Source organism: Engystomops pustulosus, chromosome 2 (assembly GCF_040894005.1).
Source record: "Engystomops pustulosus chromosome 2, aEngPut4.maternal, whole genome shotgun sequence".
Lineage (NCBI taxonomy): Eukaryota > Metazoa > Chordata > Amphibia > Anura > Leptodactylidae > Engystomops > Engystomops pustulosus.
In genome coordinates this window covers 154636731-154708819 of record NC_092412.1, presented here as the reverse complement: position 1 = coordinate 154708819, position 72089 = coordinate 154636731, and the positions used below count along the sequence as shown (strand labels likewise).

General features: G+C 44.9%; 1 protein-coding gene and 1 long non-coding RNA gene across 4 annotated transcripts in view; both read right to left on the bottom strand.

The window, feature by feature from the left end:
• Positions 1-11221, bottom strand: part of WASF2 (WASP family member 2) — a 25441-nt gene extending 14220 nt beyond the window's left edge. The window contains exon 1 of one of the 2 annotated variants that reach the window (XM_072137012.1): positions 11078-11221. The gene's annotated coding sequence lies outside the window, so the exon portion shown is untranslated. The remainder of the gene's footprint in view (positions 1-11077) is intronic. The other variant, XM_072137013.1, reaches the window with a different exon arrangement.
• A 20986-nt stretch (positions 11222-32207) lies between these two features.
• Positions 32208-70867, bottom strand: LOC140116628 (uncharacterized). Of its 2 annotated transcripts, XR_011852867.1 has the most exons (5): positions 70686-70867; positions 55506-55611; positions 53066-53178; positions 33235-33479; positions 32208-32496 (listed from the first exon to the last, which is right to left on the bottom strand). It is a non-coding gene; the product is annotated as an uncharacterized lncRNA (long non-coding RNA). The 2 variants fall into 2 exon arrangements; XR_011852868.1 differs by lacking the exon at positions 53066-53178.
• Positions 70868-72089: the final 1222 nt, after the last annotated feature.

Below are 72089 nucleotides of genomic sequence, written 5' to 3'. Positions count from 1 at the left end.
TACAGGGGAAAACCTGTATAAAGCATGCAAAAAAAAAAAAAAGAACCCGTCATGCAAAATAACCCCCCTAAACTAAATATATTTTCATAAACTGCCATTAGAGAGCATTGCCTCTATCCCTTCATTGTCCCTCTACATGCCTGTAAACCTAAGCAATGAGGTCCTAAAGCTGTATGCAAATGACCTGTGAAATGTCCAATGAAGCATTAGCATATTCAAGCTGTCCACTCTATTCATGAGTGGGAGGCACAGCCACACCCCCAGTGCTTGACTGACAGCCTGTATAATGGTGTGAGGCTGTATAATGATGTGCTTCCTGGTGCTGGTGGCCACGCCCCCTGCAGCCAGTGTGTGCATGTGTGTGTGTTTAGGAGAGATACAGCAGCTCCAGGCAGCCATGTTATAGCAGAACATGTCAGATTCATGTGTAGCTGATGTCACATGTGTATTAGGATTATGCAGCATGTCAGCAGATGACATACACACACTAGCCATGCTTTACTATACATTACACACAGACATGAGCAGGGGGAGGGGTAACAGGGGTGACATCACTGCCTCTGACCATGTGACCAGCCTTATTTACATAATAAAGAATAGATGATTTTACAATGATTAATGTATGAAATAACTAGATAAAGGCTGGGATGGGAACCTTGTGAGCTGCTCCAACAGGTAGTAGTGACAGGACAAGTGACACAGACCTGATGACAGGTGTCCTTTAAGCCAGCACAAATGAAAATTCACTAAAAATCCCGGTCACTAGAACCTTTTCATGCCATGTCACTAAGGAGTTAATAAATTGCGAATTCTTGTTAATGGAAAAGACATCCCCTGAAAATAAGACCTACTGCTTATTTACCTCTTTGGGGCTTATTTACTAGGAGTCCCGCGGAACGCACTTTCGTCGGCTTTTAGAAATTTCCGGGATTTGCGCCACTGGGACAGGTATTTAGAAGGGGATTGTGTCGTACGCAATCAGATTTTGGCGCCGACTTTCAGAAATTGGGGGGCGGATTCGGACCGAGTGCGGATTTAACTTTGAAATTTTGTCGCAAGACATGAACTTACATACACCTGGAAGAAGAAGGTGAACTCCGGTGGACCTGTAAATATGAGTAATTTTTCCTCCGATTTCAGAAAAAACATAGAAGGATACAAGAGACAGGGGCTATGGCTCCAATAATGACTTACATCCACAATAAAGATATTATTCTGCAATATGGATTTCACCTAAAGTAAGGCTGCATACACACGAACGTGTGCCTGCCGGGCACATGTGCAGTGCATGGGAGAGGAGCCCCACTCCTGTCCATAGAAAATACTAGCCGCGCAACCATATCTTTTTGTGGCTGCAGTCCGGAAAGCGCTTGTTGCGCTCAGCGTACCGAGCGGTGTGCCATAGCTGTCAAGCGCCGAACTAGTACATCTCCTATCTTTCCCTGTGTTACAGCCCGTACCCAATACATTGCTATGGAGTGGGGATGGGGGGGTCCATCCCTCCTTATCTCCATGGCACCGGACGTATGCCCACCCACATTTGTCAGTGTAAATGCAGCCATTGGCTACATTCACATGATGCATGCCCGCTGTACCGTAGCACAGCGGGCACACATCGGCACTGGGGAGAGGAGGAGGGGGTGAGCGCTGCTCCCCCTTCCCCTCTTCATAGTGATGTATGATGCACTGCGCCGTATTCCAGAGAAAGATAGGACATGTCCTATGTTTCTCCAGGCTACGGGACAGTGCCACATGTGTGCTGCACCATAACCATTGCTGTCTATGGGAGACTTATATATATACGTCCCCCATACGGTCGTTTGAATATAGCCTTAGAAAGGCTTTTTTGACAACCCTTTGAACAATTCGAAACACAGGCCAAGGACCAAACAGATAAGATCACGGTGACAGCATCTACATAGTGATTATCACTGCTGACACCTGTAAACAATAGTGGTTCTGTCAGTACATCACAGAACGCAGCAATCTGTAATAACAAAGCAGACATTAGAGGAACATGTAGGTAAAAGGCACCTATAGTGGAAACTTGGAGATTATCTCTAGAAGGAATGATATTGTGCAGAGGTGGAAAGGAGAGAGAGAGAGAAGGGGAGTTGAGCAGAATGTTCTGGATGGCTCTGCAGATAGACAGGATGTAATGCTTCGCCAGGGAGGCGGGAGGAGAGTGGAGTCTCTGCCGGACATCCTTAATTAGCAATTCCCAGCATGCACTATTACCACAAGACTTGCTAATCGACTGTATACACGACAACCCGTGCTCACTATAAGAGAAATGCAGGGTTATTATTCCATTACAACATACAGCACCATTGTGTCCTACTAGCCGACAAAATCCACTTGTACTCGTCTCTCCATGCCAGGCTGTCACTACTCCTAGTAGGTATGTAAAATCTAGAGAGATAAACACTATTAGAAAAACACATATCAGTAGTAAACTATCTATAGTTACAGTATGGGAGATTATTTATTATGCTGCAGCGACAATTGTGAGGTTTCTGAATGGTGAATTTGCCTTGGAAAAACAAACTTCATCAGTAAAAACTGATTGTACGTGTGATGCAGCCCGGTGACTGGACATTGGTCGGATTTTCCCTTATATGTACATGAACTTTCCAAGCTGCTCAGCTGGATCGGAGACAGAGAAGGCTTAGGGCAGGGACATGTTCTGATAATCCATTACACACACATAGATACACATATGAAGAAAGTAATGGCGTGTACTGTTGGTATCTGGCTTGTCTGTGAGAGGCGTCAGCATATCCCCCCACTTTTGAGGCCAGCGCTGGCCTGATCACGCAGGCGGAGGCTGCAGGCCCTAGAGGGATTAACAGAGAGACAGAAAGCTGCCAAGAGATCCAGGTGTGAATGGCTGGCACACCCCTTCTCCACATCTCATTGGTTACAGCTCACAGCCTGCAGCCAGATACTGCAGCTGTAACCCCTTCAACACTACAGTCAATGTGACACTGCTGAGTATATGGCCACAGCTGCCAGAAAGGCCCGTTTCACACGTATTAAATGGGTAAAGTCCAGACTTACAAAGGCATATCTAAAAGTGCATTTACACAAAGCAGCAAAACTACATAGATAACTAGTGAAAAACCATCTTGTGGCCAAAAAATAAAAACGCATAAAACTTGTGCATGTCCAGAGACTGGCTTTTTAAGCTTTGGCGCCAGTTCAGCATACCCTATCCACGTTGCAGCAGTCATTTAGCTTAAGTTCACCCATGTCCCAAGTAGTTAAAGGGCTGGTCCAGGGTGTTAAAAAAAACATGCCTGCTTTCTTCAAAGAAATAGCTCCTCTCCTGACCATTGGTAGTATGTGGTATTGAAACTAAGTGGTCAAGGTAAGTTATAACACACAATAATATTGTAATGCAATTGCTTAGAAACGGCAGAAAGGCATATTTGCTCTGCAGGTGTGATGGGCTTCTGCAACCGCTCTTTAGTAAAAATGAGGTCCCTGGTGACAGGTTCCCTTTACACTGTACACTGCACAACCCCCTTCTTCTGCTGTCACATGAGCTGCAGCTCCTGCAGGCAACAGAAAAACATTAACATTGTGACCTAATATTAGGGTCCAACCCTGCTAAAGTTTCTTATTAATTGCCAATTTCTTTAACCCCTTCAAAACTTCCATATGGTTATATACGTCCTATTTACCTGTGCAGAGCCGACTGCCATACAGCAGAACACACCAGTAGGCTAAAGGACCTTTAGTAATGTCACAGCCATGTGATCAGTAACATGCATATCAGACGGTGACGTCACCCGGATGTCTGGCCACAGAGAGGGCATGCATAAATTAGGTATCAGATGAGCCAGGAGGCGCTCGGCAGATGCGACTGAGCGCCTACGGCTCATTTCAATATTTTTATAACCTTATTTTCTGGCTCTGATGGAGGCCCTGTAAAAATCAAAAAAAGGATCTGTCATCCACAGCAGGTAACGCGGGTGCGTTATAGGACAGTCTACCACCGAGAAAATAGTGGTGGATGTCCTTTAAAGTTGTAGCAAAACGACCCTCCCCCCCCAGGAGAAGGGGTGGTTTGGTATGGGATGCACATGGAAACCTAGCATATGATCTCACCCTTTGCTATATTCATCACACCTCCCCTTTTAGAGGGCAACACTTTTTCTGTGCTACCCCTCCATTGGTTATCTCCCTATTCCTGAATAAGTTTCAGTAACAGAAACCAGTCAGTCATTCTCATAAAGCATGTGTTGCTGCACCTCTGGGGAGACCCAATATACTGAACAATGGATTGGGGGGTGGTCCCCAGGGTTCATGTGATGGACTGCCAACTTGGAAACACCTGCTCAAGGTCCACGGAAGGCTGTGCCTCCAGTTCCTTGTGAGCTTTCAGGCTTGTCTTAACTTCTAACGCTTCATAAAACCCCTAAATGGATATGACCAGAATGGACGAGACTGCCATGTCTTCTGGCATTTCCCAGAATCTGTCTCCTGGCCTTAGTCTGACCTGGAAGCTACTTGGTAGAGCCCACTTCTCATTGGCTTCTGACCCAGTTGCCACTGCAGACAGACAAGGTGTCCTCAGCTGATGAAAGATCCTGCACTGTGGCTTTACCTGGGAGCCCCATCACTCCTAGGAACTCCCTTTTCCCACTTTCAGGCCCCCCTCAGCAGCTATATGCCCCCTGTCCCACCTCTGTCAATAAAAAAAATAATTCCACACAGGCTAGCTAGCCACACGCCAAGGCATCCTTAGGCCTGCTTGTTTGACCCCCATCCCCACGGAGAAGAGAAATACATTGAAGGATTTCCTGGCAACAAATCCAGTGGGAACACCACTTCAGGCCATAACAGAATCGACTCAGCCCCAGTGTCTCTCAATTTTATGGCCACAGCCTGGCCTGTGGTGACCACCACCCCAAACATAAATCAATGGAATGGGACTAGGCCCTTCTGGCTCTGTGGACACATGGTTTTAAAGTGTCCTGGCGGTTTGCAAAGGTGACAAAATGGGGTTCCCCAAAGATGTGAAGAGGGAAGCATGGGCAGGTGCCCCCTTGGGCTTACCAGCATTAATAGCAGGCATTATGTTTGTCTTACCGACTGTCAGGTCTTTGCCATTTCAGAAGCCCCCTTTATCTTCCAGTCATGGAAAATCTGCTGTGAATCCTCCAAGAAATTCCACAAAAACTGTTCCATGGCAAAGTGCTCCTAAAGCTGCTGGATGGTGGTTGGCCCCAATCCCGAGGTCCATTGGTGAACTGGTGAACAGATCCCGAGGTCCATTGGTGAACAGAAGGGCCCTCATTTGCTCGGCCCCGCTGTCATCAGGCCCTCGATGCAAACTCCACATCTTCTTCTGGTATGTCTATTTGCATAGCCAGAGCAAAGCCTGTTGGATTTACTCTTATTTCAGGGTGACCCCTGCTGAGCAAATATCCAAATAATTTCTTTTTTTCTCTGACACGAGTGGTTAGGTTCTCAGGTAAATGGTACGGATTAAAAAAAATAAAAAAGTCTTTTAAAATTCCAGGAAGAAAGTGTCCTTATCCTACAGGAGGAAGCTCTTAGCCTGTATTTTTGGGACCTGGGTTACAGGGCACTGATTAGGGTAAGCTGTTGAAGAGAATTTGTAGCTGGTGTTCAAAGATTCTGCATCAGCCATTAGGGTTTCATATGTGGTCTCGTCCTCTGCCTGGAGATTTTACTTGCCATCCTTGTAGTTGCTGGTAACTGACACAGAACTGCAACTAGATGCACCCACGCACCTTACTGTTTTTGCACTCTGTCTAGTGCTGAGCTGATCTTTAGACCCCAACGGACGTCAAAAGCTGCTGCTGGTAGTCTTTAGTGTTTGGGAATTTGAGTCCCAGACACTTATCTTGATCACACTGCTTAACATACATATGTGTGTGGAATGGAACAATACTTAAGTGACCTTGCGCTCCCCTGGGGGGGGGGGGGGGTTCAACTGGTCTGAAAAAATGTCTTGGTGTGGGATGCACATGCAAACCTAGCATGGTTGCTGTGATGAATATATAGAAATATACAGCAAGGGGGGCACATGTCAGGTCTTTTCTTGTACATCGGTGCCTTACTTTTTCCAACCTTATCTTGAATAAGTTAATTAACTCTCAAGGAGAGAAAGAGCTTCAAAGTCCTAGTTCACACCTCAGCAGCACTGTGAGTATTCATTCATATTCCTCCAGAACTCATCTGAAGTTCTTGGTCTGGTCCAAGTAGATTGTTTTCTAGAGCCTATCTGGTTGCTGGAGGGGTGTGTCTACACCACCTAAAAAGGCAAGTCACCTACCTTGGTCATTGTTCTTTTCCTGGGGAATTCTTAACATCACAAGATTACAAAAGTTATAAAGAATCTTCAAGTTCAGCACAAGTTAACTGTCACTGTATTGCTTAGATTCGCTTGTGTGTATTGCAGTGTCTGGTATTCCCACAAAGACAAGATTCTTAAATAAATTCAGGATTACAAAATAAAATATTTGCCAATTCACTATTAACAAAAATACAGCATTTCACAGATATACTTCCAACCTATCAGTCCTGGTGTTTACAATTTTGGTTGTCCCTGGATCTGACTGTAAAACTTCTAACTATGGTTGGATTCTTCACATGAACAGCTTATCATGTCTGCACAGCTGCAGTGCTCTCTGCCCCTCCCCTTGCATTACAAGATCAGCTCAGACACAGGCCCTTCCTGCCAGCAAGTGGCAACGTGCAGAGACTTACTCTACTACCGTAGCTACAGGTAAGATAGTGTTTTAGGTGAGTTAGCAGAGCTGAGAGTGTCATTGTATTTTATATCCATCTCATCAATCTCTGATCTAATTCATATCTCTTTTTCTAGGTGTCAGATACTAGTAGAATGTTCAGAAGCTTAATAAAAGTGTAGATAAACCCTGTTCCCTGATAATTATTGTCAGCACACATCATTTCATCTCAATTTCACAAATACCCTTGGTTATATATGAATTACCTTGGCTGGCTTCTAGCCCGATATAATCTTGTTACGGACCTATATCTAATGAGAGTGGAACAGGGGGAAGTTTGAGACATGTGCCTGCACAGCGTGGCAGCCTTTGAAGCCTGAGTATAGAGGGGCTCTGCCAACACCCCCCCCTCTCTCCTCCCTCCCTCCAGAGCAAAATCTTACAAGTTGATTTTAGAAGGGAGGAGGCTATAGATAACAAATATAAGATTACCAGTCACAGTCTTTAGATCTATGAGTAAGTGCCCCTGGTTTATCCATGCTTGTTTTTTGATGGTAGATTTCCTCCAAAGTTAAAGGGGTATTCCCATCAGGGCATTTACATTTAATTAAATTTATTTGCCATGTAGAAACATTTCTTCAATTGGATGTTAATTAAAAAAATGTTCCTGTGTGAAGATAATTTCTCATAAATGTAACCATGTTAGAAACGTGTTAGAAACGTGATGGCTTCCTCGGATACGACCACGTCACACTCTGGCAGTGGTGGCCAGATATGCACTATTGAGTCCTGTCTGACCACAGTCTTCAGCAATCATTACCACAAGACGTCTGTGGGACATGTAGTAACTCCCGGACATTTTAAATACAATAACCTTTTGTTTCTTTGTGCAATCTCTCCAGTAGAGGTGGCCGTATCAGAGGAAGCTATCTCATTTCTAAGGGACCATATTACTACATTTATGAGAAATTATCTTCACACAGGAACATTTTTTTTAATAACATCTAATTGAAGAAATGTTTATACATGGCAGATTAATGAAACTGAATGTGAATGCCCAGACGAGAATACCCCTTTAAATATATCCCACAAATGTATGTTACCCTGCTTAGTTCCTGCTGTATTACATGCAGCCTTCAGATTTTAAAGGTACATTTCACTGTTACACAGTACTTCCTCTTTTAAGGTCATATCCTTACATGAAACATATCCAGGTGCGTTCCAGACTTGCAGATTGTACTACTACTTTAATTTTTCATTCTCAGTTGCTATCATGAGCTAGCATACATCTCATCACATTATTTGGTATCGGTTTGCCATATGGTTCTGAGGCCCTGATAGCATACAATAAACTTCTTTCGAACATTTTTCTTCTTTATTCCCAAACATCTATGGAATCAATATAAAAGCAAAGTTTCTCTTATTCTATTATTTTAGCAAGAGTGTATATTCCGGTGGTGCCCGAAGAGCAAGATATTGGCAGAGCATCTTCGTACTGAAGAGCAGTTGGTGTTAGATATGTAGCACATGAACCACTTTTGCTCTTCTTATCATTTGCTTAGTGACAGAGCACAGAAATTCTATTCTTCTATAGATGTCAACAACCTCTATTCATAAAAAATGAAACAAATGGATGGAGGAATGGAAAGTCATGATGTGCACAAGAATGAGAATAGAGAAGTATCCATGGTGTCATGTGCACACTGTCTACTTATGCACATCTAACCAGAAATGCTCACTGTAAGCCTTTTAACATTTTAGTTACATTTTTTTTGTAGGGAATTGCTAAGATTTAAAGGACATCTACCATCAGATTAGCTGATGGTAGATGATTACAGCTCACCTCCCGTCGTTGGCTTGATTGATGTAACCCATAAGTGGCAAGAGTGCTCAATGGACCCATCTTTAGATGTAGAAGCATTTGTATTTTAAGTACAGTCACAGATAGAGGCGACATTGTGTGATTTGTGACACTGGACTACAGCTCCAATGTATCCAATGTAAGTGGCAAAGGCTACAAGGTTACTTGAAATTTCTACCATACCACAGATCATTGTGCTGCTCTGTGGCACCTTCACTAAGAGTGCGACTTCCAGAAAACAGAGCCATGTAAACTGCGCAGGAAGTTCAGTATGCAGTTCTGTCCTGAATTCCATTCACATCTATGGGATTCCACACAACTGAGAATATGGAGCTGGTCAGTGGGACTTATAGTCAGCCCTTCTGACAATTGCCAGGCGTTTTAGCAGCAAGATTACAGGCCCCCTACCAACCTTAATCCGGCCCTGCTCTCCATACACAGCAGGCGTCAGATATATAATCTGACACCTGCTTGTTACTGCCATGGTCAGCGCTGCCACAAATCGTGGCAGTTAACCTGTTAAGTGCCACAGTTTAACCCGACCATGGCACCCAACATCACTGCGAAGGGCGCCACAATCTTGCCTCATAGGGCTACCATGGATAGTGATCTCCAAAAGCCAGCCGATGTCTAGTAGAGATCATTAGTAAAATTCCTATAAAGCAGCATTGCAGTATACAGTATGGGTAATCAGCCCCTGCAGGGTTATATTACATTACAGAGTACACACATTCATATGGAACACTAGGAGTTAGGGCCCTGCTCGCAAGATCTTATAGTCTAAGAGGATAAAGGGGTGACACAAGAGGTAAAAGAGATTGTACAATGACTGTACAGTCCTGGTGACGTGCATGAGAGATTCGAATTAAGGTAGAGATTAATCTAAAATTATTGGCAAATAGATGAGAGAAGAGAGATAAGGAGTTTCAGCATTATACAGAGCTTTGTGGATGAGGGTTATTATTTTAAATTGAATACGGAAAGAGACAGGCAACCGATGCAGTGATTGGCACAAACGGAGGCAGAAGGCCAGCCTGGCTGCTGCATTAAGAATAGATTGTAGAGGAGAGAGTTTAGTGAGGGGAAGACCAATTAGTACAGAGTTATAGTAATCTAGGCGAGAGTGAATAAGCGTAACAATTAGCATTTTAGAAGTTTCAATTGTCAGACATGGGCAGATTCTGGAGATGTTTCTCAGATGCATGCAGCAAGACCGAGCAAGAGATTGAATACATGGTGAAAAGGAGAAGTCAGAGAACAGCACAACCCCAAGACAGCGGGCCTGCTGCCTAGTAAAGAAATATTTTTTTATAAAACTAAAAGGTTAAATCACCCCATGTGTGTTTTTACTTTAATGACCTCATGGGGTACATATATATATTTTTTCTTTTCTTTTTTTTACAAGTTTCTTATAGATACCCCAGGTGGAAACGACCCCCTGTGAGGGCTGATGTACATCAGAGCTGTGCTAGGTCTGATCAATCCCAGCAGCTCTGATTAACCCCTTTAGACCTCTATGCATCCCGCTACTTCAGTTTGATGCTGTGAAGAACAGAGAAAGCAGAAGGGATGTTTAGAAAACATAAACTTGATTTGGGCAGCACGGTGGCTGAGTGGGTAGCACTTCTTCCTTGCAGCGCTGGAGTCCTGGGTTCAAGTCCCACCCAGGTAAACATCTGCAAAAAGTTTGTAGGTTCTCTCCGTGTTTGTGTGGGTTTCCACATTCCAAAACATACTGGTAGGTTGTTTAGATTGTGAGCCCCATTGGGGACAAGGACCAATTCGGCAAGTGTAATCTGTGTGTGCTATATAAATATAGAATTATTTGATTGAAAAAAAAAAGTAGTACTCTGCCACGTCTATACTGTATTTGCAGGATAGGAGTAGTAGTAATGTTCCCTGGAGCAGCAGCATTGTGCTGTGTCCATTCTGTATATGCAGGACAAAAGTAGAAGTTCTGTGCCATTTCCATACTTGGCCCTACAGTTTAAATGGCACTGAATACAAGCTGGGTCAGAACAATAGTTTTAACTAATCATTTTAACTGAAGCATTTATTGTTATATGAAAACTTTTTTTTCACCACCTAAACCGCCCCAACATACATGTTCTTTACAAGGCATTCGGATATAGGTGGTCTTTGCAGAGAAATAAGTACTAGAAGGCTGTAATTGCAACCAGAGGCAGGGGCATTAGGGTGACATCCATGCCCAGCTGCAGGGGCTGCCACGGGCAGGGTCCACTGCTCTTCTAATGGATACAGCAGGAAGTACTGCGTGTGATCCAGAGATTCCAGATTCTAGCCGTGTCCACACGTTACACACTGACGCCCATCCTGTTACAGCAGTTATGACACATCTCAGCAGCTGATAACTTTTTCAGCATGAGAGGCCACTGTAAGACTAGTATAAAGCTATAATATCCGAGAACAGCCATGTAAACACCTACGACACCCGGCTGTCCTCAACACAGCCGCCCCCGCTCCTCCTCACCTTAACCCCGGGGTCTCCGCTCCTCACACCGGGGATCCACCAAGACAACCAGCTGGACACCGCCCCACCAAAACCCTCCTCAAAAACGCTGCCATTGGCTCCGGTTATTCTATCGCCACTGTCGATTGGCTAAAGCAGTTTGTCTTTTGCACAGGATTGGTTTAGAAAACTTCCGCCTTGATTGTGATTGGCGGCCTGCAGCTTCCTTCTTGATACAGTTCGGGTTGGAGTTTCGGTAAATATGTTCAGCTTCCTGTACCAATCGAGTACGGAGACCATTTTCCCGAAGACCAACAAGTTATTGTATTACGTGAGAATAAATAAAATGACCTCTGTGAGTCACTCGCTGGAGAAGGCGGCTATCATACATAGTGGGTCATAGAGTTAGCGTGTATTCTCATGAACACAAGAACAACAGAAATGTAATTCACTTTTTTTCCATTTATCTTCATGTTTTTTTACAATAAGGTTAAGGTCACACGTTAACCTTTAGTGACTGCCACTTTTTATAGCAAATTCTACTAAGGCTTTATATTGTGCACTGGCAATGTGCTCTTTATTGCCATAATTTGAAAGACATTTCAAAGACATTTGATTTACCTTGGTCAAGTGTCCTTGCCAGGACTTAAAGGACATCTACAGTATCATCAGCTTTACTGATGGTTGACTGTCCTCAATTACCTTCTCGGCTTGATTCCTAGCAAATGGAATCATGTTTGTTATGTTCAGGAAGGGCTGGATTCTTCAGAAAATAACTTTATAAAATTATGTAAATGAGCTGCAGGCGCTCCGACTACATCACCTGAGTGCCATGTTTCAATTTATGCACACCTCTATTCTCAACGTTTGCCTGGTCCTTCTCATCCGGATGACGTCACCGGCAGTCTGCAAGAGGGATCGGGCATATTAAGAGAATAGGGGTGTGCGTAAATTGAAAGATGACACACAGCCGAGAGGCGCTTGAGTATAGCCGGAGTGCCTGTGGCTTATTTATATATTTTTATATAGTTATTTTCTGAAGAATCCAGCCCTTCCTGAAGTACAGTCTACCATCCTATATTCTGCTTCTCTGTAAACCCTAGAGATGGTTGTGCGTGAAAATCCCAGTAGATCAGCAGTTTCTGAAATACTCAGACCAGCCCTTCTGGCACCTACAACCATGCCACGTTCAAAGGTACTCAGATCACCTTTCTTCCCCATACTGATGCTCGGTTTGAACTGCAGGAGATTGTCTTGATCATGTCTACATGCCTAAAAAGTTGCCGCCATGTGATTGGCGAGCAACGAGCAGTTGGCCAGTGAGTTTATATATATTAATATTTGTGGTATATAGATTTCAGGTGGATATCTATTTGTGTAGTATTTTTGCTGGAGGGAATTTTTAATTTTTCCCTTCAGGCTTTGTCCTGATTTTGATGCATTTCTTTCTACAATTTACGAAAGGAGGGGTGTTTTGGCTTGGCAACAAAATACCTTGTCCCAGCCCTGCTGGAGCCCACCGAGTACCACTATTGACCTTTGGTAAAAGCACCCCAAGACATGGGCTGTGAGCGCTGCTAGCAGGCAGCAGGCCCTGAGCTGAAGCAGAAGATACAGGTGAAGGCTGTGAAAAGGGCAGAGTGCACAACACACACAGCGTTTTTCTGCTGCAGCCAAGGACCTGCCGACTGCTAGCAGCATTAAAATAGTATTATGTGCCTTTGCAGGTAAAAACATTTTGTTGGGGGCCCACTGAGATGTGTTTTCCCCCCTATGATGAAAACCTAGCAACGCCACAAGTCCTGTTGGATGGTGAAGGGCAAGGAGGCAGAGGAAGCAAGTAGCCAGTCCCCTAAGAGCATGACCTCCGACTTCCTGCAGTTGACCATAGACCCTTAAGCCTGTTTGAACTTCTCTAAGGTCAGGGTCTTAACAAGTGCAGTTACCCGAACGCTTGCCAGTGCAGGAGTCAGGGGCGCACCTGCCATGAGGCGAGTTGAGAACTTTGGCTCAGGCGGCGTGCCTCCTGCTGGACAAGGGAGCGGCATCGTGCTGCAGCAGCTGCTACGGGGCCACCTGCCGACGCAGCCACCCGACTTCCCACCAACACAGCCGCTGGCCCTGCATCCTGGCCGCCCGCCGACACGGCTATACAGCCAACGACACGACCACCCACCGGCCGATGGTGCTGCAATCTGCCCCGGTGCCCGCCGACAGGGTCGTCCAGCCGCCGACGCGGTCACCCGCCGGCAGTGCCGCACACAGCTACTCGGCCAGCCGCCTGCCGACAAGTCCATCCAGCCGCCGGCACGGCCACCCGCTAACTGAGCCGGCCTGCCGCTGCCACAACTGTCCAGCCGGTTGCCGACAGGGCAATCCAGCCGCCGGTGTGGCCACTTGCTGACAGAGCTGGCGGGCCGCTGACATAACTACCCAGCCAACCACCGGCGCGGGCACCCCAGCAACACAGCTACCTGGCCACCCGCTGATTCAGCCACCCGCCCCCAGCCACAGCCACCCACCAGCGCTGCAACCCAGACACCATAAGGGCAAGTAACTTTATGTGCTAACTTTATATATATATATATATATATATATATGTGTGTATATATGTATATATCTTGTATGTGTGTGTGCTGTATGAATGTATATGGTGTGTATGTATATGTGTGTGTATATATGTGCGTATATATCTTGTATGTGTATTTGTGTATGCTGTATGAGTGTATTAGATGTGTATGTATATGTGTGTGTATATATGTGCGTATATATCTTGTATGTGTGTTTGTGTATACTGTATGAGTGTATATGGTGTGTATGTATATGTGTGTGTTTATACATGTGTGTATATATCTTGTATGTGTGTTTGTGTATGCTTTATGAGTGTATATGGTGTGTATGTGTATGCTGTGTGTATATGCTGTATGTATATGCTGTATATGTGTGTATTTGTAAAGTGCTGCCGTATTTTACACGGGACGCTGTATCTATCTTGTATTACATGCCATACACTGTATCTATCTTATGCTACATGGCGGTGCGCTGTATGCATTTTACACTACATGGGGGTACGCTGTATGTATTTTATACTACATGGCGGTACGCTGTATGCATTTTAGACTAAATGGCGCTACGCTGTATCTACCTTATGCTACATGGCGGTATGCTGTATCTATCTTATGGTACATGGTGGTACGCTGTATCATTCTTATGCTACATGGCGGTACACTGTATACATTTTATACTACATGGAAGTACGCTGTATGCATTTTATACTACATGGAAGTACGCTGTATGCATTTTATACTGCATGGAAGTACGCTGTATGCATTTTATACTACTACTTGGCGGCATGCTGTATGCATTTTACGTTGCTTTATTTTCACACCAAACCAATATGATGGATCTGGTCCTGACACATCTGGTCCCTGATATATTATATATATGGGGGGGGGGGATTTCTCTCTATAGCTATATGGGGGGGGCGTCTCTCTATAGCTCGCCTCAGGCAGCAGAAAGGCTTGGTTTACCCCTGGCAGGAGTCACATTGTCTATGTGCGGCGTGCACTCGACTCTGACATATGCTGGTTGGCATGTCCCTGTTGTGATGATCCATTTGATCTCTCCCTTAAACTCTTTGCAGAGCTTAACAAGACAAATGAAAATAGGTGCCTTGTGGACCCAGCATAGTGTTGCACATCCTGCTGCTAGTTCTTTCTATGGACCCAAAGCTGACAGCTGAAGAGTGGAGAACCTATCACCAGAAATGTAATTTTCAGTTGGTGGCTATGCTATGCCGATTTTAGAAACTTTGTAAAATTTATTTCACATTACCTGGCTCGCTGCAAGCAGCTTGTGGTGGAAAGATGAGAGCGAAGGTGGGGGTACAGGAAAGGTGGCAGCTACAGCAGTTTGTGTGTCTGTGTCTCAGTAGAACCCTTTTGTGTCTCACAGAAGCACCTTTTGAGCTAGTGGAGCCACGAGCCTTCTTGGGGTTGATGCAACAAGTGTTTCACACCTGGGTCCTCTGCCATTCTTCCTTGCAGATCCTCTTCAGTTCCCTCAATTCTGGTTCCCCAAATAATTCTATATACGGTAGTAATGGAGGCATTTGTTCACTTCCCAAGTTTACGATCTTAGAGGGGTTTTCCCTTCAAAGAAATATTCTCATATCTCAATCCCCTAGTGATGTTTAGGGGATCATTTTAACATAATTTTAACCCCTTACATTAGAATGTTACTCAGTTTTATTGCTATTTTACCACCTATCACTCCCTAGGCTGCTCAGTGTAAAATCCCAGGGTGTGGGTGGGGACTCTCTAAGCAGATACATTATGATCCCTCTAGTTCTGTGGGTTGACAATATGGTTACATTATCAGGGTACAGGTGTAAATACATTTCGCACCATAACATTATTTAGGTAAAGCACCATCACGAATTGACATTGTTATATTTTTAAAATTAAACTGTTCACCAAATGGCTTTCCATTTGGTATCGGTCTCTCATGACCCATATTTGTGGAAGGTCATCTATGATAGGTAGCCTTTCCTACATTGAAGCCAATGGAAACTGGTACTTAACCCCTTAAGGACCAGGCCCTTTTTCCTTTTTTGTGTCTTTATTTTTCACTCCCCACCTTTAAAAATCTATAACTTTTTTATTTTTCCATGTAAAGAGCTGTGTATAGGCTTGTTTTCTGCATAACAAATTGCACTTCATAGTAGTAGTGTTTAATATTCTATGCCGTGTGCTGGGAAGCAGGAAAAAAAATTCTGAATGCAGTGAATGCCATTTCTTGTGGGCTAGGATTTTACAGCTCTCATTGTGCGCCCCAAATGACAGGTCTACTTCATTCATTGGGTCAGGACGATCAAGGGGATACCAAATTTGTATAGGTTTTATAATTTTTCATACATTTACAAAAATTAAAACCTCCTATACAAAATAATAATTCTTCATTTTGCTGCTTTTTCATTCTTTGGTGTACAGAGCTGTGGGTGGTGTCATTTTTTGGGACTCTTGATGAAGTTTTAAATGCTTCTATTTTAGTACTCTACGATCTTTTGATCACTTTTTATTGAATTTTTAATATTTTTCAAAATGGCAAAAAATGCCATTTGCAACTTTGGGCGCAATTTTCTGTTACGGGGTGTGAGACACTGAAGGGGTTAACTGTGGATGGGCGGTATGTTTCCCCTAGGTTTTGCCCAATCAGCCTAATAAAATCGATCAGCAGAGTTGGAAGTGTTGTCTCTCTGGAAGGAGGCTGGAGAGCACGCAGCCTTGACCTCTGTGCCTGGAGCAACGAAAAGTGTTTTGTTAGTGGTGAGTCAGAAAACCAATGTTTAGTTAGCACCCTGACGGGTAGGATATTATTTTGTTTTGATGCCTGAATGTAAAGGCTGTTTTATTTTGCTGCTGCAATAAACGCAGGCGAGACCTGTTTTGGACTGTACCTTGGTGTCACTGTCTTGAACTGCATCCCAACACCCCGCTACCTCAGACTCTACTGGGCCAAATCTCCCACATATGGTGCTTCGGATTGCGGGCAGTTCAAAAGACACACACCTGAAAGGCTCGCTACATCCTGCAACATTGCATGGCCTGGGTGAAAGCAGCAGGCAAATTGCAGGATAAAGCCAAGATGGAGGACCTTATTAAATACCTGCAAGAGGAGGCCAGAGCTAATCGGCAGCAGCAGCAGGAGGAGGCCAGAGCTAATCGGCTGCAGCAGCAGGAAGAGTCCCAGGCTAATCGACAGCTGCAGCAAGCCATGCTCCAGCAGCAGGAGGAGAGGTCCCGACAGCAGCAAGCCATGCTCCAGCAACAGCAGGAAGAGTCCCGAGCCATGTTCCAGCTGATGATGGAAAAGTTTTCTGGCGTTATGGCAGCACCGCAAGCGACGACTACTGAGACGTCCCATACTGGTTTGCAAGGGTACCCGGTAGTCCAGCATTCCGCACGGGCTGCAGTGCAGAAGGCTTTACAAAAGATGACGGCGACCGACGACGTGGAGGCGTATCTCACTGTGTTCGAGCAAGTAGCTGAGCGAGAGGAGTTACCAGCTGAGCAGTGGGCAGATGTCCTGGCACCGTTCCTGACAGGCGAATCGCAGAAGGCCTACTACGACCTGAGTGAAACGGAGGCCCGTGAGTACACCCAGCTAAAGGCGGAGATTCTGGCTCGTCTTGGGGTCACCGTTCAAGTTCGTTCCAGCCGGGTCCACCAGTGGGCAAACTACCCCCGCGCTCCCAAATGCATGACCTGATCCATCTTGTCCGGAAGTGGCTACAACCCGAGGACTGCACCCCAGCACAGATGGTCGAGAGAGTGGTTCTTGACAAGTTCACCCGTTCTCTGCCCTCTCGGCTCCAGCGATGGGTTGGACAGGCCGGTCCCACAAATGCTGAGGAACTTGTGTCCCTAGTAGAGAGATATCGGGCTACGGAGGATCTTCTACTTATCTCTCCCACACGAAGCAGTGCCAGTGACAAGGCCATTAAACCATCTGGTAAGACTGCTACTGCAGAAAAAGGGAAACAGGTCAGGTTGGGAGGGGTACACTGGGGGGCTTGGATACATGGAAACCCAGTGAGGCTCGTGACAGAGGTCATAGCCGTATCCAGTGCTGGCGATGCCATGAAATGGGCCATATTGCTGCCAACTGTCCCCTGTCAGTGGAGCCAATGGACTGCAACCAGACCCGGCGAATGTCACTGTTTGCCCGGCCGGTTCTGGCTGCCGAGTCAGTCAAGGATGCAGAACCCCAAGTGTGTATGGTCACAATCGGTGGTCACACGGTGGAAGCCTTGCTAGACTCAGGGAGTCTGGTTACCCTGGTGCGGGGAACTTTGGTTGATCCTGGACTGTACAGTGGGCGTAAAGTGGGAGTGTTATGTATACATGGGGACACTCGCGAATATCCCACTGCCGTCATCAACCTACATACACCTTGTGGTACTGTCACCCATGAAGTGGGGTTGGTGGGGTCCCTGTTTCATGAGGCTATTATCGGCAGAGACTTACCGGTGTTTTGGGACCTCTGGAGACGAAGACCCACCTCAGGTGCTATTACAGATAATGGACATCGGATATGCCCGGCCTTGGCCCCTGAACCCTTCGAGGCCAATGTACCCACACCAGCAGTAGGGGTGACCCCAGGTGATGAATTCTCTCCCCTAGAGGTCCTAGCTGGTGAGGTCGAGGGTCACGAGGAGGGGGCCGACATGCCGGACCTTGAGATTTGCAGTGAAAATTTTGGGGCTGCACAGCTACAGGACCCTACCTTATTTAAAGCACGGGAGAATGTTAAAGTGATAAATGGGGTACTCCAAATACCAGGGGCTGACAAAATATACCCCCGAATGGTGATTGTTGGGGAACTGTTGTACAGGGTTGACCAGATACGGGGTGAGGAGGTTGAGCAACTTGTAGTACCCCAATCTCACCGTAGGCTGGTGCTAGATTTGGCACACAAACATGTGCTGGGAGGGCACTTAGATGCTGAGAAGACCCGAGAGAGGATCCTGCAGAGATTTTTCTGGCCCGGGATGTGGGAGGAGGTAAACCAGTATTGTAGCTCCTGCCCTGAGTGTCAACTTACTGCCCCGGTGTCCCACTTCAGGAGTCCTCTGGTCCCATTACCTATCATAGAGGTGCCGTTTGAACGGATTGCAATGGATTTGGTTGGCCCCATAGTCAAATCCACAAGGGGGCACCAGTACATCCTGGTTATCCTGGACTACGCTACGCGGTATCCAGAGGCGATTCCATTAAGGAACACCTCCTCCAAAAACATTGCTAGGGAGCTGTTCCAGGTATTCTCCCGCACAGGCCTCCCCAAGGAAATCTTGACTGACCAGGGAACCCCATTCATGTCTACAGTAATGAAGGAGATGTGTAAATTACTGCAGGTTAAACAGCTCCGCACCTCTGTATATCACCCCCAGACAGATGGCCTGGTCGAGAGGTTTAACAAGACTTTGAAGGGGATGCTAAAGAGGGTGGTCAGCAAAGATGGAAGGACTGGGATTGTTTGTTGCCTTATCTGATGTTTGCCATACGTGAGGTACCCCAGTTTTCCACAGGTTTCTCACCCTTTGAGCTATTATATGGCCGTTCCCCGCGTGGACTCTTGGACGTAGCTAAGGAGACCTGGGAACAGGAAAGGACCCCCCACCGTAGTGTGATTGAACACGTCTCACTTATGCAGGACCGCATAGCGGCAGTAATGCCCCTTGTAAAGGAGCACATGACAAGGGCACAAGAGGCCCAGTCTAGGGTCTACAATAGATCAGCCAGACTCAGGACCTTTAACCCAGGCGACAGAGTGTTATTTCTTGTGCCCACCGTAGAGAGTAAGTTCTTGGCGAAATGGCAAGGGCCATATGAGGTCATGGAGAAAGTAGGGGAGGTTAACTACAAGGTATATCAGCCGGGGAGGAGGAAACCTGAACAGATATACCACGTGAACCTCCTAAAGCCATGGAGGGAAAGAGAGTCCCTGATAGCCGTGGGAGTAGAAAAAGCATCTGTCCCCAAGAAGGGGACACCGGAGGTAGGTGTACCCGATGCCAAGGTGCCTGAAGTACGGATCTCGGAGTCCCTCTCCAGGGCCCAGATTCAGGAAGCGAAGGAGTTTGTGCTACGAAATGTGGATGTGTTCTCTAAGTTACCGGGACGTACTTCAGTCATCAAGCATGACATCATAACCGAACCCCACATCCGGGTACACCAAAAACCCTACCGGGTCCCCGAAGCGCGCCGGCTTGCCATATCCGAAGAAGTCAGGCAGATGTTAGACCTGGGGGTTATCGAGGAGTCTAAAAGTGACTGGTCGAGTCCTATTGTGTTGATTCCCAAACCTGATGGTTCCCTACGGTTCTGCAATGATTTTAGGAAGTTGAACGAGGTGTCCAAATTTGATTCTTATCCCATGCCCAGGGTTGACGAGTTGATAGAACGACTTGGACAGGATAGGTTCTTCTCCACCCTTGACCTGACGAAAGGGTATTGGCAGGTACCCCTTACTGACAGGGCCAAAGAGAAGACCGCTTTTGTTACTCCTGATGGGCCTTTTCAGTACGTGGTACTCCCCTTTGGGCTACATGGGGCTCCCGCCACATTCCAGAGGTTAATGGATCTCGTGCTAAAACCTCACCGGAGATATTCCTCGGCCTACCTGGATGACATCATAGTTTATAGTACCGATTGGGAGAGTCACCTGGCCAAGGTGCAAGCAGTGGTAGACTCCCTGAGGGCAGCAGGGTTGACAGCGAACCCCCAAAAATGTGCACTGGGTCTGGAAGAGGCCCCTTACCTGGGGTACCGTATTGGGTGAGGTGTCATCAAACCCCAAGTAAATAAAGTAGAGGCGATCCAGCAGTGGCCACGACCTATGAGCAAGAAGCAAGTGAGGGCTTTCCTAGGCATAGTGGGCTACTATCGCCAATTTATCCCCGATTTTGCTACCATAGCGGCACCCCTGACTGACCTGACCAAGGGTAGCAGGGCGGTGATGGTAAAGTGGAGTGAAGAGGCTGAGGGGGCGTTTCAGCGACTTAAGACGGTTTTGTGCGAAGGACCGGTACTGATCACCCCTAACTTCACCAAGACCTTTATTGTGCAGACTGACGCTTCTGACGTGGGCTTAGGGGCTGTCCTGTCCCAAGTAGTGGAGGGTGAGGAACATCCTGTGACATACCTGAGCCGCAAGCTCACACCCCCTGAGAAGAACTATAGTATAGTTGAGAGGGAGTGCTTGGCGATAAAATGGGCTCTGGAATCCCTGAGGTATTACTTGGTAGGGTGACAGTTTACACTAGTGACCGATCACTCTCCCCTCACCTGGATGAGTCAGGCCAAAGAGAGGAACGCCAGGGTCACAAGGTGGTTCCTAATGTTGCAGAATTTCAAATTCACGGTGGAACATCGAGCAGGAAAGCTGCATGGGAATGCCGATGCCCTGTCTCGTACCCACTGTCTGATGGCCAAAAGTGTTCGCCCCCACAGGGTCAAACAGAGGGGGAGGGTATGTGAGATACTGAAGGGGTTAACTGTGGATGGGCGGTATGTTTCCCCTAGGTTTTGCTATTATGCAAGGCCTTAGTGCTGAGGTTTGTGTCCAGCACCTTGGACACAGGTGGTGGGAACAGCCCAATCAGCCTAATAAAATCGCTCAGCAGAGTTGGAAGTGTTGTCTCTCTGGAAGGAGGCTGGAGAGCACGCAGCCTTGACCTCTGTGCCTGGAGCAACGAAAAGTGTTTTGTTAGTGGTGAGTCAGAAAACCAATGTTTAGTTAGCACCCTGACGGGTAGGATATTATTTTGTTTTGATGCCTGAATGTAAAGGCTGTTTTATTTTGCTGCTGCAATAAACGCAGGCGAGACCTGTTTTGGACTGTACCTTGGTGTCACTGTCTTGAACTGCATCCCAACACCCCGCTACCTCAGACTCTACTGGGCCAAATCTCCCACAAGGGTTAAACGCAGTGAAAAAACATTATTATATAGATCTGGCATTTTCGGACATGTCAATACCTAATGTGTTTATTATTTTTACTGTTTATTTATATGACTTCTAGGGAAAGGGGGGTGACTTGAATATTTTTTTTTTTATATAATTTTTTTTTTACTTTTTTTAATTTTTATTTTATACTATTTTTCAGACTCCCTAGGGTACTTTAACCCTAGGTTGTCTGATTGATCCTACCATATACTCCTGTGTCCTATCCAAATTTAAGTTCATTTGCTACATTTAGCCATTTTAGAGATACAGCTAATGTTGTATATACTCACCTGGCTTGCTGCCTTCAGCAGTCTCCTAGGAATCGACCTGTAGTTCTTGACTTCTAGTCAAGACTTCTAGCACATGCGTCCCCATGCACCAAACATAGAAGAAAGGATCATCTTGTGCAAGACAGGAAGACGCCGGAGAAGAGGATTGTTCTTTGGTAAGTAAATGTTTGTTTTGTCTTCTGTTGGCTAGTTTGGGGGGCACTGTTAGTGATGGCTACTCGGAGGTGGCACTGTTAGTTATTGCTAATGGGACCAGGTAATGTTAGAGATGGCTACAGGGGTTGGGGGTCAGGCACTTCTAGTGATGGCTACAAAGGGGGCAGGCCAGGGTCTGAATAAGGGTAACCTGGGCTGTTTAAAAAGTGTAGGGCCTCTTTCATACCAGCATATCAAATTTGCTGAAATAAGAATATAATTACATGCATAGTAATTACTTGGTTCCTACTTAAAAATGCACATGTCCTTTAGATATGTTTATTTCTTATGTCTTTCAAAATGCAATGCAAGTGCTAGTGTTACTTTTAAATTGCATTTAGAGACCGAATTGAATCGCAGCAGGTAGGATCTTCTCTCGATCGCAGGTGCGTTTAGACATAAATGTTTGCAATTGGGAACTAGCATCACGCCTATAAGCGATACAAAACACATGGTACTGGGTCCTCATGACAAGTGTTTAGGTTCAAACGCATCTGCAGTTGTGAGAAGCATTTAAAATTTCACCTGCAAAAGCCTAATGGCTTTTTATAAGTTGCTAAATCATAAACATTTCTAAACTTGCCTTCACTAACACATGTATACTGTACGCAGGGGCGTAACTACAGCGGTAGCAGCCATAGCAACTGCTATGGGGCCCACAGTGTCAGGGGGCCACGTCATCTGACCTGACATACTAAAGAGTGGAGGATGTGCATCATCATATCCATATTATGCTGCACATTGTACATCATAATTTGTATATAATATAAAATTTATATATCATAATATGTGTATATATATATTGCATCTGTGATGTGTATATGCTGTATGTGTATACAATGTATGGTGTCTGCATATACTGTATGTGCGTATTTATCATTGTATGTGTGTGTATCTGCTCTATGTGTGCGCATTAGTGTATAAAAGTGTGATTGTAACTTGCATGTGTGAGTATACAAATATGTATAATTTTTAAGCTTCAAGTCGAAGCCTGCTATGGGGCCCTGCCACTCCTAGTTACACCACTGACTGTACGGTACAGAAAAGCATCTGTGTGTGCACCACACTTTAAACGCATTGCACTAAATGCAGGACCTTTTAAATGATCAATGCACATGTCCACTATTTGGTGGACTGTGTGTTTGTTCTGATAAACAGTAGAGCATGTCCTAGTCAGAAACATTTTTCGCAGATCACTCATAGAATGAGGATCCATGAAAAATGGATCTCAAAAGGATGCAAATTGGTCATTTGACATCAGAATTTGGAGTCCCTGTAGCTGTCTCTTTAAAAAACATCTACCACCAGGACTGTGGATTGTAAACCAATAACACTAACATACTGGTGTTTGTCCCCTCTGGCAGGATCTGCTTGGCGGCTGTCTGCTACGTTAACCTGGGACGCCATCGGACCCCTTGTTCTCGTAAGCTGAGACCCCACCGATCAGCAAGTTATTCCCTATCCTGTGGAAAGGGATTAACTTGTTTCATGGGAAAAACCCTTTAAGCTTCCTATGCCCTTGTTTATACCCTCAGGCATATTTGCATCATTTTAAAAGCCTTTTTTATTAAAAAAAAAATTGTTGCACAATGGAGCAAACACCTGTCGCTAACACCACAAGTGTTAACCTTTTGATCACGATCCTTTGCTATGACAGCCTCGGGACACACAAAGACCCGAAGCTTTCATGTTTTAGGTTATCTATTACAATGTGCAATTGATGATGTGCAAAATCCCCATTTACTGCCATACTGTAGTATGGCAGTATATGGTAGGATCAATAAGACAACCTAGGGTTAAAGTACCCTAGGGCAGTGTTCCCCAACCTTTTTGTGTCTGGGGACCGGCTGCACCCAAATTGTGTGCCCCACAAATAGTCCATATCTATAATAGTATATCTAACCTCAACCCATATAATGTGCCATTTACCGCAGCCTCCTGCAGGTGCTCTTTTTTCTGTATCCCCTTTTAACGTTTTAATAAGAAGACAGCTACAGAAAAGGGGACATTATAATACCGCCTTTTTCCATAGCAACCCCCACACGCCTATAATGTCCCCTTGTCTTTCGGCTTTTCACTATGAGACAAAAAATGTACATAACACAGATTTGCAAGTATAAGCCGACCTAAGTGTGAACCGAAGTACCTAATTTTACCACTAAAAAATGGGTAAACTTGGACCGGAGTATAGGCCTAAGTTGGGAAATGAATCTGCTACTCTTTAGAGTCAATAAACATTTATCAAGTTGTATATATAAAATTATTGATTAAAGTATGTAGAAGATACTTCATCTGCTACTCTTTAATAAAATGTCCAGCAGCTGCCTCCTTCACTAATAACATGTCCAGCAGCGACTTCCTTTCACTAATAACATGTCCAGCAGCAGCCTCCCCTCACTAATAACATGTCCAGCAGTGGCCTCCTGTCACTAATAACATCACCAGCAGCGGCCTCCACTCACTAATAACATGTCCAGCAGCGACTTCCTTTCACTAATAACATGTCCAGCAGCAGCCTCCCCTCACTAATAACATGTCCAGCAGTGGCCTCCTGTCACTAATAACATGCCCAGCAGCGGCCTCCCCCACTAATAACATGTCCAGCAGCGGCCTCCCTTCACTAATAACATGTTCCAGCAGGGGCCTCCCCTTCACTAATAACGTCCAGCAGCGGCTTCCCCTCACTAATAACATGAACAGCAGGGGCCTCCCCTTCACTAATAACATGTCCAGTAGCGGCTTACCTTCACTAATAACATGTCCAGCAGCGACTTCTCCTCACTAATAACATGTCCAGCAGCGGCTTCCCCTCACTAATAACATGTCCAGCAGAGGCTTCCCCTCACTAATAACATGAACAGCAGTGGCCTCCCCACCATTAATAAAATGTCTCCAGCTATGCTCTCCCACTGAAATGCCCCCAGCAGTGCTCCCCCCCATAAAATGTCCCCAGCAGTGCTTTCCCACCCATAAAATGTCCCCTGGAGTGCTCCCCACACTAATTAAATGTCCACAGCGATGGCCCCATAAAAAAACAAAGAATACACTCATCTCCGGCGCTTCTCTTCACCCTGCGGCTCCGACTTCATCTCTCCTCAGATTTCTGGCAGTGCAGGCAGAGGCACGTCTATGCTCTCTGCACGCAAGCACCCACTATGACGTGGCCGTGACGCCGCTTGATGACATCATCATAGCGGGTGTGTGTGGCAGAGAGCATAGACGTGCCTCTGTCTGCACTGCCAGGAATCTGAGGAGAGATGAAGTTAGAGCCGCGGATGAAGAGGAGCGCTGGAGGTGAGTGTCCTCTTTTCTTTTAACCGCAGGACTGCGGCCCGGCACCGGGTGTTCCGGGCCCGGTGGTTGAAGACCAATGCCTTAGGGAGTCTGAAAAATAGTAAAAAAAAAAAATTTTAAAAAATTTTAATAACCCCCCTTTTCCTAGAACTAAACTAAATAAATATAAATAAACAGTAAAAATCATAAACAGGTTATGTATTGCCGCGTCCCAAAATGTCCAATCTATCAAAATATAGTATAAATGGCAAAATATAGCATTGAAAATGTCATCAAAAGTTTCAAAAAATGACACCACCCACAGCTCTGTACACCAAAGTATGGAAAGTTATTAGCGCCAGAAGACGGAAAAATTAAGAATTTTTTTTGTACAGGAGGTTTTAATTTTTGTAAATGTATGAAAACTAAAAACAAATTTGGTATCTCCATGATTGTACTGACCCAAAGAATAAAGTAGACATGTCATTTGAGGCGCTCAGTGAAAGCTGTTAAATCTCAGCCCACAAGAAAATGGCGCAAATGCGTTTTTTCATAATTTTCACTGCATTCAGAATTTTTTCCCCACTTCCCAGTACATAGCATGGAATATTAAATACTGTCATTATGAATTTCAATTTGTTACGTAGAAAACATGCCCATGCATAGCGTTTTTTTATGAAACATAAAAAAGTTATAGATTTTTGAAGGTGGGGAGTGAAAAATGAAAACCCAAAAACGAAAAATGGGCCTGGGTTTAACGTATGGAAGATTTACCTTCCATTGCACTTTTGTTGTTAGTAACAGAAAAAAAGATGTGGCCGCTGCACAATTTTTTTCTGCTTTTTGATAACAGAAGGGGAAACATAACCTGCAAAATGTAAGTGTGAGCCTAAGGGTGCTTTCACACAACCATATGTTGGCTGTAAAAACGGAAAAAGATAGAGCATGCGCTATCTTTTTCCCATGGACTACTTGTGTGTGCCAGTTATACATACATATGCACACAGGTTACATAGACACATGTTACACATACATATACAGACACGTTACACAGACAAAGGTCACACACATATGTACACATAGGTTACACTGACACATGTTACATAGACATATACACCTGTTATACACACAGACTAAATAGACACAGGTTACACATATATATACACACAGGTTATGCATACAGAGATGATCTAGGGAAGGTACTTGAAAAAAATAACATGACACTAACAAAATAAATAATTAAAAAAAAAAACATAATTAAAAAAATAATTAAGTCATTCTCTATGCATTTAAAGAAGCAATGGGAAGACAAACCCTTCCTCACCCTTCCAAACCCTTAAAGGGACTCTGGCCCATGCATTTACATAGAGGATTTAAAAGGGCAATGGAAAAAACAGACACCCTTTCTCTCACTGTATTTAAATTTCTGTGAATGTAGAATAAAGATTTGAAATTGACGTCCCGGGAATGCGGAATCGAAAAACTTAAAATTGATGTTCCCGAGATTGTAGAACTGAACGATTTGAAGGAATGCGGAATTGAACAATTGGTTAGTGACATTCTTTAAATACAGAACTGAAAAATTGGAAAGTGATGTTCTGGGACTGCAGAACTAATTCCGACACAGAATAAACCTAGTCGTGTGGGATCCATGCTTTGTTCCTCATAATCCTCCGGGTCCTCTGGTTTCCTCCCACACTCCAAAAACGTATACAGCTCCCAGTAATCACTATATACAGCTCTCTCAGTAATCAGCTTATACAGCTCCCCCAGCAATCACTGTATACAGCTCCCACAGTTATCACTATATACAGCCCCCAGTAATAAATTTATACAGCTCCCCAGTAATCACTATGTATAGCCCCCAGCAATAACTATATACAGTACTCCAACATTACCTATATACAGTACCACAGCATTAACAATATACAGCCCCCTATAATAACTATATACAGCCCCCCTATAATAACTATATACAGTCCCCTATATCCAGTCCAAAGAGATAGATATTGGGCAGCACCATGTATGTGGAAACGGCGGTGCAGGTCTTCTCAAAAGGTCTGACAACAACCCCCAGAATCAATATCAATCGACGGTGAAGCAGCACTCCGGTAAGATAAAGGTATTTTTATTCCACCATATTAATGCGACATTTCGCCTGTTCAATCAAGGCATTCTCAAGCATAGTGAGTTAAAAGTCAGCTGACTTAAATAGTGGTGAAGCAATCACCAGCACTTGTGTGAAACAGTAACAACATGTAAATGAATCCAAGAAACAATTATAAAATATAACATTTTGTCTGTATATAATGTGTCAAGTGTAATATGTTCAGCAAGATTAAAAATAAAGTGATCAGGATACTACGAGTTAACACATGCGTCTCCATAGTTATCACCACAACAGTCCCCTTTATCTATATACAGTCCCCTATAATAAATATATAGTCCCCCTTTAATAACTATATATACAGCCCCCTATATTAACTAAAGGCAGTCCCCGGTTTACGCACAGGATAGGTTCTGTGGGCTTGTTCTTAAGTTGAATTTGTATGTAAGTCGGAAGTGTATACTTTATAATTGTATCCCCAGCCAGAATATTTTTGGTCTCTGTGATAATTGGATTTTAAAAATGTTGGGTTGTCATAAGAACCAGTATTAACAATAAAGCTTCATTACAGATACATGTGATAACTGTTATAGCTGTTTATTGTAGCCTAAGGCTAAAGAACAGTAAATTACCAACATCCAGAGGTCCGTTTGTAACTAGGGGTCATCTGTAAGTCGGATGTTCTTAAGTATATACAGCCCCCTATAATTACTATCACTATATACAGTCCCCCTATAATAACTATATACACCCCCTATAACAACTATATGCAGCCTCCCTATAATAAATAACTATATGGAGACTCCTATTATAGCTATATACATTCCCTCATAATAAATATATACAATCCCCCTATAATAACTATATACAGTCCTAGGTAAAATAATAAAATCGTACTCACCTTCCATCGTTCCCCCAATGCACGCCAACCTCCTTCTCTTCCATTGCGGTGTCAGGATACTAGTGGATATGAACAAAGATGGCGGTGCTCTGCTGCAGGCGATGCTGTGATGTCACACGCTATGACATCACACACTTCGCTGCCATCTTTGTTTACATCCGATCGTCTATGGCAGACAATGGAACTTATTGTTGCCTTGCTCTGCCATAGCCTGAAGTCGGTGCACATCGGCGCGATTTGGCCCCTATAATCCGGCCCTGAAGCAGACCATCTATAACGACCTGAATGGGAGCATTCCAAAGGCTAGCAATTTGAAAATGCTCCTATTCAGGACCTGAACTTATGTATAGAATGGACCAAACTTTTGCTTTTTCTCCATGATTTGGGGGATGGAGAGCTGAACGGATGGTGTGGACAGACTTGGTGACGGTGGTTCTGCTGCTGCTGGTGGCGGTGTCAAAGCTTCCCTTAGCAGGGAGACAGGTGGCCTTGTGACCCTGAAGGGGGTGGAACAGGCTTGGCCAACTGAAGCAGCAGGGTATCCTTAGGCTTTTTTGGTGTCTCAGCCACGGCAGCTCATATTTACTCTTCAGGTGCCGTTTCATACATTCGGTACTCAGATTGTTAAGGCTTTGTCCACACTTCATGGATGGGTGACACAGGCTGAAAATGATACATGCTCTGTCTTCTGCGTTTTGTGAGAAAAAGTGCCACACTGCAGACACCCTGGTGAAGATAATCCCATGGAGGTCGATGCACTGTCTGCAATGTAATTGAGCAATGCCTCAATTGAGCAATGTACTGGTAGGCCTATTGGGCCTATCAGTACACACCGCATACCCTGGCCCTACTTGCACCAAGGTTATACTGGACGCTGTTCTCTGACAGCTCTATTTTTCTGACAGATGTAGTAGTGTGCGCTGTTTCCTGACGACAACAAGACTTTCCTTATGCACATAATAGGGTGAACTATTGTCTGACAGCACCACTTTTCTGATGCATGTATTAGTGTGTGCTATCTTCTGACAGAAGCTGTTAGGGGAGGATTTATGATATCCTCTTTTAGTGTGCATTGGGTGAGTGTTTCAAATCAATAAAGCATGTGTGCACATTGCAAGGAATGATTCAGACAACTGCTGATTCAAGTCTCGCCCATACCCTGGACAAGTCAGCACTGTGCAAGTTTATTTGGTTTCACAAGTCTATATAGAAAAGCAGGAAAAAGGTAGAAAAGGAGGAGCATAAAAAGCATAACATATCAGGCTTCAAAGATTGTGTACTCTCTTGATTGGAGCGTTTTCCTGCTGTCTCATGCTCACGTCACCATAGGGCATTCCTGAAATTCCTCAGCCTCGAAGTTTTAGGTGCGGTCCACACTGCCGTCGTCATCTTTAAAGTTATTCAGTTACAGTACTTTTAGGAAAATAAGACAAGTAGAAATGAAAGGATCTGATCTATCAGCTAGGTTTACCTTAACAAAGCAACTTTGCAATCAAGGTATGATTGAGGATGATGATTTTTCTGGAGCTGAATGCTATACAGAGACAGGACCTTCTAGTCTTTGCAAGTATTATTATTATTAGGTGCCATGGGTGCCAAACCTGCGAAATCTGGTACGGACCCGAATTTTGCAGTTTGGGTTCGCTCACCACTTCTTCTGTTGTTTTGCAGAACAGAACAATGGAAACTGCTACCTACAGTTGGAAATTAAAAGCTTGTTAGAGTTCTACTTAGAAGATTTGTTTTTACTGTAACAAAAGTAGTAAAAGATGTAACAGTAGGTCCAGTAGAATTCATATTGTCTTCCTGCTTTCAAACTGTTGAAAAGGTAGATGGTGACTGCAATAGCTGGGCTATGCTGTATTGGGCACAGTTAAGCAAATGAAGATAGTGTTTTACATAACTGAAAGCATAACCTTGATTCACTCGGCATGCAAGCTGCGGGGGCAGTATTCAAGGAGAAGTTGGGGGATCAGACAGCACTAAATTGTAGAATTTGAGTTGTATTCACAGCAATCAGAGGATCTTGACTATTGGTAAGGGGAATATAAAATGGAGACCAGCATTCACTTATAGTAAGTACATTATGAAAACAGAGAAGGAAAATCAATTATTGAGATGAACAGATAAAATAAATGTCATGTACCCCTCAAACCTCAGATTTTTGGGGTTTCTGGATATAATTTTCATCTGCTCTTTGTCAGGAATCTGCATTTCAAGCTTAATTCAATATTGTGTATGTTGATATATACTGGTCATAAGAAGAATTTTCCAATATACCTGCTCAAAAATGAGATGTGAATCTAACAAGTCATCTGTGGAGACATCCAATTATACTTCACGGAGACTCAAACACAGCTAAGGACCTTAACCATAGTAACAAGCTAAAAAAGATTGACAATTTGTTTGGATATACAAAACAACTCTCAGAAAATGGATGTCTCCGTGAACAAAGACCAAAAGACCACTAAGGAAGCTATTTCATTTATTTTTAGAACAACCTAAGAAGCTAGTAACCTACTCTTACTGGTCCGTATGCTGAAAGACTGAACTTATTAAGTAAAGCTCTCCTCTTGTGACACATTTAGAAAGGGTATGGGTAGTCTTTTTAACTTAATAATGAGGCAGAATTATGGTTGGTACAATATAAGGGGAATGGGCTAAAATGCCCAGAAATCTGACTAAGCCAACCAATAGGTTCCACACCCTATGTTAAAGGTGTATCATAATAAAATTTGGTGCACTCTGTGGGAGCATGAAGAACATGCACCACCATTGTTGAATCTGGTGCCCACCATGCCTCCCTATGTCTTTCCCCCACCCGTCTAAGTGTATGAATGTTAAGCTGTCCTATCTATTGCTCATTGATCGGAATGTCTCTGATTGTTTAAGCCATCACACTAAGACTATCCCCTCACCACCGTTGGGGATTGGTTTCAAAGGTTATCATCATACCGGAAGTGGGAGAAGGCGAATATGTCGGTATATCATGCGGTTGTTTTATATCACAATCCACTGCCTTCTCTACAATTAGTGATGGCATCACATTTTCACCAGAACTACTGGAGACGGACCCGGACACTTCAATACATGTCATAACCTCATTGGCTCTGTGAGCTTCTCCCCCCCCCCCCCCCTTGTGGACACCCCCCTACATTGTTATTATGTTATTATGGATACTTTGTTTTGTAAAATCTGTTTGAAAATGTTTAATAAAATGATTGAAATATAAAAAGAGACTGCTGGGACTAGGGGAAAATCTGTGTATTTGAGTAAGTAATTGGCTTAGTGATAGAAAACAGAGGGTCGTCATTAATGGAACATTCTCAGATTGGGTTGACGTTACCAGTGGAGTGCCACAGGGGTCAGTATTGGGGCCACTTCTTTTTAATATTTTTATTGATGACCTTGTAGTGGGTTAAAACTGTCAAGTTTCAATATTTGCAGATGATACTAAGCTGTGTAAAGTACAGGCGGTCCCCTACTTAAGGACACCCGACTTACAGACGACCCATAGTTAAAGATGGACCCCTATGTCCACTGTGACCTCTGGTGAAGCTCTCTGGATGCTTTACTATAGGTCCCAGACTGCAATAATCAGCTGTAAGATGTCTGTGATGAAGCTTTATTGATAATCCCTGGACCAATTACAGCAAAAACTTTTGCAACACCAATTGTCACTGGGACAAAAATAATTTTGTCTGGATCTACCATTATAAAACAGTTCCGACTTACATACAAATTCAACTTAAGAACAAACCTTCGGACCCTATCTTGTATGTAACCCGCGGACTGCCTGTACTTAATACTGAGGTTGATAGTTTAGCATTACAGAGGGATTTGTGGAAGCTTGAGGAATGGGCAGAGGAATGGTTGATGAGGTTTAATGTAGATAAATGTAAAGTTGCACTTTGGCCATAAAAACAAAGAGTATAATTATGTTCTAAACAGTCAATTAGTTGGTAAAACTGGAGCTGAAAAAGACTGGGTATTTGTGGATGATAAACTTAATTTTAGTTACCAGAGCCAGGCGGCTGCTGCGATTCTACCATCAACATAGACAAAGGTTCTTTACTGTAAGAGCAGCGAGACTATGGAACTCTCTGCCGCAGGAGGTTGTTATGGTGGACTCTATGTACATGTTCAAGAGAGGCCTGGATGCCTTTCTGGAGAGAAAAAATATCACGGGTTATGGGGATAAAACATTTATTTAATTCTTAAAGGTTGGACTTGATGGACTTGCGTCTTGTTCCAGCCTAACATACTATAACCAACAGCTGCGGGCACCCAGACTTCTCTGATCCATAAGAACCTATCGGGTCAAGTAAAGAAGTCCTTTCTCATTTCCTCTACTGCAGTGATGGCGAACCTTTTAGAGAGCAAGTGCCCAAAATGAGACCTAAAACACACTAGCTTTTCCCAAAGTGCCAACACAGCAATTGAGGCAGTAACAAACTTATTGCTACCAGAATCTTTGAGCTCCAATCCGACCCTGTCCACACCTCCTCACTCTTCAGACAGGACCAAGCAGAACAGGATGGGTCACTACTTGGACTGCCTGAGACTGCAGGAAGGTGTCATGTAAGGCAAACTCTGTGCCTGGGAGACAGCCCGAGTGCCCACAGAGAGGTCACCGAGTGCCATCTCCGGCACCAGTGCCATAGGTTCGCCACCACTGCTCTACTGTATCATTCAGCATGAGACACTTTTGAGAAATCTGGACCAATACAAGTTGCTTTTTTATGTTTCAAGAAGGAGACATGGAACTGCTACAATAAAATCAAATCATGGTCTCAGTTTTATTATTTATTGAGCACCTGATTTTTTAGAATTTAAGTCCATGGCTTCATCTCATTATACGGTACTATAGTTTAGCAATTCAGGCATAACTAGCTTTTCCTTACTTGATATGGTGGCTCAGTGGATAGCATTACAGCCTTGCAGTGCTGGGGACCTGGGTTCAAGTCCCCGGGTCAACATTTGCGAAGAGTTTGTTTGTTCTCTCTCGTGTTTGCGTGGGTTTCCTCCGGGTCCTCCCGTTTTCCTCCCACTCTCCAAAACATACTGGTAGGTTGATTAGATTGTGAGCCCCATTAGGGACAAGGACTGATCTGGCAAGCTCTGTGCAGCGCTGCGTAATCTGTGTGTGCTATATAAATAAAGGAATTATTATTAGCACATGAATAACATGAGATTTAGAACTAGTAACACTTCATGCCAGAACGGAAATGCACAGGATACATTAGAAATAGTAACAAGAATATTTACATGGGTGAGTCTCATATACAAGGCATGAACACAACTAGGAGAGTCCCATAGCAGACTTCCGTATGGGGCCCCCCTTCTACTTAAAAAAATATACAAATTTTTTTTATACACTTTTGCACACAGACATACATACATGTATACACTCATAGGCATACATTTACATACCTCCCAACTTTTGTGGAGGAGAAAGAGGGACAAAATGGCGGCGCGCGAAGCGCGCCGCGGCGATTTTTTTACCCACAGAAGCCACACCCTAGCCACGCCCCCTAACCACACCCCCTGGCCACGCCACTGCTCATACCTTCAACGCATCCACTGGCACCAATGTATATTTATGTATATAATTGGGGGGCATATTCCACTCCCCCTAGACAACGAGCATGCCCCCCCCAGACAACGAGCATGCCCTCCTAGACAACGAGCATGTCCTCCCCTAGACAACGAGCATGCCCCCCCAGACAACGAGCATGTCCTCCCCTAGACAACGAGCATGTCCCCCCCCTAGACAACGAGCATGTCCCCCCCAGACAACGAGCATGCCCCCCCCTAGACAACGAGCATGCCCCCCCCTAGACAACGAGCATGTCCCCCCCAGACAACGAGCATGCCCCCCCTAGACAACAAGCATGCCCCCCCAGACAACGAGCATGTCCTCCCCTAGACAACGAGCATGTCCTCCCCTAGACAACGAGCATGCCCCCCCAGACAACGGGCATGTCCTCCCCTAGACAACGGGCATGTCCTCCCCTAGACAACGAGCATGTCCCCCCCTAGACAACGAGCATGTCCCCCCCAGACAACGGGCATGTCCGCCCCCAGACAACGAGCATGCCCCCCCCCTAGACAACGAGCATGTCCCCCCCAGACAACGAGCATGCCCCCCCTAGACAACAAGCATGCCCCCCCTAGACAACAAGCATGCCCCCCCTAGACAACGAGCATGTCCCCTAGACAACGAGCATGCCCCCCCCTAGACAACGAGCATGTACCCCCCCTAGACAACGAGCATGTACCCCCCCTAGACAACGAGCATGTACCCCCACCTAGACAACGAGAATGTACCCCCACCTAGACAACGACCATGTCCCCCCCTAGACAACGAGCATGTCCCCCCCCCTAGACAACGAGCATGTCCCCCACCTAGACAACAAGCCTGTCCCCCCCTGCGTGCCCTTTTTTGTGTGTTTGTGTTATTTTTGTCTTCCAGGACCGTGCCTGCTGTGGACTGCTTCGGATTCGAAGGATTACATCGATGACCGACAGTTCTAACAAATAAAATGGTCAACGAGGGTGTGTCTGCGTTTTTTGTTCAATAAAATTTTCTGAAAACGGTGTGATTATTTATTTTTTTGCGACACTCTTCATAGTTTGCCGTAGTGGTGGTGCCGGCTAGATGACGGTGCTCATTACTAAGGGCTGGCCTTAGTGTTTGCCTTAATTTTTTTGGCAAATTCACACTAACGCCCATACCATTACCCCGGTACCCACCGCCACCAGGGGTGCCGGGAAGAGCCGGGTACAAACCAGTACCTGACCGTCTATAGATGGTCAGGTGCTGGGGCGGCTGCAGGCTGTTATTGTTGCGCTGGAATAGCCCCCTAACAGTGGCCTATCCCAGCTCAGTAATGGCAGGCTGCTGCTGCTTTTTTGTATCAGGCTGATTTGAAAAATAGGGGGCACCCCATGCCGTTTTTTCTTCAAATTTTTGACAAAAATATGCGTGGGGTCCCCCCTTTAAAGGGGGCTCCCAGGCTGTTTCCCCCATTTTTACAAAAAAATGGGGGGGAAAAACGGCATGGGGTGCCCCTATTGTTCAAATCAGCCTGATACAAAAAAGCAGCAGCAGCCTGCCATTACTGAGCTGGGATAGGCCACTGTTAGGGGGCTATCCCAGCGCAACAATAACAGCCTGCAGCCGCCCCAACACCTGACCATCTATAGACGGTCAGGTACTGGTTTGTACCCGGCTCCTCCCGGCACCCCTGGTGGCGGTGGGTACCAGGGTAATGGTATGGGCGTTAGTGTAAATTTGCCAAAAAAATTAAGGCAAACACTAAGGCCAGCCCTTAGTAATGAGCACCGTCACCTAGCCGGCACCACTACTACGGCAAACTATGAAGAGTGTCGCAAAAAAATAAATAATCACACCGTTTTCAGAAAATTTTATTGAACAAAAGACGCAGACACACCCTCGTTGACCATTTTATTTGTTAGAAATGTCGGTCATAGACGTAATCCTTCGAATCCGAAGCAGTCCACAGCAGGCACGGTCCTGGAAGACAAAAATAACACAAACACACAAAAAAGGGCACGCAGCCACAGGGGAGGACATGCTCGTTGTCTAGGGGTCAGGGGTAGACATGCTCGTTGTCTAGGGGGGGGGGGAAATGCTAGTTGTCTAGGGGGGGGACATGCTCGTTGTCTAGGAGTCGGGGGGAGACATGCTCGTTGTCTAGGGGGGGGGGGAATGCTCGTTGTCTGGGGGGGGGACATGCTCGTTGTCTAGGGGGGGGCATGCTCGTTGTCTTGGGGGGGGACATGCTCGTTGTCTAGGGGTCAGGGGGAGACATGCTCGTTGTCTAGCAGGGGGAAATGCTCGTTGTCTAGGGGGGGAAATCCTCGTTGTCTAGGGGGGGGACATGCTTGTTGTCTAGGGGGGGGAGACATGCTCGTTGTCGCAGTAAAGGGTAGGGGTCCTATGGAGCGCAGTAAAGGGGAGGGGTCCTATGGAGCGCAGTAAAGGGGAGGGGTCCTATGGAGCGCAGTAAAGGGGAGGGGTCCTATGGAGCGCAGTAAAGGGGAGGGGTCCTATGGAGCGCAGTAAAGGGGAGGGGTCCTATGGAGCGCAGTAAAGGGGAGGGGTCCTATTGAGCGCGCAGTGAAAGCCATAAAAAACACATTTGATATTTTCCTTCCCGCTTCCCAGTACAGGGCCTGGAATATTTAATACTGTCACTAGGAAGTATAATTTGTTACGCAGAAACAGGCCGCACACAGCTCTGTACATGGAAAAATAAAAAAGTTATTGATTTTTGAAAGTGGGGAGTGAAATATGGAAACGCAAAAATCGTTCCGTCAGAGTAATGGAGCAGGCGGCCGTGTATGACCATTCTGCTCCATTACTGTCATAGAGCGATGACATGGACCTTATGTGGACCCCAACAGACCCCTCGTTTTCATGATCTATGGGGGTCACATCACTGAAACCCCCACACATCAGCAGGTTAAGCCCTGTCCTATGGATAGAGCCTAACTTGTATTTGTGGGAAAACCCCTTTAACCCCTTAACGCTCTGCGCCGTAGCTCTACGACGCAGAGAGTATAAGGAGTATAGCTCACGGGCTGAGTCCTCTTCATACAAGGTGGGGGGTTTTGCATGTTGCAGAAAACCCCCACCGCTAATAACCGCAGTCGGTCATTGTCGCCGGCAAAGTCTTTTTTACGATCGCTGTGCCCCCGAACGTCATCGGGGGCGGCGATCGTTTGCCGTGGTAGCCTCGGGTCTTCTTTTGACACGAGGCTACATGGCTTCTGCAGGTTCGTTACAATGAGCCAGAAGTATTGCAGTATATGGTAGGAGCGATCTGACCATCTAGGGTTAATGTACCGTAGATGGTCTAAGAAATAGTGGAAAAAAAAGAAAAAACAGGTTTTAAAAATAAAAAAAATTTATAAAATATTAAAAATTCTAATCACCTCCCTTTCCCTAGAACGGATATAAAACATAATGAACAGTAAAAATCACAAACACATTAGGTATCGCCGCGTCCCAAAATGCCCGATCTATCAAAATATAAAAACGGTTACGGGCGGCGGTGACCTCCGAGGCGGGAAATGGCGCCCAAATGTCCGAAATGCGACTTTTACACCTTTTTACATCACATAAAAAATGAAATTAAAAATGATCAAAATGTTGCACAGACCTCAAAATGGTAGCAATGAAAACGTCGGCTCATTTCGCCAAAAATGACCCCACCCCCAGCTCCGTGCACCGAAATATGAAAAAGTTATTAGCGTCAGAAGATGGCAAAATTTTTTTATTTTTTTTTTTGCACACATTCGTTTAATTTTTGAAAATGTATTAAAACACAATAAAACCTATAAATCCGGTATCACCGCGATCGCACCAAACCAAAGAATAAAGATGAGGTGTTATTTTGAGTGCACAGTCAAAGTCGAAAAAACTGAGCCCACAAGAACGTGACACGTGCGGTTTTTTAAAAAAAAATTTCCACATTTGGAATTTTTTGCAGCTTCGCAGTACACGGCATGTTAAAATAAATAACATTACGGGAAAGTAAAATTTGTTACGCACAAAATAAGCCCTCACACAGGTCTGTACACGGAAACATGAAAAAGTTATGGATTTTTGAAGTTGGAGAGCGAGAAATGAGAGGAAAAACCCTGTGTCCTTAAGGGGTTAAGGGATTAAGTATATGGTACAATAAAAGCAGAATAGAAGGGCACTGGGGGGGTTAGGGATGGGGGCAGGGGGTCTATGGAGGAAAGTGAAGTGTTTAACCCTTTAGCTGCTGCCTGCAGTCACTGTAGAGTACCTGTTATCACACTGCAGCAGCTGCACACACTCGGCTCTGCTTCATCAGAGGAACTTCAGTGAGGAGCAGGAGGAGGAGGTGGGGGCAGGGAGCCATTGATGTAGCAGAGCTGGAGAGTTCCTGCCTGCACGGAGGATGATCCCCTGGGGCTGCTGTGCAGCGGCAGTGCAGAGAACATGACACTCTGCACTGCTCCATCCATCCATCCATCCATGTGCCTGCAAGTGGCAGCCTGAGGACAGGGAGGGCTCTGCCTCCCAGGGGAGGGGATGGGGGAGGTGCCGGCTCTGCAGCAGACAGCCGGGAGCTGGAGAGGAGGAGGACGCTGCACCCCGCCCCCTGGCTTCTCTGTATCCTGAGCAGGACGGGGGCGGGACTCGGGGGCGGGACTCGGGGGCGGGACTCGGGGGCGGGACTCGGGGGGGCGGGACTCGGGGGCGGGACAAAACGGAAAAATCCGTGAAACCGCAAAAAAACCGGGACTTTCACTTAACAGTCCGTGCAGGCGGGACAAGGGTTAAAAAACGGGACTGTCCCGCCCAAAACGGGACGGTTGGGAGGTATGCATTTATGCACTCACACATAGAGCTTAAGCACACAGTGGAGCACATTTACTTACAGATACGGACAGTTCACTGAAAGTGTATTGTCCATCTATAAATGCACTAAGATTGTGCACCAGAATTCATTAATCTGGCGCTTTCCCGCAATGGTCCGACAGAGTTCACCATTTTTTTTGTGGTGCACCTTTAACCCCTTAACGACTTGGCCATTTTGCACCTTCCTGACACGGCCCTTTTTTTGAAATCTGACATGTGTCAGTTTATGTGGTAATAACTTTGGAACATTTTAATATATCTGGGTGATTTTGAGATTGTTTTTTCGTGACACATTGTACTTCATGTAAGTGGATAAATTAAGGCAATATGTTTAGTATTTAGTTATAAAAAAAATGGAAATTTGGTCAAAATTTTGAAAAAAATGATGTTTTCCAAATTCAAAAATTTACACTTTTTGGAAAGTTAGTCATATCACCAAAATAACTTGATAACTAACATTTTCCATATATCTGCTATAACTTGGCATCATTTTTCAAACATTATTTCCTTTTTTTTGGATGTGAGGAGGCTTATAACGTTAGGTGCTATTTTTCAGATTTTCACAAAAATCGTCAAAACCTATTTTTGCAGTGACCAAGTTAGTTAGAAGTCACTTTTTAAGGACTTTATGATATTACTCCCCCCACAAGTGATACCATTTTAGAAACTGCACTCCTCAAAATATTCAAAACAACCTTTGGAAAGTTAGTTAACCCTTTGAGCATTTCACGAGCGTGAATAATAAATGAACGTGAAATTACGGAAATCTAATTTTTTTTAACAATATATTCATTGAACACTAAATTTTGCGCCTTCACAAGGGGTTAAAAAGGAAAATGCATCTCAAAATGTTTGGTGCAATTCCTCCTGAGTATTCCAATACCCACTGTGTCAATATACACTGCTGTACGGGCACAGGGTGGCACTTGGTAGGGAAACAGCACTGTTCAGTTTTTAGAGGACAAATTTTGTTGAAATACTTTCCATGTGTCAGGATACAATTGGAGAGCCCTAGTGGTACAAAACAGAGGTGAACCCCAACAAGTGACATCATTTTGGAAAGTACACCCCTTGGAGAATTTAGCAAGGTGTAATATGTGTATGTACCCCTTAAGGTGTATGATCCAATCAGACCCCAAAAAGGAAAAAGGTGAAAATTTTCCCCAAAAAGTCACTTTTGCCCCAAATTATTCTAAGCCAAAAGTGTCAAAAGATGAAACAATCCCACAAAATGTGTACAACTATTTCTCCTGGATGTAGAATTGCCCCACATGTGCAGATAAAATGTTGTATGGGTACACAGTAGGGCTCAGAAGGGAAAGAGGGATGTGTGTCTTTTAGAAGCCAAATTTGACAGAAATCTTATACATGGGTTAGGATGCATTTGGAGAGCCCTAGTGGTACAAAACAGAAGGAAACCCCAACAAGTGACACCATTTTGGAAAGTACACCCCTTGGAGAATTTAGCAAGGTGTAATATGTGTATGTACCCCTAAAGGTGTAGGATCCAAACAGACCCCAAAAAGGAAAAAGGTGAAAATTTTCCCCAAAAAGTCACTTTTACCCCAAATTATTCTAAGCCAAAAGTGTCAAAAGATGAAACAATCCCACAAAATGTGTACAACTATTTCTCCTGGATGTAGAATTGCCCCACATGTGCAGATAAAATGTTGTATGGGTACACAGTGGGGCTCAGAAGGGAAAGAGAGATGTGTGTCTTTTAGAAGCCAAATTTGACAGAAATCTTATACATGGGTTAGGGTGCATTTGGAGAGCCCTAGTGGTACAAAACAGAAGGGAACCCCAACAAGTGACACCATTTTGGAAAGTACACCCCTTGGAGAATTTAGCAAGGTGTAATATGTGTATGTACCCCTAAAGGTGTATGATCCAATCAGACCCCAAAAAGGAAAAAGGTGAAAATTTTCCCCAAAAAGTCACTTTTACCCCAAATTATTCTAAGCCAAAAGTGTCAAAAGATGAAACAATCCCACAAAATGTGTACAACTATTTCTCCTGGATGTAGAATTGCCCCACATGTTCAGATAAAATGTTGTATGGGTACACAGTGGGGCTCAGAAGGGAAAGAGAGATGTGTGTCTTTTAGAAGCCAAATTTGACAGAAATCTTATACATGGGTTAGGGTGCATTTGGAGAGCCCTAGTGGTACAAAACAGAAGGGAACCCCAACAAGTGACACCATTTTGGAAAGTACACCCCTTGGAGAATTTAGCAAGGTGTAATATGTGTATGTACCCCTAAAGGTGTAGGATCCAAACAGACCCCAAAAAGGAAAAAGGTGAAAATTTTCCCCAAAAAGTCACTTTTACCCCAAATTATTCTAAGCCAAAAGTGTCAAAAGATGAAACAATCCCACAAAATGTGTACAACTATTTCTCCTGGATGTAGAATTGCCCCACATGTGCAGATAAAATGTTGTATGGGTACACAGTGGGGCTCAGAAGGGAAAGAGGGATGTGTGTCTTTTAGAAGCCAAATTTGACAGAAATCTTATACATGGGTTAGGGTGCATTTGGAGAGCCCTAGTGGTACAAAACAGAGGGGAACCCCAATAAGTGACACCATTTTGGAAAGTAAACCCCTTGGAGAATTTATCAAGGTGTAATATGTGTATGTACCCCTAAAGGTGTATGAGCCAATCAGACCCCAAAAAGGAAAAAGGTGAAAATTTTCCCCAAAAAGTCACTTTTACCCCAAATTATTCTAAGCCAAAAGTGTCAAAAGATGAAACAATCCCACAAAATGTGTACAACTATTTCTCCTGGGTGTCGAATCGCCCCACATGTGCAGATAAAAGGTATGGGTACGATGTAGAGGGAATGGGGGATGTGTGTCTTTTAGAACCCAGAAATCTTATACATGGGTCAGAGTGCATTTGGAGAGCCCTAGTTTTACCAAAACAGAAGAGAACCCCAACAAGTGACCCCAATTTTGGAAAATACACCCTTGGAAAATGTTTCAAGGTGTAATATGTGTATGTACCCCTAAAGGTGTATGATCCAATTAGACCCCAAAAGGAAAAAGGTGAAAATTTTCCCCAAAAAGTCACTTTTACCCCAAATTATTCTAAGCCACAAGTGTCAAAAGATGAAACAACCCCACAAAATGTGTAACCATATTTCTCCTGGATATAGAATCGCCACACATGTGCAGATAAAAGGTATGGGTATGATGTAGAGGGAATGGGGGATGTGTGTCTTTTAGAACCCAGAAATCTTATACATGGGTCAGAGTGCATTTGGAGAGCCCTAGTGTTACCAAAACAGAAGAGAACCCCAACAAGTGACCCCAATTTTGGAAAATACACCCTTGGAACATTTTTCAAGGTGTAATATGTGTATGTACCCCTAAAGGTGTATGATCCAATTAGACCCCAAAAGGAAAAAGGTGAAAATTTTCCCTAAATTATTTTAAGCTACAAGGGATAAAAGATGAAACAATACCCCAACATTTGTAAGACTATTTCTCCCAAATGTAGAATTGCCCCACATGTGCATATCAAATGTGATTTGGGTGCAAAGTAGAGGAAAAGAGTGATGTTTGTCTTTTAGAACCCAGAAATCCTTTACATGTGTCAGGATGCATTTGGAGAGCCCTAGTGGTACAAAACAGAGTAAAACCTAAAAAGTGACCCCTTGAAGAATTGAGCAAGGTGTAATATGTGGTGTAGTGTAATACAAGTGGTGTAGTGAGCATTTTGAACATACAGGTGGTTTTCCCAATATAATGTGCTATGGATGCCCAAGAATTTTTATTAAAATTTTATTACTCAGGAGTTGTATGGTATATCCTGAAACACTCCTTCATGCAGAGGCCAGGTTTCTCAGGGCAGGTTTCGCAATGGTATATAGTGTCTTTCCTAACCCCTCTTTTGGAACAGACTCTGCATCTTTTCTGAGTCCTTCCTTTAGATGCAGTCTGGGGCACTTCACCGGGAAAATGTTGCCCTGGAACAACACGGGGGACATCTAATCCAGAGGTACTGGGGACCTGTCATTCCTGTCCAAATACTAATGCCTTAATCACCACCTCTTGAAAATGGAGGAATGATACAGCATGGCCTGCACATTGGAACAGCACGAAAGAGTTGTACAGTGCCATCTGTACAATGTACACAGCCAGCTTTTTGTACCATATCTTCGTTTTCCGTAGAGCACTGTACGGCTTCAGCACTTGATCTGACAGATCAACCCCACCCATGTATTTATTGTAAGCCAGGATGCAGTCTGGTTTAGGGGTAGTGGTGGTGGTACCTCGTACAGGGGTGAGGGTGCTGGAGTTCCCATGAATGGTGGTCAGAACAAGGACATCCCTTTTGTCCTTATACTTTACCAACATCATGTTCTGATTGCAGAGTGCCTTTATGTCCCCCTTTCTAAGTGGCTGCCTAACAAGGGATCCCGGGAGGCCTCTCTGGTTTTTGCGTACAGTGCCGCACGCTACAGTACCTCTGGAGTTTAGGGATTGGAAAAGTGGAATGCTGGTATAAAAGTTATCCACGTAGAGGTGGTAACCTTTATCCAGAAGTGGGTGCACCAAATCCCACACAAGCTTCCCTGTAACTCCTAGGACAGGGGGGCATTCTGGAGGGGTAATTTGGGTGTCTTTTCCCTCATAAATCCTAAACCTATGGGTGTACCCTGTGGTACTCTCACACAACTTGTACATTTTAATTCCGTACCTGGCCCTCTTGCTGGGCAGGTACTGGCGGAATTTTAACCTGCCTTTGAAATGTACCAGTGACTCGTCTACACAGATGTTTTGTAAAGGGGTGTATGCCTCGGCAAATTTTGTGCCAAAATGGTCGAGGATTGGCCGAATTTTATATAGCCGGTCAAATGATGGATCACTTTGAGGTGGACATTGTGCATTATCGTTGTAATGCAAAAATTTAAGAATTGCCTCAAAGCGTGGCCGCGTCATTACGGTGCGGTAAATTGGAGTACTGTAGAAAACATCAGTACTCCAATACTGCATAACCTCTGGTTTTTTAACAATGCCCATGTGGAGCACAAGACCCCAAAACTTCATCATCTCTACTGCATCTACAGGGGTCCACCTAGAAAATGATGAAGTGGGGTTTTGTGCAAAAAATAGTTGGGCATATAAATTTGTCTGTGACACCATGAGATTTAGGAGGTCCTCAGAGAAAAAGAATTTGAAAAAATCTATTTCAGTGAGGCCGTCAGTGTCAAAATGAATTCCTGAGCTGCCCACGAACTCAGGAATTTGGGGCACATAATTTTCAGGGGGTGGGTTCCATGATGAATCACTTGCGGGCTGGGGAACATGCTCGGCGGTGGTCCTGGGGCGCCTTCTTGAGGGCCCCTCATCACCAGATGAAGAGGAAGGGCAGTAGGAGGAAGAGGATGAAAAATAAAGAAATGGGGCATCCTCCCCTTCTGAATCAGTCTCGGCAAGGAAGGCATAAGCCTCCATTGCTGAAAAAGATCTTTGGGATGTATTGGACATTTTTATTGGGGTGGGGTTGGGGCGTGTATAAATGTTGTGCTTTTAACACGTGTAAACTTTATTCAAGGGGGTTTGTATGTTGTGCTTCAACACGTGTGGGGCGATGAAAGAATAGACTGTAACCGTAACTAGAACTTTTACTACAGGAAAAAAAAAATTTACAACAAAAAAAAGCGACAAAAAAAGGAGCAAGTGCTGAACAGTAAGATGCTACTGATCAGCGCTCAGTTGTCGCAGCGCACTCACAAGATGGATTGTGTGCGCAAAAATTATTTAAAAAATAAACTTTTTTACAACCAAAAAAAGCGACAAAAAAGGAGCAAGTGCTGAACAGTAAGATGCTACTGATCAGCGCTCAGTTGTCGCAGCGCACTCACAAGATGGATTGTGTGCGCAAAAACTATTAAAAAATCCCTCTCTTTTTACAACCAAAAAAAGCGACAAAAAAGGAGCAAGTGCTGAACAGTAAGATGCTACTGATCAGCGCTCGGTTGTCGCAGCGCACTCACAAGATGGATTGTGTGTGCAAAAATTATTAAAAAAAAAAACCTCTTTTTTACAATCAAAAAAAGCGACAAAAAAAGGAGCAAGTGCTGAACAGTAAGATGCTACTGATCAGCGCTCGGTTGCCGCAGCACACTCACAAGATGGATTGTGTGCGCAAAAATTATTAAAAAAAAAAACCAATTCTTTTTTACAACCAAAAAAAAGCGACAAAAAAAGGAGCAAGTGCTGAACAGTAAGATGCTACTGATCAGCGCTCAGATGTCGCAGCGCACTCACAAGATGGATTGTGTGCGCAAAAACTATTTAAAAAAAAAAACACTTCTTTTTTACAACCAAAAAAAGCGACAAAAAAAGGAGCAAGTGCTGAACAGTAAGATGCTACTGATCAGCGCTCAGTTGTCGCAGCGCACTCACAAGATGGATTGTGTGCGCAAAAACTATTAAAAAATCCCTCTCTTTTTACAACCAAAAAAAGCGACAAAAAAGGAGCAAGTGCTGAACAGTAAGATGCTACTGATCAGCGCTCGGTTGTCGCAGCGCACTCACAAGATGGATTGTGTGTGCAAAAATTATTAAAAAAAAAAACCTCTTTTTTACAATCAAAAAAAGCGACAAAAAAAGGAGCAAGTGCTGAACAGTAAGATGCTACTGATCAGCGCTCGGTTGCCGCAGCACACTCACAAGATGGATTGTGTGCGCAAAAATTATTAAAAAAAAAAAACAATTCTTTTTTACAACCAAAAAAAAGCGACAAAAAAAGGAGCAAGTGCTGAACAGTAAGATGCTACTGATCAGCGCTCAGATGTCGCAGCGCACTCACAAGATGGATTGTGTGCGCAAAAACTATTTAAAAAAAAAAACACTTCTTTTTTACAACCAAAAAAAGCGACAAAAAAAGGAGCAAGTGCTGAACAGTAAGATGCTACTGATCAGCGCTCAGTTGTCGCAGCGCACTCACAAGATGGATTGTGTGTGCAAAAACTATTAAAAAATCCCTCTCTTTTTACAACCAAAAAAAGCGACAAAAAAGGATCAAGTGCTGAACAGTAAGATGCTACTGATCAGCGCTCGGTTGCCGCAGCACACTCACAAGATGGATTGTGTGCGCAAAAATTATTTAAAAAAAAAACCACTTCTTTTTTACAACCAAAAAAAAGCGACAAAAAAAGGAGCAAGTGCTGAACAGTAAGATGCTACTGATCAGCGCTCAGTTGTCGCAGCGCACTCACAAGATGGATTGTGTGTGCAAAAACTATTAAAAAATCCCTCTCTTTTTACAACCAAAAAAAGCGACAAAAAAGGAGCAAGTGCTGAACAGTAAGATGCTACTGATCAGCGCTCGGTTGTCGCAGCACACTCACAAGATGGATTGTGAGTGCAAAAACTATTAAAAAAAAAGCAGCAGTAAAAAATTGGCACTGTGCAAGCACAAGTGCCAACCAGTGATGTGTGTCACCGATCTGCACTTGGCGGTCACAGGACACACAAAACTGAGCAAAAAACAAAAAAAAAACCCTCCTGTATAAAAAAAAAGCTGAAGCTAAAGCTGATCAGTGATGCAAGTCACTGATCAGTGCCCAGCTTACAGGATGCAACCACGAAGGTGGTGCAGGGGAAAATAGGAGAAAAAAAAAAAAACTGCGACCAAAAAATGAGCACACGTGCTCGGCGTCGCAGGACGCACACAGGGAAGGGGTGGAAGGGATCAGGAACAGGGATTGATATAGGGAAATTAGGGATCACACAAAAAAAAAAAAATAAGATCACACAGAAGTGAGATCTTACTGTAGTAGTCAAAGCAGCAATTGAGGATCACACTGGTGGTGCCCAGAAAGGTGCCAGCCAGAAATTCTAGAGGGTCCAGCAACACAGGTGGGTGATATACACTGTTCTGCACGCTGTCTCACACTAGAATGAGACGTGCAGAACAGTGATCACTAATTTGAACTTCCCATCTGAAATCCGATTGGCCGATCTGTATAGATCGGCCAATCGGATGTCTATGGGAGGTGGCATGATGCCACCAGACATGCCCCCTAATGATGATGATTGGTGCTGTCCTAGACAGCACCAATCATCATCCTGTGTTAACCTACAGGACCCCCTGGTGACGTATACTGCTGCTATTGGTCGGTCGCATCGACCAGCCAATAGCAGCGATCGCGGACGAGGGGGGGGGGGGCGAAACCCCTCTGCACCACGAGGCAAGATGTCGGCTGTCAGGGACAGCCGCCATCTTGTCCCGATCGCCGTGTCTCTAGACACGGTGATCGGTAATAGCGGCATTCCAGCGCTATCGGCTGGTCTGAACTGACCAGCCGATAGCATCGATCGTGAAACGGGGGGTGCGACGAAACCCCTCTGGTCCACGAGACAGCCGCCATCTTGCCGCGATCACCGTGTCTGCAGACACGGTGATCGGTACATCGCGCGCCGTAGTACTACGGCGCACGTCGGGAAGTCACTTCCCGCCGCGCCGTACTAGTACGGCGCGCGTCGGGAAGGGGTTAACATAGGGTGTGCAACACAAATTGAAAGATAAATACAGCTCTTGGTCTGAATCAGCCGGGCTGTCCGATGGCACAGCCCCTAATTTGTGTTGCATGAAAATGTGCCCCAGTATGTACAAAAACTTGAATTTATACAGAAATACAGTATATACACATTGGGGGAAATTTATTAATCTGCAATAAAAATTTTGCAATAAAATTTTGTGTCTGCAACACATTTCTAAAGGGTTTTAGACAGTTTTCTGGCACTCCTACGACTATGGAGGCGGAAAATAAACTAATAGGAGGTGCAGGGTAACTAGCCAGTCTTATACTGCACCAGATTTATCGACCAGCACCAGACACTTATATGAATCTTGTACAGCATAAGACTGTCCAGTCTAAGGCTACATTCACACGGACGTATGGCAGACGTATATACGGCGTTTATACGTCCCTCATACATCACAATGGCCTCACAATGGGCTCTATGTTAAGCTATGGAGAGGGGCAGTGGTGAGCGGCGCTCTCCTCCTTCTTCTCTCCACTGTGTCGATGTATGCCGGCCGTACTATGGTACGGCGGGCATACATTGTGTGAATGCAGGATATTTATGCAGGATATTTATCATATGCCGGTGCTCATGCCGACGTATGATAGCCCCACCGCTGCACATTTGCAGCACGATACAACAAGAGGCTTCCGCCTCTTGATGTATCGGGCAGGGTGCTGTGCAGCGTTTATCCTATGCCAGGTCCCCACTTCATGCTGAAGTGGCGGATTAGGGCAAATAATTGCAAGTACTAGTAATAAGCATTGCGCAAAGGCCCTGATAAATATTCCCCTAAGGGTGGTGACACACATGGCGTTTTTAGGCCTTTTTTGGGCCGTTTTTAGTTAATAACAGAAAAAGTTACGCCACTGTTCTTCATCCTCCATTCACATATATGATAGTTTATTATAAACATGTCACATGTTTGATCAGCCATAAAAGTAACAGATGAATGCAACTAGATATTGCATGTTAAATATATATAGCTGTCATGATAAATAAACACACAAAAAAAATAATTATTTATTTAAAAAATGTTATACTTAATTACAATCTGCATTTTCAGATTGTTCAAAACGCATGCGTTTTTGACAGGTTGACCAATTATCTTAATTCAAACTAGTCAAAAAACGCATGCGTTTTCAAAAATGCATGCTTTTTAAAAAACTGCATGCGTTTTTTACGATCTGAAAACGCACTTGCTAAAAACGGCCCAAAAACGGCCTAAAAACGCCATGTGTGTCACCACCCTAAGTCTGCACTGTCTTACCTTATGACATAAATCTGCCCAATTATATCCTCTTTATTAATAGGGCGTAAACATAGAACTACTGTTATCGCAAAGCTGTGCAACACTGTGCAAAGCCAGATTCATGACTTGAGACCTTTGCAAAAAGTCTCATGAAAAGTCTCATAGTTACTCCAGTCCCCTGCTGGTCTATGTGCTGAGACTTTTTATTTATATTGAGACTTTTTTGGGACTTTATGAAAAAAAAAATCCCAGACAGAAAATAGACCATAAGAAAATGTATTAAACAGCAAAGCCATTTTAATGAATCTGATGGGCAGTGTAGATCTAGGATTCACCCGGATCCAATGATACCAGAACCCAGACACTAAGACTCCCCCTTGAGAAGCTATGACTTCTCCAAGTTTTGGGATGTCATACCAAGTATGAGGGACCCATGACCCCTTTTGGGGGTGGACAAGGTGAATGCACCTAGTCTTTCTCTGGTAACCCATTATACTATCAAGTGCAGAAGAAGATCCTTATGTGTGGACTATCAGGTTCCATTAGGCCCATACACAAGGTAACTAACCTACTGATCTGCTGAAACTTGAAGTGTTATCTTTGTATTTTGTACTCTGTTTAACTGTATATATCTTTATTATATGTATTGTTTTGTTTAATATGCCCTTAAAGGAAACCTACCACTTGAAGTGGCAGGTATAAGAGGGAACTACCGAGCACCAGCTCAGGGTGAGCTGGTGAGCTTTATAGCCGAAGCTCCTTCGGCGCAGGGAGGTACGCGCTCGGCGCACCATGCGCACGACAGTGCGCACGGCTCTCCTTCACTTCCTATGTAGCCGAGCGCGTACCTCCCTGCGCCAAAGCAGCTTCGGCCATAAAGTTTAAAAAGTGTTTTAAACCGCGATACTGCGGTTTAAAACACTAACAAAACTAAGCTCCGGCACCAGCTCACTCTGAGCTGGTGCTCGGTAGTTCCCTCTTATACCTGCCACTTCAAGTGGTAGGTTACCTTTAAGGCAATTAAATCTAAAATGTAACCTGTGTTGATCTTTAATCTCAATCCATGAACCACTTCCCCCCCTCCCCGGTCCATATTTCTCTATATACATGCTACCGGGTTGGTTCCTCACCCTATATAATCCCGTTAAGGGCCGGGCTAATATTAAAGGAAAACTGGTGGCAGCTTATCTTGTTTGATAAGATTCGGTTTCGGCTAGTGAAAGAGGTCCATTCAGGGCTGTGATTTATTGTTGTGCCATATCCGGAAGTTGTGTGGACAACTTTAAATCACTTCCTGCGCCTCTCCGAACCTGTGCATTCTGGGAGTGTCTATAAAAGGATAACTAAGTGACCTTGCGTACCCTTCAGGGGTCTGAAATGTCACGGTTTCTTTCACACCCTATATCAGTGATGGCGAACCTTTTAGAGACTGAGTGCCCAAACTACAACAAAAGACCCGCTTATTTATCGCAAAGTGCCAACACAGAAATTCTATTTGTGATTTATACTCCCTTCTCTGTCACAGTTTTCATTGATACCAGCCCCTGAGGACACCAATAAAGCAGAAAATAGTCCCATGTACAGCTGTCACTTTAAAATAGCTCTGTGCATAGCAAGTCCTGGGCTGTCTGGGACTGCAGGAAGATACGTGGAGTCATCTCTGGTGATGGCCTGTGTGCCCACAGAAAGGGCTCTGAGTGCCACCTCTGGCACCAGTGCCATAGGTTCGCCATCACTGCCCTATATCATGTTTTAGTAAGCCATAAAATATTTCTTTTCCGTCAATATGCGAGGGCTTATTTTTTGTATGATGAGATGCCCTATGATGAAAATCTATTAACTTTTTTTGTGGTGGCAGAAGGAATAAAATACATTCTGTAATAGATTTTTAACTTTTTATAAGCCTAATAAACACGTTACCTTTATTATATGGGTCAGTTTTATTACAGCAATACAATATTTCTATATTTTTTCTTACGTTTTACAAGTTTGGTAGAATAAAATATAGTGGCCTACAAGTATTTACGCCAGTATTTTGTCTGACTTTGCAATACAAATAATGTGCAAACTGCTTGCAAATGTATTTATAAATTGACCGTGTATAATTGTGTTATGGTTACACTATGCCCCACGCGACAAGGGACATCCCTGTCAGACAGTGTGCCACATTTATTACTGACACTTAAGCGTATTGTGTTAAAGATGCACCAAAAAAAGCCGGAACATTTCAGGGTGCGCCAAATTCATGAAGAACGTGAACCGCATTTCATGAATCCGGTGCACCCTGCACACTCCACAGGAAAACCGCACTATTTTTGATAAGTGAGGGCTTTCATGTTCTGTGGTGATTACTTTGCAAAGCTTGGTTCTACTCTGTAAACCCTCTGTGAGGTCACTCTGTAAACCCTCTGTGAAGTCACTCAGAAAAGAACACCTACTGGTCATGGCAGCAATGGAATCAGAGTATGGGCCTTTTCTTCTCATCAAGCCCAAATAACCCAAATACACGTTATACAGATGCCATAGTCCTTCAAATCCCACAGTAATGTTAATCACTAATTGCGATACAAAGATTGTCATTGGGGCAGGAATTACAGAAACTTTAGACAACTTTCTAAAAAATGAGACATAAGGCATAATAAGGAATAAAACGCATCGATATCAAATTTGGAAGTTTTTATATTTTTGTAACGAAATAAAATGGTTTCAATGGGATAAGGAGGATTGCAAGACGATGTAATTGCATTGTATAATGGCTTTCAGTATTAAGTTGACCGTCAGCATATTGGGCAATACCCAGGTGCCATGGCAACGTGTCAGCGTTCCCCAATCATGCCACAAGAGGGGTGAAGAAGTGGGAAGATTTCCATTCAGATTACATTGTACACTGCAGACAGTACTGATGACAGCATCTAAGGGGTTAAATGGTAGCAATTGCTACAGTTGGAGAAAGAGCTGGGCTGCTTCTCAGATTGCAGCTTCTGAGCCTGTCTAAACACTGGGACGTAACTAAATGTTGTGGTGCTGTAATATACAGTTACCTAGTTGTGCAGCTTAAGGTTAATTTTGGTCCTGTACAATTACATATACAATTACAGTACATATACATACTGTAACTATATACATTAAGTGTTTCCTGACACATATTCAAGTTATAGTTATATAATGGATATGGACATAAAGACCTGACTTTTAGCTTCCATTTGAGGGTATCCACATTAAAATTTGGTGATAGGTTTAGTTTCAGTTTAACATGTGCCACCCTTTTTTTTAAAGAGATTAAATTAATTTGACAAATGACTCAAAGGCTCTATCATGGGTACGTATGGGCAATTCCTTCATTATTTCTTATTCATTCTCGAAAAAGCAGGATGTAGGCGTATCAATATCCAGATCTACCATAGTATCATAGTATATAAGATTGGAAAAAGACACAAGTCCAACCTATAAGAATTAAACACATATTTTTTCCCGTAACCTGTGATATTCCTGTCATCCAGACCTCTCTTGAACATTTACATAGAGTCCGCCATAACAACCTCCTGTGGCAGAGAGTTCCATAGTTTCACTGCTCTTAAAGTAAAGAATCTGCATCTATGGTGATGGTAGAACCGCATCTCCTCTAGGTGTAGATGATGCCCCCTTATCCTGGTCACAGGCTTAGGTGTAAAAAGATCAGGGTGACATCTTCTAAGATCATGTTACATTTGCACAGTCTACCCTATGAATGTATCTGATCTCATGAAATTACAGCAGCCTCCATGGAGGATAGGAACAAGTAGAAGTCCACAGAGGCATTCTGTAATCATGCCATAATACTGCTATGTGATCAGATATATACATGGTGTACAGTTTGCTAAAGGAGGCTAAAGGACCTGTTATGATGTCACCCTGGTCACATGCTGAATGGATATGGGGACAAGTTCCTTTTAAAGCGTGACTGTAAAGCTATAGTGATTTTTCCAATTTATTATACGTGATTCCCCCTTTGAAAACAAACAGAACAATGCCTACTTTGTGGTGCTCGTCCTTTTCTTTCCAAAGTTATGGCATTTTCTGTACTGAAAGTGTTTGACAGAAATCTTTCTCACCAAAGGTGAAGTGGGCGGAGAGTAATATCTGTCAGTCTATGCCCTCAGGCTGAGGCCAGCTAGCCTGCCCACAGATCCCATGCTGCCCCGTGTTCTCTCTCAAAGTAATTTAGCATTGAATCCATTTTCCCACAAGTGAATCCACTGGACAATGCACATACAGGATGTATATGGTGAGCAGCCTGGCAGCTCCCATCACATGGAGGAGCAAGGAACATGTAAAAAGTGGTAGAAATCATTAGTAACCCAGTTACATGTAGTCTATAGCCTGTGCTGTATGAGCAGTAAGGGTTAATAGCTTATCTGGACAGAGCTGATACTGCTGATGCCAAGGTGAGGGAAGTGAGAAGAGCAGAGACAGACAGAGAAACTTCTGTAGAGTCACAGACTGGGATGGAGGAACTAATAGGGAACAGGGAGACTTGTACCTCAGTATTCTGTGCAGGAGACATCTGCATAAACTTCCAGCGCTGCTACATTCACTGAAACATGACCTCTTCCCCTGTGAGCAGGGAGCAGCAGCTCCTCCCCTCCGAGAAAACTGACCAGAAACAGTGTAAAAACATATGGATTCATAGGGCTTATAACACATGGGGAGATGCTAGCCATTGCAGCACTGAGGTAATCTGAGTGGTATAGAAAGGAAACTACTGCATATAGGTAATAAAGATAATAGGCAAAGTTGTTTTACATCCCAAGAGCTATTGATTTGTGAAAAATAAAAAACATTTATAGTTACTCTTTACGTTTACCATCCACCAATACCCCCAAGTCTTTTTCAGCTGCAGTCTTAACAAGTTGACTGTTTAAAACATGATTGTACTTTATGTTTCCATGTCTGAAATGTATAACTTTACATTTATCTACATTAAACTTCATCAGCCATTTATCCGCCCATTCGTCCAGCTTCCACAATTCCCTCTGTAGTGTCATACAACCTCTGTATAATGTTATCAGCCTCGGTATTAATTACTTTAAAGAGCTTAGTATCATCTGCAAATATTGAAACTTCACTGTGTTAACCCTCTATGACAGTGGTGGCGAACCTATGGCACGCAAGCCAGAGAGGGCACGCAGAGCCCTCTCTGCTGGCACGCATGCCATCATCCTCCACCGTGTGCAGAGGCCCGCAGGTCCACAGTTTAGAAGAACAGCATCTGCACCTTGCGCTCAGATACAGAGCAGGCAGGTCACACTGCACGGGGTAGATGCAGTTCTTCTAAACTGAGGACCTGCGGGCCCCTCAGATGCAGCCCACAGCCGGGTGCAGGATGTCTGTGCTCCTGTCAGAGGAGCACTGTTCTAATAGAAGTTCCCAGTGCAGCGCTGGGAGCAGGAAGCAGCATGGAGAGCTTGTACCTCCCCCTCCTACTAGGAGACCTGAAGTGGAGCGGGACAGAGAGAGAGGGGGAGGGGGATGCTGTGACCCGGAACATCCAGAGGCTGCTGTGTGCCTTCTTCATAGATAACTGTAAGTTGTACAGTGTCTAAAATTTGTTTATACACTTCATATACATATATACCTGTGCTATGCATATATGTGTGTGTATTTGTGACATTTACACACATATGCATAACACAGATATATAATATGTCTTTGTTATGCACTTGTGTGTGTTTATGTCTGTGTTATGTGTATATAAGTATATGTATGTGTCTGTATCTGTGCTGTGCATATTTGTGTGTATATGTGTATATATATGTGCCATGCATACTGTATATATGCGTGCACTGTATATGTCTGTGTTATGCATATTGTATATATGTGTGCACTGTATATGTCTGTGTTATGCATACTGTATATATGTGTGTACTGTATATGTCTGTGTTATGCATACTGTATATATATGTGTACTGTATATGTCTGTGTTATGCATATTATATATATGTGTGCACTGTATATGTCTGTGTTATGCATACTGTATATATGTGCACTGTATATGTCTGTGTTATGCATACTGTATATATGTGTGTACTGTATATGTCTGTGTTATGCATACTGTATATATGTGTGTACTGTATATGTCTGTGTTATGCATACTGTATATATATGTGTACTGTATGTCTGTGTTATGCATACTGTATATATATGTGTACTGTATGTCTGTGTTATGCATACTGTATATATGTGTGTACTGTATATGTCTGTGTTATGCATACTGTATATATGTGCACTGTATATGTCTGTGTTATGCATACTGTATATATGTGTGCACTGTATATGTCTGTGTTATGCATACTGTATACAGGTGTGCACTGTATATGTCTGTGTTATGCATACTGTATATATGTGTGCACTGTATATGTCTGTGTTATGCATACTGTATACAGGTGTGCACTGTATATGTCTGTGTTATGCATACTGTATATATGTGTGCACTGTATATGTCTGTGTTATGCATACTGTATACAGGTGTGCACTGTATATGTGTTATGCATACTAATAGTGGTGGTAAACATGTGGCAGTATTATTTGGCCCTTACGTAGGTTATATTGCTCTAAATTACCATGTTGGCACTTTGTGGTAGATAAGTGGGTTTTGGCTTGCAGTTTGGGCACTCGATCGCTAAAAGGTTCGCCATCACTGCTCTATGAGGTCATTAATAAAAATATTAAAAAGTAATGCCAATTCTGAATCATGTGGCTCCCCACTGGTAACCTAAACCCAAGCTGAGAATGTGCCATTAATGACAACCCTCTGTTTTCTATCACTAAGACTAATCACTAACCAAAATACACAGATTTTCCTCTAGTCCCAGCAGTCTCATTTCATGTCCCAATCTTGTATGTGGCACTGTATGAAATGCCTAGGTAAAATCCAGATACACAACATCCACAGCCATCCCCAGGTCTAGTCTAGAACTTACCTCCTAATAGAAGCCAATCAGATTAGTCTGTCAGGACCGATCCTCATAAACCAATGCTGATGCTGTGTTATAATGCCATGTGCAGTGAGATACTCCATGATAGCATCTGTAATAAATAAATATTTTCCCCACAACTGAAGTTAACCGTTTCACAACTACCATACTGCTATATACTTTCTATTTGCACATGCCCTGTGCAGAAAGGATGTCATGACACTGGCCAACTTTAAACATCCATTATATGGATGTTTCACAGAACCAGAGATATCCACATTTAATGTTGTATTAAAAAAATGTTATTGTTACATACAGCTTTCTATTTACGTGTGGTACCTCTGGCAGGATCAGCGCTTCTTAAAGTTTCTTATGCCTTTATTTTTACAAAACAATTATGTAAATTAGCCTTTTCTTTCTTAACAACAAGGACATACACTCACCGGCCACTTTATTAGGTACACCTGTCCAACTGCTCGTTAACACTTAATTTCTAATCAGCCAATCACATGGCGGCAACTCAGTGCATTTAGGCATGTAGACAAGGTCAAGACAATCTCCTGCAGTTCAAACCGAGCATCAGTATGGGGAAGAAAGGTGATTTGAGTGCCTTTGAACGTGGCATGGTTGTTGGTGCCAGAAGGGCTGGTCTGAGTATTTCAGAAACTGCTGATCTACTGGGATTTTCACGCACAACCATCTCTAGGGTTTACAGAGGATGGTCCGAAAAAGAAAAAACATCCAGTGAGCGGCAGTTCTGTGGGCGGAAATGCCTTGTTGCTGCCAGAGGTCAGAGGAGAATGGGCAGACTGGTTCGAGCTGATAGAAAGGCAACAGTGACTCAAATCGCCACCCGTTACAACCAAGGTAGGCAGAAGAGCATCTCTGAACGCACAGTACGTCGAACTTTGAGGCAGATGGGCTACAGCAGCAGAAGACCACAACAGGTGCCACTCCTTTCAGCTAAGAACAGGAAACTGAGGCTACAATTTGCACAAGCCCATCGAAATTGGACAGTAGAAGATTGGAAAAACGTTGCCTGGTCTGATGAGTCTCGATTTCTGCTGCGACTTTCGGATGGTAGGGTCAGAATTTGGAGTCAACAACATGAAAGCATGGATCCATCCTGCCTTGTATCAACGGTTCAGGCTGGTGGTGGTGGTAGGGAATATTTTCTTGGCACTCTTTGGGCCCCTTGGTACCAATTGAGCATCGTTGCAACACCACAGCCTACCTGAGTATTGTTGCTGAACATGTCCATCCCTTTATGACCACAATGTACCCAACATCTGATGGCTACTTTCAGCAGGATAATGCGCCATGTCATAAAGCTGGAATCATCTCAGACTGGTTTCTTCAACATGACAATGAGTTCACTGTACTCAAATGGCCTCCACAGTCACCAGATCTCAATCCAATAGAGCATCTTTGGGATGTGGTGGAACAGGAGATTCGCATCATGGATGTGCAGCCGACAAATCTGCGGCAACTGTGTGATGCCATCATGTCAATATGGACCAAAATCTCTTAGGAATGCTTCCAGAACCATGTTGAATCTATGCCACGAAGAATTGAGGCAGTTCTGAAGGCAAAAGGGGGTCCAACCCGTTACTAGCATGGTGTACCTAATAAAGTGGCCGGTGAGTGTAGAAGCGCTGATCTTGCCAGAGGTACCACACTCTGGTATGTCAGTTTGCTTGGTTTACAATCCTTCATCCTGGTGGTAGATGTCCTTTAATATGACACCAGATTTTTTTTTTAATTTTTGTTTCTTGGTGAAATAGTTCAGGAGATCAAGGTGATTGAAATGTGCCCCCCCCCCCTTCCTCCAGCTTGTTAGCTGAAGGCAGAAAGCATAAGGAGCTCCAGGCTTACACTTTGCAATATTGCAAAAGTACATGCACCCCCTGCATTTGTAGCTGAACTTGGGGAAATGATGATGGCACGATTCTTTACATATGTATAGCATATTTTGGTAAAAGTGTATTCAGTTTTACTAATTGAATTGGAAAAATTACAAAAACAAGTATTTTTTCACATTTGGAGTTATTTATTGGCTAATTTTATAAAGAAAAAACTATGTAATTAATAAAACTATCTTATCAAGTTTAAGTCTCACATGTCATGAAAAAGTAAAACATTGCTTTGATATGTAAAGCTTTTCCAAAGATATTGTCATTTAACTAAGCGTGTAACAGAACTGCAAAAATGTATGTGGACCTTCAGGCATCAATGACCTTCGGTCACGAAGGGGTCAAGCTCACAGGTCTGTAGTTTCCAGGATCAGTTTTTGATCTTTTTTAGTACAATGACACCACATTTGCTATGCGCTAGTCCTGTAGATCAGAACCTGTCCTTAAAGAATATTTAAATATGAAATATATCGGCCTGTCTTTCACAGTACATAATTCATGCAGTACCCGGGGTTGTATACCATCTGGGCCCAGTGATCTATTTAGTTGTTGTTAAACAATTACCTGGGTTAAACCGTTCACATTCAAAAAATAATTTATATTATTTCTCATCATGTCTTCCACCATGGGATTTTACTGCATAAAGACAGTTGAGAAGACAACATTAAATAGATTGCCCCTTTCCTCATCTTTTTAATATTCTGTCAGGTCTGTTGGTTAAGACACGGTCCAGGAGTGCCTTGTGCCTCAGACTATTTGTGACAGGTAGTTGTGTTTTGTTATTGACAAAAACCTTCTGCCTTTGTTGGACATACAAGTTTCTGCCGCCGCCCAGTTTATACTAAAGTAATTGAAGTTTCCCATGAGTACTTCACCGTGTTTTGAATCTGCATCTTATCAGCAGTTTCTCTACTGCATCCATTATATTTGGAGTCTTATAACAAACCCGTAGTAATATTACATTTTAATTTTTCCCTCCCCTTATCTCCACCCATGGTGACCCTGAACCAGAGCAAGTCCATGTGCGGAAAAAGGCGTGTCTGCCCTAGATACTGTTCCTGGGAGGTGCCATCTGTGAATGGGACCCCACTGGCATGTGCTGCAACCCTGGCCGCAACCCCCGTGGGACTATCCTACAGGTTTGCTACAGGGCCCTCACCTGCCCGCCGGAGCTTTCCCTGGGTGATCCAGCAGGGAGCCAGGAACGGAACTGCACCTACGCAGAGACACTGCCCGGGCTATGCGGGGAGCATGTGACCGGAAGTTTGGGGACAATCCAAAGATGCAGCACGCCCGCCTGCAGCCATCCGGCTCCCCAGCAGGGCAGGGGTGGACACGGCAACCTGGGCTAGCATGCCCTTTTGAGGTGAGGAAACTAAAGGGGTTATCCTCTCCTGCTGCTGCCACCCTGAGATCCAGTAGCCCCTGCAGCTTTCCAGCTCCTTCCTTATGCACCCGATCCAGAACCTGTTGCTCCAATATGCTGCTCATCTTCTACACACTGACAGAGATTCGTCTTGCACTTCTGTTTCCCTTGTGGGCCCCCTTTTGTTGCCCCCAAACCTCCCCTCTGCAGCATTCATACCTCCAATCTCTATAACCCAACACTGCCCACTAAAAACCTGACATTTTCCTGACCCTACCTCCAACCTCCCTGCAGTGCCAAGCCCTTTCATTAACCACTTCATGGCTCTTCAGGCAGTAGTGTTTATTGATGATTTGACACAGGACGAAAAAAGCCAGATAAATTCTGAGGTATTCAGAGACATATTTATCAAGCTGTCTGAAAGTCAGAATATTTCTAGTTGCAGTAAAGGCCTGACAGAGCATTAAAAAGAAGGAAACACGGTGTCTGGTGATGTCCATGGGTTCAAGACTTTAGGTTTTAGACAATTGTCTTAATGTTTCATAATGTGTGTGGTGGTATGGCTAGATTGTTAAAATATGCTGATTATATCTTCCTAGGAGACCCCTGGGAGCAGAAATTACATAATTAGGATTAAATATGTCCTCAACCCCACACCTTGGTACAGGTGTGGCAATGCCCTTTCCCATGACAAAGGGGCGGGGTTAAGTAGATAAAGAGCATACCAGCATCCCCACAGGGTCAGACTCAGGAGAGTTAATCAAAGTTTGCAGTTGTCCAGGATTTCTTAAGTTCTCTTTGCCAGTCTAATTTGCCAGTCTTTGCCAGTCTAATTTGTAAGAGGTCTGTTTTTTTTTATTTTATCCCCTTTTATTTTTATAGTTTTGCTTTTATGTATATCTGCTTATTTCAAAATTTTTTGTAACCTATAAGCATTGTGCCTTCTCATATTAAAGTGTCATCTAATAAGTTTGCTCCTTGTTGCTCTATACATTCCCACACTTTGGCAAGGGAAATAACTGCAAAGCCTGGTTACCTTGTGAGTGTCTGTGTGCCAGTAGTTAGCTTGTGTTCTGCTGTAAGCAGTGTGTGTTTGGGTGGTACTCCTCAGTACTTAGAGCAGTGTGTGCATGGCAGGGCTTTATCTATCATGAGGCGGAATGAATTCTCACCCTTTTTGGGGGAAGCAGATTGCTACCTGAAAAATCAATTACATCAGCACCTTTAAGACATGATATAATTGACAGGCAGTGTGGTGCAGAGCAGTACAGTGCAGCAAGCTTGTGTGAAATGCTCTGCAGGACACAGGCCGACCTGCGGGAGGAGGAGCGAGAGGAGGAGGAGCAGCAGCGGGGTAGCGCTGGGGCTGAAGATAAATACCAGGTTTATTATTTTTTTGTGTTTGTCATGGCTACATGATACAACTGGGGAGCTTGTGTTACTGGAGGTGGCTGTCTACTCCTGGAAGAGGTTTATTCTGGGGGAGGCTCTGAATACTGGGTCAGGCTGTGCATAATGGGGAGGCTGTGTATAATGGAGGTTGTGCAGACTGGGGAAGGTTGTGTAGAAAGGGGGAGGCTGTGTAATACTGGGCGCGGTGGGCTCTATATACTGTCTATGGGGGATCTGTAAATATGGTCTGGATTTTAATTAAAAAGGGTGGTATTATATGGAGTACTGTATATAATTTAATTTGGGAGTATGTACAGTATATGGGGGATGTTATAAATAAACTAGGGAAACTGTGTCTAAATATAACGGGTATGCATATAAATTAGCAGGATACTGTAGTTCAGGGGGTGTGGCATATACAATAAATTATGGGTGCTGTAGGAAAATATAAAGGATTTTTTTATGTGGGGAATAGTGTGTTCAGTCGTGTTGTAAGGATAATGTATATTTAGGAACACAATCCATTATACTTTAAGTGACTGTGGTTTTTAAGGGGCGCCATGTGGGGCTGGTGGAAGCTTATTCATACTTGTTTTAGAATTTCATATAAAATAATTAAAAAACCTATAGTCACTCCACCACTTTCCTGGGCAGTCCAGCAGAGATCACCCATTAGCCAGTGGCCCTTTTCTACCTGGCAGTGATCGTGGGTAAAAGTAAACAATTACAGTAAGCTTGGTTCTGATACGTGACCTCGCCAATATTTCCAAGAGCCGTTGTGTGTATTGGTAAAGCAGGGAGTGTATTACTCCAGGTGATGAAGATGATTCACTGTATGACAGTAATATTTACCCCTGTATATATGGCCGTAAATTACAGTAATATTTATCCCTGTATGTATAGCTGTAATTTTAATCCCTATATGTCTGGCTGTAATATTTATCCCTGTATGTATGGTTGTAATATTCATCAGTGGTATTATTTATCTCTGTATGGTGGCAATATTTATCACTGTATTTCGGTATTATTTATTCTTATATAACGGTAAAATGAATCACTGTTTGCTCTAGGTTAGTGATATTATTTGTATAGTGCAGGCTAGTACAGGCGGTCCCCTACTTAAGAACACTCGACTTACATACAACCCCTAGTTACAAACGGACCTCTGGATGTTGGTAATTTATTGTACTTTAGTCCTAGGCTACAATAAACAACTGTAACAGTTATCGCAGGTAGCTTTATTGTTAATCTTGATTCTTATGACAACCCAACATTTTTAAAAATCCAATTGTCACAGAGACCAAAAAAGTTCTGGCTGGGATTACAATGATAAAATATACAGTTCCGACATACATACAAATTCAGCTTAAGAACAAACCTACAGACCCTATCGTGTATGTAACCTGGGGACTGCCTGTAGTCTTTATTATCATCATATAGCGGGAAAATGCCAGCTCACCTTCGTTTGAGCGACCGGACCCGGCACGGGCCAACCCTCTGCTGGGGTATAGGAGAACTATAGCAAACAATTGACGGTCCAGCCAGGATCCTCGGTCCAAAAAGATTCTTTATTTAAGCATAAATAGCAATAACAAATCCACTCAGAAAGACGGTGGTCGCCTACGCGTTTCAGACAGTTTACTTGGCTGATTTGTTATTGCTATTTATGCTTAAATAAAAAATCTTTTTGGACCGAGGATCCTGGCTGGACCGTCAATTGTTTGCTATAATCTTTATTATCAGTATCATGGTATTTATGTTGTTGTAATGGTGGTGGTCATCATGTAGCAGTATTATTTGGCCCTTGTATAGTGGTATTGCTGGTAATATTGGGCTAAATTCCCATGTTGGCACTTTGTGATAGATGTGTTGACTTTGGTTTGCAATTTGGGCACTCAGTCTCTAAAAGGTTCACCACCACTGATGTAGACCATAATCAATGGCTGGTGGCAGAGATAATTAGTGTGTGTGCTCGCCCCTAGGTTGTGTGTTAGGGTTTCTTGAGACATTAGTTCCTCACATTTTTATGCAATCATTTTGTTCAACCCACTGAATTAAAGCTGAAAGTCTGAACTTCAATTGCATCTGAATTGTATTGTTTAAAATTCATTTTGTACACAACCAAAATTAGAAAAATATTTTCTCTGTCTAAATATTTATGGACCTAACTCTAGAATAGGTGTAGCAGTGCTGTGCTGTGCTGTGCTGTGGAGGATGAAGGAGTCTGGGGGAGGACAAGGGGCCTGGAGGAGAAAGGAGTCCGGGGGAGGACATGGGCCTGAAAGAGGACAGGGGTCCTAAAGGAGGTTAAACAAGCCTGGGGGAGGACAGGGGGCCTGGAGAAGAATTAAGGAGTCTGGGGGAGGACAGGGGGTCTGTAGGAGGATGAAGGAGTCTGGGGGAGTACAAGGGACTTGAATGAGGACAGGGGGGCTGAAGTAGGATGAAGGAGTCTGGGGGAGGACAGGGGGTCTGAAGAAGAACAGAGAGCTTGAAGGAGGACAGGGGGCCTGAAGGAGGATGAAAGAGTCTGGGGAGGACAGGGGGCCTGAAGAGGAGAAAGGAGTCTGGGGGAGGACAAGGGGCCTGGAGGAGAACAGGGGGCCTGAAGGAGGATGAAGGTCTCTGGGGGAGGACAGGCCCCTGAAGGAGGACAGAGGGTCTGAAGAAGGATTAATGAGTCTGGGGGAGAACAGGGGGCCTACAGGAGGACAGAGAGCTTAGAGGAGGACAGGGGGCCTGAAGGAAGATAAAGGAGTCTGGGGGACGACAGGGGGCCTGAAGGAAGATAAAGGAGTCTGGGGGACGACAGGGGGCCTGAAGGAGGAGTAAGGAGTCTGGGGGCGTACAAGGGGCCTTGAGGAGCACAGGGGGCCTGAAGGAGGATGAAGGAGTCTGGGGGAGGACAGGTGGCCTGAAAGAGGATAAAGTAGTCTGGAGGAGGACAGGGGTCCTGACGGAGGGCAAAGGAATCTTGGGGAGGACAGGTGGCCTGAAGAAGGATAAAGGAGTCTGGAGGAGGACAGGGGGCCTGAAAGAGGCCAAAGGAATCTGGAGGAGGACAGGGGCCTGAAAGAGGACAGGGGGCCTGAAGGAGAAGAAAGGAGTCTGAGGGAGGACAGGGGGCCTGAAGGAGGATAAAGGAGTCTGGGGGAGGACAGGTGGCCTGAAGAAGGATAAAGGAGTCTGGAGGAGGACAGGGGCTTGAAAGAGGGCAAAGGAATCTGGGGGAGGACAGGGGCCTGAAGGAGGACAGGGGGCCTGAAGGAGAAGAAAGGAGTCAGAGGAAGGACAGAGGGCTTGAAGGAGGACTGGGGGGCTGAAGGAGGATGAAGGAGTCTGGGGGAAGATAGGGGGTTTGACGAAGGAAAAAAGGAGTCTGGTGGAAAACAGGGGGCCTGAAGAAGGACAGAGAGCTTGAAGGAGGACACAGGGCCTGAAGGAGGAGAAAGGAGTCTGGGGAAGGACCGGGGGCCTGAAGGAGGAGAAAGGAGTCTGGGGGAGGACAGGGGGCCTGAAGGAGGAGAAAGGAGTCTGGGGGGGGGGGGACAGGGATCTGAAGGAGGATTAAGGAGTCTAGGGGAGGAAAAGGGTCCTGATGGAGGACAGGAGCCTAAAGGAGGATGAAGGAGTCTGGGGGAGGACAGGTGGCCTGAAGGAGGATAAAGGATACTGGAGGAGGACAGGGGGCCTGAAGGAGGGCAAAGGAATCTTGGGGAGGACAGGGGCCTGAAGGAGGACAGGGGTCCTAAAGGAGGATTAAGGAGTCTGGGGGAAGACAAGGAACCTGAAGGAGAACAGGGGGGCTGAAGGAGGATGAAGGATACTGGAGGAGGACAGGGGGCCTGAAGGAGGGCAAAGGAATCTTGGGGAGGACAGGGTGTCTGAAGGAGGGGAAAGGAGTTTGGGGGAGGACAGGTGGCTTGAAGAAGGATAAGGGAGTCTGGAAGAGGAGAGGGGGCCAAAAAGAGGGCAAAGGAATCTGGGGGAGGACAGGGGCCTGAAGGAGGAGAAAGGAGTCTGAGGGAGGACAGAGGGCTTGAAGGAGGAGAAAGGAGTCTGGGGGAGGACAGGGGCCTGAAGGAGGACAGGGGTCCTAAAGGAGGATTAAGGAGTCTGGGGGAAGACAAGGGACCTGAAGGAGAACAGGGGGGCTGAAGGAGGATGAAGGAGTCTGTGGGAGGATAGGGGGTCTGATGAAGGAAAAAAGGAGTCTGGTGGAAAACAGGGGGCCTGAAGAAGGACAGAGAGCTTGATGGAGGACACAGGGCCTGAAGAAGGATAAAGGAGTCTGGGGGAGGACCAGGGGCCTGAAGGAGGAGAAAGGAGTCTGGAGGAGGAGAGGGGGCTAGAAAGAGGGCAAAGGAATCTGGGGAAGGACAGGGGCCTGAAGGAGGACAGGGGGCCTGAAGGAGAAGAAAGGAGTCTGAGGGAGGACAGAGGGCTTGAAGGAGGAGAAAGGAGTCTGGTGGAGGACAGGGGCCTGAAGGAGGACAAGGGTCCTAAAGGAGGATTAAGGAGTTTGGGGGAAGACAAGGGACCTGAAGGAGAACAGGGGGGCTGAAGGAGGATGAAGGATACTGGAGGAGGACAGGGGGCCTGAAGGAGGGCAAAGGAATCTTGGGGAGGACAGGGTGTCTGAAGGAGGGGAAAGGAGTCTGGGGGAGGACAAGGGGCCTGGAGGAGGACAGGGGGCCTGAAGGACGATGAAGGAGTCTGGGGGAGGACAGGGGGCCTGATGGAGGATAAAGGAGTCTGGGGGAGGACAGGTGGCTTGGAGAAGGATACAGGAGTCTGGAGGAGGAGAGGGGGCCAGAAAGAGGGCAAAGGAATCTGGGGGAGAACAGGGGCCTGAAGGAGAAGAAAGGAGTCTGAGGGAGGACAGAGGGCTTGAAGGTGGAGAAAGGAGTCTGGGGAAGACAAGGGACCTGAAGGAGGACAGGGGGGCTGAAGGAGGATGAAGGAGTCTGGGGGAGGATAGGGGGTCTGACGAAGGAAAAAAGGAGTCTGGTGGAAAACAGGGGGCCTGAAGAAGGACAGAGAGCTTGAAGGAGGACACAGGGCCTGAAGAAGGATAAAGGAATCTGGGGGAGGACCGGGAGCCTGAAGGAGGAGAAAGGAGTCTGGGGGAGGACAGGGGGCCTGAAGGAGGATTAAGGAGTCTGGGGGAGGAAACGGGGCCTGATGGAGGACAGGAGCCTGAAGGAGGATGAAGGAGTCTGGGGGAGGATAGGGGACCTGAAGGAGGACAGAAGGCCTGAAGGAGGAGAACGAAGTCTGGGGGAGGACAGGGGGCCTTAAGGAGGATTAAGGAGTCTGGGGGAGGACAAGGGGCCTGGAGGAGGACACGGGCCTAATGGCGGATGAAGGGCTCTGGGGGAGGACAGGCAGCCTGAAGGACGACAGAGGGTCTGAAGAAGGATAAAGGAGTCTGGGGGAGAACATGGGGCCTGAAGGAGGACAGAGAGCTTGAAGGATGATAGGGGTCCTAAAGGAGGATATAGGAGCCTGGGGGAGGAGAGGGGGCCTGAAGAAGGATTAAGGAGTCTAGGGGAAGAAAAGGGGTCTGTTGGAGGATGAAGGAGTCTGGGGGAGGACAAGGGCCTGAAGGAAGACAGAAGGCCTGAAGAAGGAGAATGGAGTCTGGGGGAGGACAGGGGGCCTGAAGGAGGATTAAGGAGTCTGGGGGAGGACAGGGGGCCTGAAGGAGGATGAAGGAGTCTGGGGGAGGACAGGGGGCCTGAAGGAGGATGAAGGAGTCTGGGGGAGGACAAGGGGCCTGGAGGAGGACACTGGGCCTAAAGGCGGATGAAGGGCTCTGGGGGAGGACAGGCAGCCTGAAGGACGACAGAGGGTCTGAAGAAGGAAAAAAAGGAGTCTGGGGGAGAACATGGGGTCTGAAGGAGGACAGAGAGCTTGAAGGATGACAGGGGGCCTGAAGGAAGATAAAGGAGTCTGGGGGGGCGACATGGGGCCTGAAAGGGGACAGGGGTCCTAAAGGAGGATATAGGAGCCTGGGGGAGGAGAGGGGGCTTGAAGGAGGATTAAGGAGTCTAGGGGAAGAAAAGGGGTCTGTAGGAGGATGAAGGAGTCTGGGGGAGGACAAGGGCCTGAAGGAAGACAGAAGGCCTGAAGAAGGAGAATGGAGTCTGGGGGAGGACAGGGGGCCTGAAGGAGGATTAAGGAGTCTGGGGGAGGACATGGGGCCTGGAGGAGGATGAAGGAGTCTGGGGGAGGACAGGGGGCCTGAAATAGGATAAAGGAGTCTGGAGGAGGACAGGGGGCCTGAAGGAGGGCAGGAGTATGGAGAAGGAGGAACAGAGGAGTCTGGAGAAGGAAGAGGACAGAGGAGTCTGGACAAGGGGGCAGAGAGACCTGAAGGAGGAGGGGGCTGGAAGAGGAGGAGAGAGGAGTCTGAAGGAGGAGGTCAGAGGAGTTTGGAGGTGGAATAGGGCAGAGAAGTCTGGAGAAGGACAGGGGGCTTGGAGTAAGAGGACAGGGGGGTCTGGAGGAGGACAGAGGAGTCTGGAGGAGGACAGAGGGGCCTGGAGGAGGACAGAGGGGCCTGGAGGAGGACAAAGGATGTCTAAAGGAGGAAAGAGAAACCTTGTGGACCTCCTGCTCTTCTCATTGCACTTCTTTTTTTTCAGTGAAGATATTTAACCATGAAGGAGTACAGAGGAGCTGGGAGAAGGAGGACAGGGTCTGAATTTGATTTAATACTTCATCCTGGAGTGCTGCTGATATTTCTACTTTGGGCAGCAGTAATATCACACTGCCTGCATCTAGAAGAAGCCCCGACCCTCACCCACCTGTGATCACCCATGTATATTTTCATTGTGTTTCTGAACGTGCTGCAAATGCAAGGTGTGAATGCAGCCTGTGGCCATGTTCACACATTGCGTTTTTGGTTGCGTTTTTAAAGCTTAGGAAAGATGATCTGTTCCTCTTCCATTTTAATGCATGTCTTTTTGCCATTCCGTAGACAAACTTTAAATTTCTACAACAAAAAAAACGTAATGTGTGAACACAGCCTCAGGGTGGGTTCACGCGTTGCGTTTTGGTTGCTTTTTCATTGCGTTTGAAATGCATCACAACAGCTGATGAGGGTTAATTTGCCTAATTACATTACAGTTTACATTTGTTAACACATTGTTAACATATGTGTTAACAAAACGTATGCGTTAATACGTTCTTAACACATGCGTTAACATCGCGTTTAGGATGCGTTTTGTAAATGGAAATGCTAACAGTGATATAATTAGGCAAATCGACTCTCCTCAGCTGTTGTAATGCGTTTCAAACGCAATGAAAACATAGGTCAAAACGCAACGTGTGAATGCAGCCTCAGGCTTCCTGCACACTACGCTTGTGCAGATCTTGGGATGCAAACAATGGTCCCATGGAATGATGTTTGAGGGTTGCTTGTCATCGGGATGTAAGTACATAATAATAGCCTGAACCGCAAACATGGTTATGACCTGCTCTGTCTATTGCAGCTCAGGCATATTCACAGCCATGTGCAGGAGCCCATAGAAGTGAATGAGGACGTGTACAACAATCCTGTAGAAAACAGGCCTCAGGCTCCATGCACACTTTTTGTTTTGGATTGGAAACTGCAAAAGGCAGGGGCTTTGTCATAACACCTATGTCTTTCTACTGAAAAACTTTTGTTCTGGAATAAGCCCCTGCCTGTTGTGTTTTTAAATGTAATTAAAACAGATCAAGAACTGCAAGGTGTGAATGGGGCCTGAGGCTTGTTATTTGCCGGACTGTTTAACTTCCTGGAATCAGTATTTAACATCTATCACCAGGATGAAGGATTGTAAACCAAACATACAGACATACTGGTGTGTGCCCCCTCTGTCAGGATCTGCTGTTCTTTAAGGTTGTTGTGCTTTTTTTAAGAAAAAAGGGCTTTAAAATTATGCAAATTAGTCTGAAGGGCTCCAGGTTCCATTAACTCCTATGGAGCCTGAGCCCTTCAGGCTCAGTTGCATAATTTTAAAAGACTTTTTAACAAAAAAAAGGCACATTTTAAAAGACTTTTTAACAAAAAAAAGTCACACGTAATGTGGGGTCTGCTGGTAATACTGGGGCTGCGGTCACACGTAACGCAGGGTATGCTGGTAATACTGAGGCTGCGGTCACACGTAACACGGGATATACTGACAATACCGACACTGGGGTCACACGTAACGCAGGGTATGCTGGTAATACTGAGGCTGGGGTCACACGTAACGTGGGGTATGCTGGTAATACTGAGACTGCAGTCGCACGTAACGTGGGGTATGCTGGTAATACTGGGGCTACGGTCACACGTAAAGCGGGGTATGCTGGTAATACTGAGGCTGTGGTCACACGTAACGCGGGGTATGCTGGTAATACTGAGGCTGGGGTCACACGTAACGTGGGGTATGCTGGTAATACTGAGACTGCAGTCGCACGTAACGTGGGGTATGCTGGTAATACTGGGGCTACGGTCACACGTAAAGCGGGGTATGCTGGTAATACTGAGGCTGGGGTCACACGTAACGTGGGATATACTGATAATACCGACACTGGGGTCACACGTAACGCAGGGTATGCTGGTAATACTGAGACTGGGGTCACACGTAACAGGGGGTATGCTGGTAATACCGAGGCTGCAGTCACATGTAACGCGGGGTATGCTGGTAATACTGAGGCTGCAGTCACATGTAACGCAGGGTATGCTGGTAATACTGAGGCTGCAGTCACATGTAACGCGGGGTATGCTGGTAATACTGAGGCTGGGGTCACACGTAACGCAGGGTATGCTGGTAATACTGAGGCTGCAGTCACATGTAACGCAGGGTATGCTGGTAATACTGAGGCTGCAGTCACATGTAACGCGGGGTATGCTGGTAATACTGAGGCTGCAGTCACACATAACGCAGGGTATGCTGGTAATACTGAGGCTGTGGTCACACGTAACGCAGGGTATGCTGGTAATACTGAGGCTCTAGTCACATGTAACGCAGGGTATACTGGTAATACTGAGGCTGCAGTCACATGTAACGCAGGGTATGCTGGTAATACTGAGGCTCTAGTCACACGTAACGCGGGGTATGCTGGTAATACTGAGGCTGCAGTCACATGTAACGCGGGGTATGCTGGTAATACTGAGGCTGTGGTTACACATAACGCGGGGTATGCTGGTAATACTGAGGCTGCGGTCACCCATAACGCGGGGTATGCTGGTGATACTGAGGCCGGGGTCACACATAACGCGGGGTATGCTGGTAATACTGAGGCTGCGGTCACACGTAACGCAGGGTATGCTGGTAATACTGAGGCTGCGGTCACACATAACGCAGGGTATGCTGGTAATACTGAGGCTATAGTCACACGTAATGCGGGGTATGCTGGTAATACTGAGGCTGCGGTCACACATAACGCAAGGTATGCTGGTAATACTGAGGCTCTAGTCACATGTAACGCGGGGTATACTGGTAATACTGAGGCTGCGGTCACACGTAACGCGGGGCATGCTGATAATACTGAGGCTCTAGTCACACGTAACGCGCGGTATGCTGGTAATACTGAGGCTGCGGTCACACGTAACGCAGGGTCTGCTGGTAATATTGAGGCTACGGTCACACGTAATGCAGGGTATGCTGGTAATACTGAGGCTGGGGTCACACGTAACGTGGGGTATACTGGTAATACTGAGGCTGGGGTCACACGTAATGCGGGGTATGCTGGTAATACTGAGGCTGCGGTCACACATAACGCAGGGTATGCTGGTAATACTGAGGCTATAGTCACACGTAATGCGGGGTATGCTGGTAATACTGAGGCTGCGGTCACACATAACGCAAGGTATGCTGGTAATACTGAGGCTCTAGTCACATGTAACGCGGGGTATACTGGTAATACTGAGGCTGCGGTCACACGTAACGCGGGGCATGCTGATAATACTGAGGCTCTAGTCACACGTAACGCGCGGTATGCTGGTAATACTGAGGCTGCGGTCACACGTAACGCAGGGTCTGCTGGTAATATTGAGGCTACGGTCACACGTAACGCAGGGTATGCTGGTAATACTGAGGCTGGGGTCACACGTAACGTGGGGTATACTGGTAATACTGAGGCTGGGGTCACACGTAATGCGGGGTATGCTGGTAATACTGAGGCTACGGTCACACGTAATGCAGGGTATGCTGGTAATACTGAAGCTGCGGTCACATGTGACGCTTTGATTCCTTCAGCCCTGGCATTTGGACAATACAAGACACCAGGTGCGGGTTACCGATCGCATGCGTTTGCATAAAAACGCCCCCCCCCCCCCCCGGGTGCGCTTTGAATCCATTTCTAAACACAGTCCGCGCGTTACGTGTGACATCACTCCTTATTCTACATCAATACTAAATACATTCAATTAAAGTACTACAACTTTTAGCATCTCATTCAACTCTATATGTATATACACATTGCAGGGGTGTAATGAGGTGCACTGTGTGTGTGTAAATGTGATGCACTTTTATTTTGTACCTTTTTCTTGTGCTGGAAGCCATCAGCAGCTCCTCACCCATCCTGAGCTCCTGCACATGAGGGCAGCCTGTGCTGTGCCAGGGGGAGGACACTCCAGCATGACCAGGAGGAAGGGGGCCCACTGTGACAACTAGGGGGCCCACGTCCTCTGGTCTGTAATTAGTGACAGCTCACTGTCTGCTCCTCCAGTGAATCAGTGGCCATGTTCTCCTGCAGTGACGCAGGGGCTGAGGTGCTCAGTGCAGTGAGGAGGAAATGTCTTACTCCGTGCCCCAGCGCTGCTGTGGGAAGAGCAGAGAGTCTCTCCCTCCTGCAGGACGTCATAGTCCCCCCCTGCTGCCCCCCTCAGTTGAATGTTCCTGCACAGACACAGATAAGAGATGGTGACTTATGATAAGGGCCCACTGGGGTTTTGACCGGTATCCCGGCAGGCCAGTCTGAGCTTGGATAGGAGTAATAGTACTGTGCTATGGTGAAAGTAGGAATGGAGTCACAAAGGACATCCATACACAGATAGATAAACATAGACTAGCATTACTGAGTCTCTCTTCTGATGCAGTGACCTTCGGAGGACTGTCGTGGGTTGTGCAAGGTTTCTAGTAAGATGTGTGTTGGGAGCTGGCAAATATGTTTAAATATGGAGACTTTCCAGCCAGCAATCAGGGACTCCTGGTATCATCTTTCTGTACGATGCAAGTACACTCATCCACCGCACTCCACTTGTCCATGGGATTTGACAAACCAATCAGGGGACCTCACACTGGATTTTTTACACAGAGATTCTTCACAGAAAATCTGTTTGTAATATGCACCGTTTGTGGTATGGTATTCACAGACAGCATCATTTTTCCCCAGGACATGTTTGATCATCAGGTGTTTTTTTTTTGTTTTTTTTTTAATTTGTATCCACTGGATCTCAATAATAATGACATAGCAGATTACATAAACAAACACAATTAACAGATTTTCCTGAAAACAGGATCAGTTTTTAGTAACTATAATTACAAAATTAGACATTCGGCAAAGTTTCTATTGTGAACATAAAATAATATAATTTTTCACATATGCTGACATCTAGTGGTTAAACTGGCAACATTGTATTGCAGTCTAAAAATTTCATATTTTCCCCTCATATTAAAGGGGTTTGCCTTTGGAAGAAAATTCTCAAATTTCAATCCAATAGTGATGTTTACACAATAAAGATAATATTTAACTCTTTACTTTAAAGTTTTACAAAGTTTTATTGCTGTTTAGCTTCTATAGCTCAGTGAAGGTCAGTGTAAAAGTGTGGGGGCAGGGACTCTCTAAGCAGACACTCCATGATTCCTCTATTTATGTGAGCTGACAGTGTGGTGAGGTTATAAGTGTACAGGTTTATATACACTTTAATTTAGCTTCTGAAGA